At 40.4% G+C, this 72,089-nt stretch overlaps 1 protein-coding gene and 1 long non-coding RNA gene across 9 annotated transcripts; one reads left to right on the forward strand and one right to left on the reverse strand.

Moving 5' to 3' along the window:
- Nucleotides 1-7,390: 7,390 nt before the first annotated feature.
- Nucleotides 7,391-57,854, reverse strand: MAPK6 (mitogen-activated protein kinase 6). Of its 7 annotated transcripts, none has more exons than XM_034660969.1 (7): nucleotides 46,988-47,119; nucleotides 41,819-41,862; nucleotides 25,184-26,373; nucleotides 23,521-23,665; nucleotides 17,883-18,047; nucleotides 11,824-12,025; nucleotides 8,544-9,645 (listed from the first exon to the last, which is right to left on the reverse strand). In XM_034660969.1, exons 3-7 carry the CDS (start codon nucleotides 25,736-25,738, stop codon nucleotides 8,544-8,546), a joined length of 2,169 nt encoding a protein of 722 aa, XP_034516860.1. In that variant the 5' UTR covers nucleotides 25,739-26,373; nucleotides 41,819-41,862; nucleotides 46,988-47,119. The 7 variants fall into 7 exon arrangements, with proteins under 7 accessions (XP_002923886.1, XP_034516860.1, XP_019660012.1 ...); XM_019804453.2 differs by lacking the exon at nucleotides 46,988-47,119 and adding an exon at nucleotides 46,517-46,758; XM_034660971.1 differs by lacking the exon at nucleotides 46,988-47,119 and adding an exon at nucleotides 43,548-43,564.
- LOC117802368 lies at nucleotides 46,451-56,155 on the forward strand. 2 transcript variants are annotated; one of them, XR_004625634.1, is made up of 4 exons: nucleotides 46,451-46,577; nucleotides 54,244-54,405; nucleotides 55,047-55,109; nucleotides 55,880-56,155. It is a non-coding gene; the product is annotated as an uncharacterized LOC117802368 (long non-coding RNA). The 2 variants fall into 2 exon arrangements; XR_004625635.1 differs by lacking the exon at nucleotides 55,047-55,109.
- Nucleotides 57,855-72,089: the final 14,235 nt, after the last annotated feature.

Here is a 72,089-nt window from a genome sequence, read left to right on the forward strand (position 1 = left end):
CCAGAAGTTAAGATACTTAGATAAGGGGATGCGACACTGAAAGCAAAGTCATGGTCAGAGTTTCAGTCCAATTTGAGAGACAATGGCAATAATTCAAACAGGATGAGTAATGATAATTTATAAAATACCAGGAATTAGGCTAAAAGGCTTTGTGCACAAGGTCTCATTTGGTCCTTATAACAGCCCCGTGAATTGGTATCATTAGCCCTATTTTACAGATGAGGAAAGTTAAGAGAATGAATAACCTATACAAGGCTGTTAAGCAGAACGCAGTTTTAAACTAGTTTGGATCTGATTCTGAAGCCTGTGTGCTTAGACTATGCAATACCGCAAGGTTCAATGTCTCACTTGGCAGTGGAAGTCATCTCAGAGGTTCAAGGTAGGTTGGTGTGGGAGTGGTAAGCTCAGGTGGAAGCAGAGTCCAAGTATACAGACAAATAAAGATCCAAGTTTGTGGTTTAATCTGGGCATGATGAAACTGGTTTGGACAGGAGTTTGAACCAGGAGCCCAGGATCTGGCACACCCCCCTCCCCTAACCCTACTGCAGCAGCACGAAGAGCGAGGCAAGGCATTCCGGATGCTGGGGGTTCCAATGGAAGGGAAGTACTCTGTGCAGCTAGATTTGTTACCACCACCATTGCATTATCCCAGGGCATCAGAGATAAACATGCAAATCCAATGGAATTTGATTGTTAGACCTCTTCGTTGGAACTGAGATAGTGTTCCAACGTGGGTAATCAAACATCCCTCTCTTCTGTAAGATACTTGTTACATACCCACCATTGGAAAAGCTCACAAAGGTCCCTCTCTTCACCTGGATTGCTTATTTATTTATTTATTAGATTTTTTTTAAATGATTTTTTATTATATTATGTTAGTCACCATACAGTACATCCCCGGATTCCGATGTAAAGTTCGATGCTCCATTAGTTGCGTATAACACCCAGTGAACCATGCAATACGTGCCCTCCTTACCACCCATCACCAGTCTATCCCATTCCCTACCCCCCTCCCCTCTGAAGTCCTCAGTTTGTTTCTCATAGTCCATAGTCTCTCATGTTTCATTCCCCCTTCTGATTACCCCCCTTCTTTATCCCTTTCTTCCCCTACCGATCATCCTAGTTCTTATGTTCCATAGATGAGAGAAATCATATGATAATTGTCTTTCTCTGCTTGACTTATTTCACTTAGCATTATCTCCTCCAGTGCCGTCCATGTTGCAGCAAATGTTGAGAATTCGTTCTTTCTTATAGCTGAGTAATATATACAATGGAATATTACTCAGCTATTAGATTTTTTTAAAAAGATTTTATTTATTTATTTGACAGAGAGACAGACAGCCAGATAGGGAACACAAGCAGGGGGAGTGGGAGAGGAAGAAGCAGGCTCCCATCAGAGGAGCCTGATGTGGGGCTCGATCCCATAACACCAGGATCACACCCTGAGCCAAAGACAGACGCTTAACGACTGTGCTACCCAGGCGCCCCTATTATATTTTACTTATTTACTTGAGAGAGAGAGCACAGGGGGAGAGGGAGAAGCAGACACCCCACTGAGCAGAGAGCCTGATGCAGGACTCAATCCCAGAACCCTGAGATCATGACCTGAGCAGAAGGCAGACGCTTAACCAACTGAGCCAAATGGCTTATTTAAAGAGACCCCTCCAGGCAGTATGAGGAAAGAGCTTGGCAAATTCACACTGCTCTTTCAAAGGTAAACAACCTTGGTGTCCCAATACTTTGATTCTTTCCCTCCACCAAACGGTGAGGGTGCAGTGAACACTAAATTTCATTCTCGACCTACTTTAAAAATGATTGACACACCCAGTCCAATGTAGCTATTATGGAAATAAGACTTATAAACAGTTTATACCAGTACGAGGTAATCATTGTGGCTATTACACTGGGTTAAAATTCGACAAGGCAGTGAGCGTCCTGTTCTGAAGTTGTCCCAGGTAGACGATATTGTTAGGTTCAGCAATTTGCATCTAGTTAATAAGAAGCTAGGCTCATAGAGATAAGTGACACCCAAGTGACAAAGAGTGAGTCAGCAGTGAAATGGATTCAGGACTCAGACCTCCCAACTCCCAGTCTGTCCTTTCCTTTTTCTTCTCTATCCTGAAGATTGCAATGTAAGATACAAGACTTGAATGATAAGCAATCTTAATAGCAACAGGCAGAGGGTAAAACCACAACTGACTAGTGTAAGATTCACAATAAACTCATTTCGGGTGGAGCCTCTATTAGTTTTGAATTCAACAGTAAACAGGAACTGGAAAGGCTGACGTTGGGAGGTGACAATTCAGTCAAATGACACGATGACCAGCCACTAATGAAACATGCTCTGGAGTACACAGCCCAGCATCTGACAGAAAACAGTACTTTTAAATAAAACAAGAATTCTATAAGGAGCAATACTGTGCAGAACCCACACTATTTTAACCTAGAAGCAAAAGTGACACCATGTTGAATTTTATTCTGAAAACACCACTTGATGCTCTCTCTGACTCTGGATATAGGCTCCACTGTAACTCATGTAATTGGCTCAGCCTTTAAGGTTTAAACCACCCGTCCCCAACTACAACAACTACAGTGGGAAGTAAGAAACAAGACTAACTCATGGTAACTGAAGTGGCTGCATAAGGATCCCTAAGGTGTCACCATGGCTGTTGTGCAGCCATCGGAATTGGAAAGTTCGATTCCTATTGCAGCTAAAGTAAACTACACGCAGCAGGCCTGCTAGGATTAACTGAATGGAAAAGACCTGGTTTCTTGTGTGGGAGGGTGTGGATGAGTAAGAAGCCTCATACACTGCTGGTGGGACTGCAGATCAGTACAATCATTTTGGACCCCAATATGGCATCTCATAGACCTGCAGATACGCATTCTCTGGGACCCAGCAACTAGATCTGTACCCTAAAGACGCTCTTCGACATGGGTCACAAAGATTCTCACTGCCAACGTTTACAGGAGCAAAATTTTGAAAATAAATGTCATTTTGAATAAAATGTGAATAAAAGTGATTAAGAAGTGGATAAAAACATTGCCACACGGCAGTGAAAATGGAATTAGAGCTACATGTATCAATGTAGTTAAATTTCAGAGGCATGTTGAGTGAAAAGTGTAAGCTGCAGAAAGATATGAACAATATGCCATATGGAATTTTAAGACATGCAAATTATGTTTACAAAACCAGGTATAAGTATAAAACTGCATGAGAATGATAAAATTCAGCAAAGCGAGGGGCGTTTCAATAAAGCATCTGCCTTCGGCTCAGGTCGTGATCCCAGGGTCCTGGGATCGAGCCCCACATCAGGCTCCCTGCTCAGTAGGGTGTCTGCTTCTCCCTCTGCCTCTCCCTCATGCTTGCTCTTTCTCAAATAATTAAAAAAAACAAAAATCAGCTAAGTGTCTACCTCTGAGAAGAGGCAAGAAAATGTGATGCAGGTTAAACAGAGGGATTCAATTCTATCTATTGGGGTTTATCTGATGCGAATTAACACTAGAGGAGCAAACAAAGCAAGTGATGTATAGATTATTTTTAATTCCACACTTTCTATTTTTTTTTAAAGATTTTATTTATTTATTCGACAGAGATAGAGACAGCCAGCGAGAGAGGGAACAAGCAGGGGGAGTGGGAGAGGAAGAAGCAGGCTCACAGCAGAAGAGCCTGATGTGGGGCTCGATCCCACAATGCCCGATCACGCCCTGAGCCGAAGGCAGACGCCCAACCACTGTGCCACCCAGGCGCCCCTCTCTGTATTTTTGAAATTGCATTTAAAAAAACAATTTAAAAAAGTGTGGGAGTGGGAGGGTGGGGAGGTCTACTGACTCCAAATTAAGTCTAATATCGAAGCTTAAGAAATAGGTCTAGAAGTTGTAATGCCACACCATCAGTTCAGTAACATGACAAAGCTAACGACACAGATCGTCCCCAAAGTCAGAAAGCTGCACAACAGCTAGAAAATAAGCTAACTTATTTTTGAACATAAGATGGCAGAATAGGAAGCTCCAGAACTCAACACCGCACAGAAACCCTGACTTAACAATGTATGGTCCAAAAAGACCCCATATGGTCTCCTTTATGAAAACTCCAGAAGCCAGTTAGGAAGTCAGTTTCCTGGGCAATCTCAATCTCAAAGCCAAGAACAGGTGCACTGAAATGAGTAAGAAAAGAGGTTTCCTTTCAACGATGTCAGTCCCTCCCTCATGCCAGCATAGCTCATGACTGAGACAAAAAGCCCACCTCACAGCTTCTCCCTTGGAAGGGAAGCACAAGAACAGAAAGATTATCCAGTGTTCCAGGTTTGGGGGGGCTCCCCAAGAGACTGGCTTCAGTCTGGCCTGACTCAAAGCACGACTGTGGATGCCTGGGGGCCGCTGAGAACACGAGAAAGCTTGTGGGTTGTTGGGAAGCCAGAGAACCTACAATACCTCAGACCCCGACAACCTCCTAAAAAAAAACCTGTCAAACCTGGGGCGAGGAGGGGGCTGGATGACACACAGGAAGTACAGAGATGACACATCCCCACAAAAAGTTTGGGATGCCCCTAGAAACTCAAGCTGGGCTGACTGGTGAAGATCTTCCCCAGTACAAAGCCAGTCTATAAAGACAGACAGAGGCGGCTATTTTCTCAAATGCAAAAATCACATCAAAAAATAACAAGGTACATAAACAGGGAAACATGGCCCAATCAGAGACACCAAAAGAAACCTCCATTCAGCAACCAAAAAGAAATGGAGATCTATGAATTATGATAAAAAATTCAAAATTCAAAATCATCATCTTAAGCTTAATGTGCTACAAGAGAACACAGATAACTTCACAAAATCAGGAAAACAATGTGCAAACAAAATGAGAAAACAAATATCAAAAAAAAATATATATATAGACAAATAGTAATTCTGGAGCTGAAGCATACAAAAACTGAACTGAAAAATTCACTAGAGGAGATCAACATCCGACTCGATCAAGCAGATCAATCAGTGAACTCAAAGGCCGTTCATTTAAAGTTACTAAGTCAGAAGTACATAAAAAAGAATGAACAAAAGTGAAAAAAAGTCTAAGGGGCTTAGGAGACACAATCAAGCAAACTGATGCGCAGGACTAAGTGAAAGAAGCCAGTCGGAAAAGGCTGCATTCTCTAAGATTCCAATCGGACGACGTTCTGGAAAGGGCAAGAGTATGGAGAGAATAAATGACCAGTGGCTGCCTGGGGCTAAAGGGGGAGGAAGGGATGAGTAGGCAAAGCACAGAGGATTTTCAGGGTGGTGTTAACTACTCCGTATGATACTAAAAGGGTGGATACATGTCATTATACTTGTCTCAACGTACAGTATGTACAATACCAAGAATAAACCCTAATGTGAACTATGGACTTTGGGTGATAATGATATGTCAATCTAGGTCCGTCCATTGTAACCTATGTTACCACACTGATAAGAATGTAGATAATGCAGGGGGCTATGCATGTGCAGGGGGGGGTAGGCCTATCAAAAATCTTTGTACACTGTGCTTAATTTTGCTGTGAACCTACAACTGCTCTAAAAAAATTAGTCTACCTAAAAAAAAAGACCTCAGATCACGCCAAGGAACTAGAAAAAGGACAAACCCAAAGTTAGAAGGAAGGAAATAATAAAAATTGGAGCAGAAATGAAATAAAGAATAGATCAAATCAACAAACCATTAGCTACACTAAGAAAAAATAGAAAAGACTCAACATAAATCAGAAGTGAGAAGAGGACACACTACAACTGAGACAGAAATAAGAAGGATCATAAGCGGCTGTAACGAATAATGATATGCCAACAAACTAGAGAACCTAGAGGAAATGGATAAATGTCTGGAAATATGCAACCTACCAAGAGTGAACTGTGAAGAAATTAAAAATCTGAACAGACCTTTAACTAGTAAGGAGACTGAATCAATAATAAAAAGTCTCCCAACAAAGAAAGGCCCCAGACGAGACTGCTTCACTAGAGAAGTCTACCAAACTGTTAAACAATTCTTCTCGAACTCTTCCAAAAATTGAGGAGGGAGTACTTCCAAAGTCATTCTATGAGGCCAGCACTATCCGGATACCAAAATTCAACAGAGGTGTTACAAAAAACTACGGATCAATATCCCTGATTAGTGATACAAAAACCCTTTAAAAAAAAAACCCAAACACTAAGCAAACGGAATCCAACAGCACATTAAAAGGATTACACTATCGGAACCAAGTGGGATTCCTGGAATGTAAGAATGGTTCAACATAGGAAAATCTTAATCAATGTAATTCACCACATTAAGGACAAAAACCACATGATCACCTCAATAGATGCAATATAAGCATGTCACCAAATTCAACACCTTTTCATGAATAAAAAACACTCAAAGTAGGAACAGAAGGAAATTACTTCAAAATAATAAAGACCATGTATGAAAATCTGCAGCTTAACATCATATCCAATGGTGAAAACCTGAAAGCATCAGCTCTAAGAGCTTTGCTCTTTTAAGGTAACTGGAATATATATTCAAATTCACAACGTGTGACTGATATTCATCCAGAAAATATTCATATTTTTTAAAGGTCTGTGAAACCAAATGAAATCAATGAATAGGTCACTGGGAAGAGAGAAGTCTGGATATTAATAGAACTGGCTTTGTATAAAACAAGGATGGAAGACAAACAGAAAAGTGAGGTTAAAGGAAAAAGGCTTTTATATTTGGGTAGGTAAACAGATGAGTTCTTGACCAAAGGAAGGATGATGTACCATAGAGCAAATACATTTAAAGGAGGGTCCTCTGCCTGCGTCCTTCAAAGCCTGCACACGTATCTGACAGCTTTGAAACATATAAAGCCTTATTCCATAGTAATGTGTGAAGGTAAGACAAGAGGTTTCTGAGTGGAGACCCTTTTTCTTTTAAGCTGTTTAGCCAACAGAGTTTAAAGTACAGCCACAATTTAGGGGCACCTGGGTGGCTCAGTCAGTTAAGCATCTGACTCTTGATTTCGACTCAGGTCATGATCTCCGGCTCGTGAGATCCAGCCCTGCACTGGGCTCCACTCTCAGCGTGGAGTCCGCTTGAGATCCCCCCCCACCCCGCCCGCCGCCCCTGCTCAGCCCATCCCTCCACGCCTGAACGCTCTAATAAACAAAATCCTTAAAAATAAAGTACGGCCACAATTTAAAGATGCCAAAGAGCAGAACTAGATAAAAGTTTTGCTAGTGATTTCTCATTCCTTCTAGCAGGTAATCTGCATTACCTAAAGAGTTCAACAGAAGCCTTATTCATTGGCCATGTTTTATTTATCCTTTTCTTTGAACAGGATAACCAAAGATACAGACAGTATTCAATAAAATAAAATAGATGAAACAAATTCTAAGAGACTGCAATGCCACATGCTACATTTAACCTAATTTTATTCATGCTTGCCTTGGGATGGGGAACAGATCATTCAGTAAAAACATACAGTAAAAACAAAATATGTCTTATCATGTACAACTTTTAAACTACAATAATGATGTACCTTAATTACTTCCATGCACACAAGTCTAACATTACAGTTTGTTTGTTTTTTTAAAAAATAAACACAGTTAAGACTTCTAGGAGCATTTTATAATAAAGTAATTCCTAATGTTTCTTTGTAGATAGATCAAGCACCTCCAAAATACAAATTCCTATACACAGTGAGCGCCTTACTTAAAATGAATACTTAAGTAAATTAAGTACGTGGACAGCCTTAGGATGAGCTGACATTATATATTCAGCTAAGTAGGCAACAAACCATAGTGCCAAATGGAAAAAGTGTATTTGCAAATAAATTTCAAAAACTAAGTTAACTTTTTATAATTAAATACAGAAAATATACTGATTTGCTAAAATAAATAAGATGTGATGTAGTAACACTTCACTATAAAGAAGGCATACCAGAACATTTATAAACGGTGCGTGAATCTTATTAAGAATAGTTTACTACAATAAACGCTGGCTAAATAGAAGTGCATACGTGAAGCACTATGGGTGGTCTATGTTTTGCCACATACTTTTGTTACCTTGAGGTAGATAACACATGTGTACCAAATTCGGCATTCATTTTCAGTTGCTGCTGGTATCATGTGTTTTAAGAAATGTGTACAGTATGAAAAACTTGAAAATACTCATGAATGAAAAATGTTTTAGGAAAAAAATAGATATTTTCATGCAATTATGTACAGTCTCACTGTGTAAATTTCAAGGCAAGATTTTTGTTTCCTGTAAAACAGATCATTGTTCTATGAGAGAATGTTTTTTACTTGTCTTAGTGCATTTCTTTTGTCACCTCCTGCATTGCATTATTTTGCTCTATTCTTTATTTTTGTGTGCAAACGACATGCCAGTTAAAATGAAAACCATCTCACATGTAGAAAAAAAGTCTGGATTTTAAAAACCAAGAACTAATAAAATCCTTTCTAAATGACACCATATGATTCAAGTAAAAAAATGACTGAAACACTAGTAATAAAAAAGACCAAACACATTTCATGAAGAATACAAAGAGAAATGTCTGCTGAGTGTTTTAGTTCAGATGTTTCAGAATGCTGCTGTATGTCTTATGAGGAATCTGAGGGGAAGATTTCATAGCAGAAGGTGTTAAGGTGGCCTGTATTGACTTCAATGGGGACCCAACTGGACTATGAAACTGTGGGATGCCTATGGATTCAAGCTGCTTGTTAAAGAGGAACTCCCCACTGTTGTTCAGAAACCCTTCCTCATTCCCTCTCTCCCCAAGCTTCCCATCCTCTACCGGCTCAGTTTCTAGCATTTCGGTATCTTCTTTCCTGCTAAAGAACTTGTCCAAGTAACTGGTGTAAGTGTTTTCCTTCTCAATTTGTTCATCCTTCCTTACCTCACAACAAAACTGATTTATGAGAAAACAGTCCTCTCCACCACCCACCAACTGGCTATCCCAAGAAGACTGGTACAAGGCTTCTAACTGAGCCAAATTTGCCATTCCTTTTTCCTGTTTTTCTCGGCTTACTGACTTTGATATCAAACTTTTCAATTCTAGTTGGGACACGGAGCTATTCAAGTCATTTAATTTATCAACAACATCAGCAGGCTCATGTTGTGAACTCAGCTGAATAGTTCCTGCAATAAAGGAATCAAAGTCAAATCCCTGATTCTTTTCCCTTTCTTTTTCAGCCAGTTGCTGTGATGCTTCCTCTAGAGCTATCTGGGCTTTAACCAATCCATTCCTCTCACATTTTGACTTGCCTTTCTTATCAGACTTTTCTTTGCTTTGTTCTTTCCAATTGGAAAGATCTATAATAAGCTTGGGTTCATAATAATGGTTAACTTCACTCTCTCTCCAAACTAAGTTATCTAAATATGATGATGACCTTGTTTTGTAGTTACAAGTATGGCTACACTCCAGATCACAATATTTGTTTTCATGATGATCTGGGTACTGCCAACAAGGATCAGTAGAATAATTGGTATCGAAAGCGGGATCCTCCAAATACTTTTCACGATCTCCATCCAAATATTTTCGAGGATCAACTTGTACTTCTTCTTCATCAGTGACATCAGACAGAGCTCTCGGGTCAAGCTGAACTTCGTCAATATCAAAGTTGTTATGTATAGGCCAATCATGCTCTGAAAACTGACAATCATGGTACCTGAAAAAATTAATGCATTAATGTTAGTCCAGATGTAGGATTTCATTTTCAAATTCATTTGAGTGCCTTTTAAGTGAAAGCACTCTGCAAAGTGTATGCAGAGACAATAGGAGTGTAACTCTTAACTTTAACGGATAGGTAAGATCTGTTACTACATAAAGTAATAGTCAATTTTGGTAATTACCAATGAAACTGAATTACAGTAAAATTCTGAGTCCTCCATTCTTAAATTTAAGACCAAATATCATTTCACACTTATTCAGTCTTTTCTCTATTCTTTTTTTTTTTTTTTTAAAGATTTTATTTATTTTTTCGACAGAGATAGAGATAGCCAGCAAGAGAGGGAACACAAGCAGGGGGAGTGGGAGAGGGAGAAGCAGGCTCATAGCGGAGGAGCCTGATGTGGGGCTCGATCCCACAACTCCAGGATCACGCCCTGAGCCGAAGGCAGATGCTTAACCGCTGTGCCACCCAGGTGCCCCAGTCTTTTCTCTATTCTATTTTTCATTCACCTTCAAAGACAACTGGAGATAAACAACGGAGTGGCTGCCATGTCAACAATTCAATTCCAACAGTTTTATACAGAGAAAAAATACTTTGTGGCCACAAAATAGCTACCTCTAATCTCAATCAGGTCTCTTACAGATTTTCACTCTCCTGGTAACAAGTTAGACTAGAACAGAGGAAGGCTTACTGGAATTCATCACAAATAGAGAAAAAAAAAAACCTCTCCATGTACATGTACTACTGAATGTGGTATCCTCTTATCGACATCACAGCAAGGTAGCCATTCCATGCCCAAATAGAGGCAGGCTCACAGACACACTCTCTCTCTCTCTCTCTCTCTCTCTCTCTCTCTCACACACACACACACACACACACACACAGTTGGGGAATGGGGAGGAGGGATTAGAAAAGAGATTGGAAGACATTTGAGTATGTATGAAAGAACTGTACGTAGACAGTAGAAACGTTCATGTGGACCAACAGGTCACTGCCAGATGTGTAAACATACAAATACCCCAACATTTTAGGAGGGAAAAAATGCAATGACTAAACAAACTAATTTTAACTACTTCTGTAATTATTATTAAATACTGTTCTTTTAAACACAGAGATACATGAAATTTTAAAGTTTTAAGACTGTCATTAGTGACTCTGACACCTGGCTAAATATCAAAATTACCTGAAGATTTTAAGTAATATTGATTCATGGGGTGCCTAGGTGGCTTAGTGAGTTGAAGCTTCAGACTCCTGGTTTCAGCTCAGCTCATGATCCTGGGGTTGTGAGATCAAGCCCCAGGTGGGGCTATGCACTCAGAGCAGAGTCTGCTTGATAGATTCTTTCTCCCACTCCCTCCCCCTCTGCAGCTCCCCAAGTTCATGCTGTCTAAACAAAATCTTTAAAAATAATATTGATTATTATATGCTATGATCCTACTTTGAAGCAAAATTATATTTAAATTTCCCCGGGAATTTAGAAATGCTAAAAGAAAGCTGAGGGAAAAAATCTTTAACTAAAATGCATAATGTTATCCACTTTGATATTTTATACTGTTCAAAATAGAAGAGTCTCTTATACTGAACCCATGTTCAAGCAGCCCAAGTTACTCTGCGTCATTAGGAAAACATTTGAATAGCATATACCGTGAATCAAAATAATTTCTATCCTAAGATGCAAGAGATTTTATGTAAAAATTTGAGACATTACGGAGATACCTATTTGGATAAGGTTCAGTCTTGTCACCCAAAATCTTAAAAAAAAAATCTGTGACATTTATAAAAGCAATAGCTTAAAATGGTTCAGATTTCCAACCTTCAACCCTCATGTTTAAAGGACCTTATATTTGTTAACAACTAAACATGCCTTAATGGCTTTGAAAATGTTTCAAAGTGAATTTACATTTTCCCATTATGTATATCCTAACCAGTAACTACTAAGTATTTAAATTATATAAATGTTATTCAAAGATATTAATAAGTTTAGCAGAAACCCAAAGAGACTACTACTAAATTTTTAAGACATCTACACTGTCTTGTTCTACATAATTTAAAATAAAACTCACTGCATTATGGTTTATTGAAAATACAATAAATGGGCCACAATCATACAAAAGTCAGTACTCCGCATTGTGAAAATACAATAAACGATATTTTTCTAACTTAGGATCACTTTACCTTTCCCAGTTATAAATATGACTATGAGTTTCATCCATAAGCAGAATATCATCAACTTCATCTTCAATATGAAAAGGATGACTTGAAATTGGCTCATCCATTGGAAAAGAATATATGCTCATGTAAGGATGGGAAAGCGCTTCTTCTGCAGTCAACCGATCCATTGGGCTAAATGTCAAAATTTGTTCCAGGAAATCCAGTGCTGCAAAAGAAAGGGATAAAACACCTTAACTGTACTGGAGGTCGACCAACCAATGAAGGAAAAAAAGAGATTATATAATTAAAAGGTAAATTCAAGTTTATCAGACAAATAAAACTAATTTACTTAATTTACAGATTAAAAAGAAAAGAACGAACAATGAGACTGAAGAAGAGAAATTAGGGAGTCGATCCCCTTTGCAATTGCACCCCAATCCATAAGATACCTAGGAATAAATCTAACCAACCAAAGAGGCAAAGAATCTGTACTCAGAAACTACAGAATACTCATGAAAGAAACTGAAGAAGACATAAAGAAATGGAAAAACATTCCATACTCCTGGACTGGAAGAATATTGTTAAAATGCTTATGCTACCTAGAGCAATCTACGCATTTAACGCAATCTCTATCAAAATACCATCAACTTTTTTCACAGAAATGCAACAAATAATCCTAAAATTTGTATGGAACCAGAAAAGACTCTGATTAGCCAGAGGAATGTTGAAGAAGAAAAGCAAAGCTGGTGGCATCACAATTCCGGACTTCAAGCTCTATTACAAAGCTGTAATCATAGAGACAGTACGGTACTGGCACAAAAACAGACACATAGATCAATGGAACAGAACAGAGAGCCCAGAAATGGACCCTCAACTCTATGGTCAACTAATCTTCAACAAAGCAGGAAAGAATATCCAATGGAAAAAAGAGTCTCTTCAACAAATGGTGTTGGGAAACTTCGACAGCCACATGCGGAAGAATAAAACTGGACCATTTCCTTACACCGTACACAAAAATAGACTCAAAATGGATGAAAGACCTAAATGTGAGATACGAATCTATCAAAATCCTTGAGGAGAACACAGGCAGCAACCTCTTGAACCTCAGCTGCGGCAACTTCCTCCTAGACACATAGCCAAAGGCAAGGGAAGCAAGGGCAAAAATGAACTACTGGTACTTCATCAAGATAAAAAGCTTTTGCACAGCAAAGGAAACAGTCAACAAAACCAAAAGACAATGGACAGAATGGGAGAAGATATTTGCAAACCACATATCAGATAAAGGGCAAGCGCTACTATCCAAAATCTATAAAGAACTTATCAAACTTAACACCCAAGGAACAAATAATCCAATCAAGAAATGGGCAGAAGACATGAACAGACACTTCCTCAAAGAAGACATCCAAATGGCCAAAAGACACATGAAAAAGTGCTCAACATCACTCAGCATCACGGAAATACAAATCAAAACCACAATGAGATACCACCTCACACAGCCATCAAAAAAATGAAATCTTGCCATTTGCAACAACGTGGATAGAACTAGAGGGTATTATGCTAAGCAAAATAAGTCAATCGGGAAAAGACAATTATCATATGATCTCACTGATATGTGGAATTTGAGAAACAAGGCAGAGGATCACAGGGAAAGAGAGGAAAAAATGAAACAAGACAAAACCAGACAGGGAGACAAACCATGAGAGACTCTTAATCTCAGGAAACAAACTGAGGGTTGCTGGATTGGAGGAGGGTGGGAGGGATGGGCTGGCTGAGTGATGGACATTGGGAAGGTTATGCGTTATGGTGAGCGCTGTGAACTGTGTAAGACTGATGAATCACAGACCTGTACCCCTGAAACAAATAATACATTATATGTTAAGAAAACAAAATATATATATATATAAATAAATAAATAAAATCATGTATTTACATTAAAAAAAAAAAGACACTCAGTAAACACAGTAAATATGTGAAATGTACCCCCATCTCATACTATGGTCAGTTACAAAGAAAAAGAATATATTAAGTTGAACCATATGAAACTTCTATTTTTATCAGTCAAAAATGGTCAAATAACAGCAATTTCATATGGTTCAACCTAATACTATATAGGTCATAATCTCACCTCTCCTACTCACTAGCTTAAATGAATTACTTACTAGTAGTAAAGGGCTAGACAGGTTGAACTTGCTGAACTTCGGTTTTTTCATGTATAAAATGGAAACAGAGACAGATATAAGGTATAAAAATTAAATGTAAAACATAGTGTCTAGTGCTTAATAAAAAATCCTTTCCCCTTTCCTTCCCTTAGCTCACTGACTAGCTATTGTACTAATTTGTTGATCTGTTTCACATCAATCACACTCCAACATAACACACAAATTCACTTGATCACTTTAGGGCTTTGGAAGAGCTACCTGCCACACACTCAATTCTTTCCACTAACTTAGCTCATAAGCTCCTAACCCATCCTGAACCACACCTGGCACCAGCCTGAAGGTTGCCCTTATACCACCACACACTTGTGTATCAATCCTCAACTGTGAATCATTTCCCCAATCTACTTTCCCTGTTCCTAGTCATACAGTACTAATGAAAGCTCAATGCACAAACCACACACACACACACACACACCTACCTCACTACAAATTTATATTACAGAACTGCAATTTGGCCTTTGCTATTCTATTGCTCAGCAATGTTCTACACTATCTCTTTATGTTCTCAATCTTTATCATATCTAAACCCACTTCATATTTACCTTAATCCCTACTTCTTCACTATGACCTGTCATACATCCTCTTATTCTTACCTCTGTCTCAAAGGAAAAGACAGTCCTCTCTAAAACTAAGCTGTACTCTAGAAAGGACACTATTCTCAATTCCTAATTTCTCACTAATGTAAACAACAGATTTTTTTATAGCCCTTTATATTTTACAAAGTGCTTTCATATACATTATCTCATTCAATCCTCAAATCATTCCAATAACGACTGACGAAACCTAAGGCTCATTGCTACTCATCATGCCCTTCAGGGGCCCAGGGCTGAGGCCTCTTCCTCTCCTCGCCTTTAACCCCCTCCTATTATATTACCCTAATCTAGAAAGTCATTTCACAATACATCAAGCTATTCTTGGTTCTCTTGCAAAAGAGTCCATCTTAATTAGTCCAGGTCCTTGTGTCTCAAGGCAAGAGAGACTCTAAGGCACAGAGTTATAAAGGGCTGACCCAGCACAATCACCATTCTCAGAGGGAAGGGAAATATATATCCAACTACGCAAGAGGAATATACTCTAAAATCCCAAGCATTTGGGAACTGTAGACAGCAGGAAGATGTAAGAAAGAAATTAGCCCCAAGCTGAGCTCCCAAGTGCATGCAGTATATGCATATGTAGACTATTTCCATAATTGCAGAAAGTTCTATTGGACAGCACTGCTCTAAAGGAAATCAATCTATTTGCTATGATGGTGCTGAAGTATGCTAAGATACAGAAATACATGGTAAACTACAGCAAAAGGGAGGATGAGAGGTAAGTATGGAGGAAAATGAAAAAGGATATTTCATGTAAAGACGGAAGACCACTAGGGTTCCTAATCATCTTAATGTGTTAATTCATAAGTACTTCATATTGTTTTGTTTTTTTCCCTCTAAAGATCATGAACATGTGAGAAAAGAACATGTATTATTCTTCCTAAGTCCCCATTGCCTCAGAATATGTTCTGCCCAAAAGTGAAACTCCAACATTAATCAAGAAGAAACTGGTATGGAACATATCTACATAGTAAATCTCTAGTCTCAGGAACTTTAAAAACTCTGCATTACACTTCTATGTGAGCATAGCTCTGCCACTTATGAATACCAAGGATCTTTGCCTGATGGTTAATTAACCCATTATCAAAGATACATTTAATGCATTATGAATAATTCCAGCCATCAGCCAAATATTCAAATTGGTTCGCAGCTAAGACATGATCCCAACCCTAATGAGGGTAGGGAAAAAGAAGATTCAAATTTGACTAGACTGTAAATGCTTCGACAGCAATGTCCTACATTACTAGCTTGCCTCTTTTGAAGACATAGCAACAGCAACAATGACTCCAAAGGCAATCAAGGTTATTCCTGACGCTCAACCTGGCTGAGCAGGGCCATACCTGCAGAGGGTTTTATATACCTGTAGCAGGGGGTGCCTGGATGGCTCAGTCGGTGTGAGCATCCGATTCCTGATTTCGGCTTGGGTCATGATCTTGGGGTCATGGGATCGAGCCCTGTGTGTCAGGCTCCACGCTCAGCAAAGAGTCTGCTTCTCCCTTTCTCTCTACCCTCCCCCCTGCTCACATGCACACACACTCTCTCTTTCAAATAAATAAATAAATTTAAAAAAATAAGACACACGCTCTGCTCCCCGCCCCACTTCTGAATTCTGACCTAAAGAGCTCCCACAGAGGATTCTGAGGCACAATCAAATGCTATGTGACTACTGTTCAGTTATGAACATGGATGTCATGTGACAGTGGCTCCAAGGTCAGGAGCAAGATAACCAGCACTGGAAACTGATTGTGAAGATAGACTTGAAGTCCGGTTAGGAATGTAGAACTACTGAAAAGGAAGCCTGAAAAACTTGCTGAAATTAAATACAGCTGCTTCCTTTTTACTCAGGCATTTACTACATGAGTTTTAAGCACATTTGAGAAAAACAAAAAATGTCTTTATGATTTTGCCATCCCGTGCCTATTTCTCAAAACACTCGCCACTTCACTTAGGTATTTTTAAGTAGGCTCCACGCCCAGCATGGAGCCTAACGTGAAGGCTTGACCAACCCTGAGATCAAGACCTGGGCTGAGATCAAGAGTCAGACACTTAACTGACTAAGCCACCAAGGTGCCCCCAAACACTTGCAATTTTAAAACACTTTGATGTGGACGCCTGGGTGGTTCAGTTGGTTAAGCGACTGCCTTCAGCTCAGGTCATGATCCTGGAGTCCCAGGAAGTCTGCTTCTCCGCTGACCCTTCCCCCCTCACATGCTCTCTCTCTCAAATAAATAAATAAAATCTTTTTAAAAAACACAACAAAAACACTTTGATACACAATAACCTGAACCACATATAATGATCAGAGTGGGTATTATGAATAAGGGATACATAATTCAGACAAACTTCAAGACAGTTAGAAAACTATATATCCCTAACTTGTTGATTCATCAAAGAACTACACAATCCTGACATTGATGCATCTTAATATAATTCTTAAAGATATAAGACACAATCAACTTTTAAGAAAGATGTTCCTCATGTCTAACTCTCTTCCTTAAAAAAATGTTATCCTGGGGTGCCTGGCTGGCTCAGTCGGTAGAGCATGCACCTCCTAATCTCAGGGTTGTGAGTTCAAGCCCCCACACTGGGTAGCGAGATTACTTAAAACTAAAATCCTAAAAAGAAAAAAAAATTATCTCATTACAGGTAACTACTACAAGAGTTAAAGACTTTTGTGTATTATTTATAGCAACAAATCCTAAAGACATATCACTCTGAGACATGAAATTATTTGCTTTAGTGGTCAACAAAGTTTTGATTCTCTCCAAGTTTCTATTCCTTTCAAGCTTGCACAAACTCTCGCATTTAGCACCTAATATTCCTAACACAAAATCTGCAAACTCTTATGTAATGTGTTTGCTCATACAGAGCTCTGCTCTTTTCTCCATCTCTTCCTTGCCCTGAAGCCTTTGCTTTCACCAACTCCATTTACTCTTTCATCTCTAGATCACACTCATATTCATATCCACACTTACTTAAAATATAACCCTCAGAAAACTCCATTTTAGCTTAGTGAGGGACAGTGACTCCAGATGGTCGCCTATGGTAGATGAGATCAGAGGTGTAAGCTGAAAAAGTAGATGCAGTTAGAACCAGGAGAGGAATACACTTTACGGAACCTGAAAAATCATTCAGAGGAACAAAGAAACAGATTCCAGCCTAAGAGCCAGTGTCTAAAGACTATTTGGGATACACAGACCCTGCTTGTGTGCGCTGCGCACGCACACACACACACACGCCCATCCACCCCATTACATGATGGTAACAATACCTTCTCGACTAATTCCTGGAAGCAGCTGAGTTAAAGGTTTGTGTGGCTCAGTCATGTCATTTCTAATGTAAACTGGAATTACGCTGAGAAGCTCCTGACGGTCTTCCTCGTGTACGACAGGAATAGATTCTAAAATCAGCTGCATCTGTTCAAGTTCATGTGCACCTGAGATTAAATACACATCAAATACAATATAAACAAACACATTTCTCAATGTTTACTTACTGGCAACAAACATTCTAAAGCTATAGGAAACTAAAATACTGCAATGACCACTGGGAGGAAAAGATTAACTGACTTCTTAACCATCAGGTTTCTTTGCTTTGAATATCATTGATCTTCAAAAAGTGTATCTATGTCTGCTCACTGACATATTTACTTCTGGCTGCTTTGTTTCCATAAGAAACTGACCCTTTAAGGTTTAGCCTATCAAAAAGTGAAAAAAGCAATGCATTGGGATTCAAGAGACATGGATTCTAGTCTTGGCTATACCACTAATTAACTAGCCAGTTACCTCTGGGAATACTTAGCATGGTAATGACTTCATTTCATCTTCAGTAAAATGGAGGGTTGGACTAGATTTGCACTACAAAAAGTTTTATAGTTGTGGGTTAGGCTCAGATAGCATTTCAGGACCACCGTTAAAGAAATAAATAATAGGGGGAACTTTAAAAGCTAAATGGTGACTAAAAATTCATTTGCTTTTCCACGGATTTCTAGAATCCATTCAACCTCTAAATTTTTCTTGAGTACCTACTATAAGCAAGCACTTTAAAATACAACTGTGAAGCGAAAGAGACCAAGTCCCTGCCTTCATGGAGCTTACGATCTAGTGGAAGAAGACAGATAATACTCTGTCAATATTTATGTCAAATGGTGACTAATGCTATGAAGAAAAACAGAGTAAGCAGGGAGGATAAAGAGCACTTTATGGAAAGAACTGCTAATTAATACAAGATGACCAAGGAAGGCCTCAGTGAGAAGCTGAAAACTGAGGACGCTGGGGGAACACACCATGCATTCATATGGAGGAAGGGAGTTTGAGGAAGATGGGAAAAGGCACAAAGGCTCAGAGCAGAGTGGGCTTGGTGTGTCTAAGAAACAGCATGTAGGTTAAGTGTAGCTGAAATAGAGTGGCTGGGGTGGGGGGTATTAGAAGATGAAGTAGTACCAGAACACAAAGGTTTGCTTTACCCTGAATTTGATAGGGAGATATTACAGAGCTTCAAGCAGAACAATGGCATGTTCTAATTTATGTTTTCGGAGAACTCCTATGGCTGCTACGTGGTAACCAGGCTACAGAGAGCAAATATTAAAGCAGAAAAGGCAGTTAAATCCTGCATTAGACCAGGAGAAACGTAATGGTTGACTGAACTGTGGGGAGGTGGGCGGTGATAGAGATAATAACAAGCAGTTGGATTCTGAATATATTTCAAAGGAAGAGCCCAAAGAATCTGCACTGACAGAAGTGTACGATGAAGCCAAGATTTCTGCCTCAGCAACTAAAAAGTGGATCTGGTTTACTAACATGAGGAAGACAGCAGAAAAAGAAAATATGAGGGAGAAATATCAGGAGTTCAGTTTCCGATAGGTTAAATTTGAGATGCTATTAGACATCTTAATCCGCGCCTTTTACTGCTCTGTTCATTTGGAGCCTATACCTAATAAACAGATCGCCCTCATGCTGCTTTTACTGAATGGTTCACAAATCTACCAATAAAGCAGAAGGGAACTAAAACTGGATCTTTCAAATCATTTCACAAACAATTCCCATTAACTGTTTAAAGTTTACATGGGTTTAAGATCAAAATTATGTTATTTAAATGTGTTTCTTAAACCAATTATTTTTATTGCTATACTTGAACAATTCTGAATATGCTGAACATTTAAAAATAGATTACCTTCGTATAATTAATACAGCAGTTAAGCTTTGACCCCATTTCAAATGACTTAGAGCATGATCTAACAATTTTAAATAAATTAGTTTTCCTGATAAAATATTATTGTGGTAGCATTAAAGTATGTCCACAAATTTGGGTGCCTGGCTGGCTCATCCAGTAGAGCCTGTGATTCTTGATCTCTGGATCATGAGTTCAAGCCCTACGTGTGGTGCTGGGCGTGGAACCTCCTTAAATAAATAAAAATAAAATAAATGTGGGGTGCCTGACTGACTCAGTCAGTAGAGCATGCGACTCTTGATCTCAGGGTGGTGAGTTCAAGTCCCAAGTTGGGTGTGGACCCTACTTAAAAAAAAAAAAATGTCCATAAATTCTTTGGTCCTCTTCCCTTCAAAAAGTAGAATCCAATTCTCCTCCCCTTGAATAAAGCTGAAATGACTATGTCACATTTAAGTCTAGGACACAAAAAGGTATGTTGCATTTAGGGTCAAAACAATTCAATGGAGAAAGAATAATCTTTTCAACAAATGGTGCTTGGACTACTAGGTACCCACATGCAAAAGAATCAAGCTGAAGCCCTACCTCACACCATAAACAAAAATTAGCTCAAAATGGATCACAGACCTAATTTAAAAGTATTAAGTTCTCAGGGGGTCAGGCAATAATTTTATAGGTATGACACCAAAAGCTAAGTGACAAAAGAAAAAAAAATAGATAAATTGGACTTCATCAGAATTTAAAAAGCTTTTGTGCTTCAAAAGACACCAACAAGAAAGTATAAAGATAACCCACAGAATGGGAGAAAATACATTCAAATCATTAAGTGACTAGTATCCATAATATGTAAAGAACTCTTATACCTCAATTGTAAAACACAAACAACCCAATTTAAAAATAGGCAATGGATCTGGATTTCTCCAAAAAAGATAGACAAATTTCCAATGTTCGACATTATTAGTCATCAGAGAAATGCAAATCAAAACCACGAGGTACTACTTCATATTCAAAAAGACAACTATAAGATAGACTACACTTTAAATAATTGTTGGTGAGAATGTGGAGAAATCGGAAGCCTCATACAGGACTGGTGAGAATGTAAAGTGTTACGAGTACTTTGGAAAATGGTCTGGCATTTCTTCAAAAATAGTTAAAGAGTTATCATATGACACAGTAATTCCATTCTTAAGTGTATACACACCCAACAGAATGGAAAACATACATCTACACAAAAACTGTACCCTTATGTACATATAGTAGCATCATTAATAACCAAAAAGAACAAAAAAACCCAAATTTCCATAAACTGATGAATGAATAAACAAAGCATGACATATACACAGAGTGGAATTATTTGGCCATAAAAAGATGACGAACTGATACATGTTATAACATGGATGAACCTCCAAAATATTATGCTAAGTGAAAGAGGCCAGTCATAAGACCACAAGTTATATGATTTATTTATATGCAAGTCCAGAACAGGCACATCTATAGAGACATAAAGTAGATTAGTGTTTGCCAGGAGCTGGAAGAAGGGGGAAATGCGAAGTGAATGCTAATGGTTACAGGGTATCTTCTGGGGGAGGGGAACAAAAATGTTCTAAAATTAGATGGCTATACAATCCTGTGAAGATACTAAAAAATACTCAACTGTACACTTCAAATGGGTGAACTGTCGGCATTTGAATTACATATTGATAGGACTTTTTTTTTTAAAAAAGATAAAGCAGCTTTCTCCTTGCTCTCTTTGAGAGAGCATTATGGGGAAAGCCAGCTACAATATTGTGAAGACACTCAAGCAATCCTATAGAGAAGCCTGCATGGTGATAAACTGAGGCCTCCTGCTAACAGCGATGTGAGTAAGCTATCTAGAAATGGAAAAAAAGGGCGGGCAAGGTGGGGGGGTAGGTGCCTGGGTGGTTCAATAGGTTAAGCATGTGCCTTCGGCTCAGATCATGATCTCAGGGTCCTGGTATCGAGCCCCATGTTAGGCTCCCTGCTTGATGGGGAGCCTTTTGCTCCCTCTGCCCCTGCTGCTTGTGCTTGCTCACTCCCTCTGTCAAATAAATAAATAAAATCTTAAAAAAAAAAAATCTATCTAGAAGTAGATCTTTCCTGCCCCAGTAAAGCCTTCAGATCAGTGTAGGCCCTTGACTACAACATCTTGACTAAGCAAATCTGAGCGAGAACCACCTAGCTAAGTCACCTCCCAATTCCTGACCCATACAAACGTGGAGATAACAAATGTTTATTGTTTAAGCCAGTGTGCTTTGATGTAGTTGGTCATGAAGCAACAAGTAATACAAAAATTATTTTATATGTTGGAAGGTACCTGAATATATCAGGAATATAACCTCCAATTACACTACTGTTCCTAGGGAAAAAATTCAATCCACTCAACCGTTTAGTTTCCAGGTATTTTCTCAAAGTCTGGTAAATTGAAATTTAATTACTAATCACACATCACAGAAGAAATTTCAGATAAATTTAGGGGGGAAACTACAAAAGATTAGTTAATGTTATGTAAGCTGAGCGGTGCACAAAGTATCAGCATTACAAAAAATTTAAGTGCATTTATGCATACCATCCTTTTTTCAATAATGCTCTCCTATGCACCCTTATCTTTCTTTTATTAATCCTACTTTTGTAAGCAGACCCTGCTCCATTCCCTTTCTTCTGCTCTTAGCACAATCTAGAAGTGGTGGGAGGGCCACACTAAGATTGGTTAGAGAGGAAAAACAGTAATGTCAAAAGAGAGAAAAAGACCTAAATCACCATCATGTCACTGCTCTAACTAAAAAATCTTTCAGTACCCTACTATTTCCTAGTTCTCCAAATGGAAATTCCTCTGCCTACTTTCTAAGTATTCTGGCCCTATTTTAACTAGTCATAAATGTGTTCATTATTTGACACCTTGCTTTCATCCAACTTTTCTCACTAATTTATGCACATACATGATTTCTTTCATTAAACTTTTCTCACTGATTCAGGCTCATACTCTCATTTATATAATACCATTTTTTTCCCTCTCTCTTCCTCCCACCAAAATTCTGCACTATTCCTATATAGTGAAAAATCTTTTGACTTTACGCCTTTTGTTCTAGACATCACTGATGAAGGCTCTAAGTCTGCAGCTCTTATAATCTGTACTTAATAATTTTATACAAACTCATACTTTGCTTTACAACACCTGATGTTTTTCATGGGTTATTCCCTCCTTCCCATCTTGACTAAATTCTCTCTCTCACACTTTTGTGGACTCCCTCATAGCACCAAACTCAGCAAAAAATCACTTGTTTGGCAGTTTCTGAAAGATCACAGCAGTCAGGCAACAAGGTACGGCAGTTCAGGCAACAGGGATGATAGGGGACAAAGAATTACTGCATTTTCAGTGACAGCTAAAAATTTTCACAAGGAGTGACTGACAGCATTATGCAATTCAGGTATCATTTAACACAGATTACCAACAAGCATTGTGAATCTACAAAATATAAAATTATGTTTAAGAAACAAGATAAATACAAAAGAACACTAGAATTCTGACTAAATTTGTTGAGTGAACAATTCAGTGAATATATTAGTAAGTTTAAAAAATTTTTTAAATATTAAAACACCATTTATTCATTTTAATATCACAGACTACAATAAACTGTGTTAAATCTTATATACGTCTTGCTTCATAGACACATGCAAAATTATTCGAGGTAATTTTTTTCCATATATTTTATAAAATTTCTAACCTGCAAAGAGGGTTTTACCAGTCAGCATTTCAGCAAAGATGCAGCCTGCAGCCCACATATCAATGGCTTTAGTATAATTATTAGGAGAAAGTAAAAGACGTGGAGACCTGTACCATTTAGTAACCAATCCTTCAGAAAGATGACCCTGAAAAAGAAACAAAAACATACTTTAAATTTTTACTTTAGCTGTAGAACAGTACATAAAACTTGATTCATTAAAGAATCACTGATGTTAAAAAAAAAAAGAAAAGGAATTGTGAAATCCTAAAACAGTACTGTTCATTTCTATGTCATTTTCAAGGCTCTTGTACTTTTCAGGCTGAACGGAGGTTAAACTCCCCCTGGGATATAGCATCTATAAGATGAGGTTCACATGAAGTCTGCTGACCAAAATAAACCATAAGAATTTAGTGCTGATTCTATGTCACACATTCAAAACATGTTTCAGAAGAGGAGCTATTTTTCACTTCAAGTCTTAAGCTACTTAAGGAGCAGGGATGTTTTAAATCAATGAAGGACAGGTAAAGAAGAGCACCTGAGGTGTTACTTACAAACCAATGTCAACCTCCTGACAACCCAGGAGACCCAGCTCTACTACATATTCCATTCCTAATCTATTTTACTACTTTGCATTTATAAAGCATTTAACAAAAACAGTTATACGTAAAAAAAAAAAAAAAAAAAAAAACCAAAAACCAAACAAACAAACAAACAAAAAAACAGTTATACGTGTATGACCTTACTTGATCCTTAAAACAACTCTGAAAAATTATGAAAGTAGATAGTAACTCCATTTTAGAGGGGTGGTAACATTCATAGACTAGGGAATCTGCTTAAGGTCATATAGCTTAATTGCATGCAGAAATGGAACTCAATTTTAGATAGTTTAACTCTTAGTTCAGTGTTCTATCCACAATACTTTACTGTTACCCATAAAAAAGATGTGGTAGTCATTTTAATACTAAATTTCTATATTCAAATTTTTAAAAAATTAAGTTATACTTAATGTGACATGATACACGTGAATGAAAAGATTTGCTTGTTTGTTTAGACATGTGCTATGGGAAGCCAAGCAAGCAGGGAGTTCCTAGAGGTTCTTTACAACCAAAGGAGCTCCACTTTAATATTTTAAACATCAGGGTCCCACAGACAATTTCATCTGAAAACTAAAAGACCAAAGTTCAGCTCAGGTTACTATGAATCCTTTTAGCTATTCTTACTGACATTTTATCTTTATGCAAATTTAGATACTGAACAAAATTAATTTTGCCTAAACAAGGCCTAACAGAATAGTAGAGACTCAGGGACAAAAGATCTAGAAGTTGACACAGAAGCCCTTCTTACCTTCAGATAGGACCACAATTCTGCCCTAAACACATAAGAATATATCCCCCTTCTAAATAAGGGAGAGGTTCAGTTATAACAAATAACCACACACTTCTAGGAATTTGTATGTAATTAGGATCGCACTCCAATTTCCTTTTATAAACAGATGGAGATTCTGAATGAAAGCAAATCTGTATCAGAAAAAAAGATACTATGCAAAGTTTAATACAATTAACGACAAAAATCTGTCACAATATACTAAGAAGATACAAGTACCTATTCCTTCCTGATGATGTCCATCAGTTAAGAGGGGTGTCTCAGCTAGCTTTCCACATACCTTATGGGAATAATGGGGATCCATGATCCGTGCAAGACCAAAGTCACCAATCTTCAGCACCAAGTCTTCAGTATTAATGAAAAGATTAGCTGGTTTGAGATCTCTGTGCAGTACATTTGCAGAGTGAATATATTTGAGCCCACGTAGCAGCTGATACATGAAAAGCCTGGCATGCTCTTCCAGTAACGGGCCCTGCTCCAGCACATTAGCCAAGTCTGTCTCCATGTACTCCTGAACAATGTAGACACTGTTCAGTTCGGTAAGAGAGCCCACATCGTCTGTTAACTGGCTTCCACTAGGACCAAGAATTTCAAACACTTTCACAATGTTATCATGGTCAAGTCTTCTAATAATTTTGATTTCACGTAGCGCATGTTTGACACTCTGGGGATCAGTAAGGACAATTTTCTTGATGGCTACTCTTTTGTCACAGTCATTGTCTACAGCAGAAAAAACCAAGCCATTGCCTCCACAACCCAATGGTTTTAAGTCCATATACCTAGAGCCCAGATCAAAACCATGAATGTTCATGAGACTTTCAAATTTCTCTGCCATTTTGAAACCGTTACTATTGCCTTTTCCTTTCGAATTGTTGAACTTGTGTAAACAAGGAAGAAAACTGACATCAAAAGGAAAGATCTTTCAAAAAAGGAAAAGAAAAATAATTTTGCTTCCACAGCAAGATGATTTCTTGATGTTCATTGCAAATGCCAACCAGGCCCGTTGAGTTCCCCTTAGATTTAAAGCTCAAAAGGCTCTACTCATATTGAGAATTAAAAAGATTGCAGTACTCATAGTTCAAGAAAGGGGCAGCAACTCTGCAGACATTTAAAGAAAACACTCAAGAAACTCAAACGGAATGAAATGACATACTATGCACTCAGATTTACTGTGCTAAACGATTTAACATTTAACAAAAATGTGAATAAATATGCACACAACAGGCTTCTATGAACATTCTCCTCACAGTGCAGATACATTCAGTGTTGGACTGGTCCTGAGCAGCATCATTCTAAGGTGCTGGTAAGCACTATTTCCGTTTTGCCTCTTTTCTTCCTTTGTTGCTGTGTATTTCAACAGGAAGCCCTGGTGGCTGTTGGTTAACAGAAGATGTCTTTTGTTAGTGATCAGGTGGCTCCAGCTCACCACAATCACAATCAAAGCTACCGTCCATCTTACTCTGATAAAACCTGGAGGATGAGAAAAAAGAAGGAAGGGTCACCGCCGCAGGAAATACTAAACACTCTTCAACTTTGTAAAATAACCACGAATTGGGCATTTAGCTATAAACAAACTGGTACATTTAACTTATTTATTTATAGTTACTAAATGGAAAGATGACCCTCGATCAAAAACAGCTATCCATGTTGTAAGCAATTCACATGTACTGGGCTCAGACTCTAGATCCCACCACATTAGATCCTCTATAATATTTACGGTCATTGGGTTGTATCATTTCTTAAATGCCAACGAGCAAAGGAAGGAAGGTTCACAGTATTTTTACAGAACTCCTTAGAATTTTTTGAGGAGTACAACATTAGTACCATTTCTCTTAAAAAACTATATGAGCCTGAAAAGCGTTAGTTCCTTAAAGAACGTGTTTACTTATTAACTACACCGATCAACACTCAATGAACAAAAAATCAGTACAAATAAGAAATCCGCAGAGTACACTCTTCAACTTACAGAACAGTGAACTCGAACGGTGACTAAATCAATGAAAAGGTGTCTACCTTCACTGATAATCAGAAAAATTAAACTACCTCAAGAAGATAACATTTCAGATTAGAAAAACATTTTTAAGAGTCTGTTATTATCAAGTCTGAGGAGGAATGTGGAAAAACAAGAACTTTCATACAATTCTGGTGAGTTTAAATTAGTAAAGAATGTCAGAGAGCAATTTGGAATAAATACATACATAAGTAAGTAGCATACTATGACTTGGCTATTTTTCTGCAAAAAAAACACTCCCTAGAGAAATACTTGCAAATGAACATAAAAATGCCCACTTTTTTTTTATAATGGCAAAATATTAAAAACAGCCTAAACATTCAACAAGTTGAGAATAAATGAGTTATATTCAGAGCGGACTATTATATATAGTAAAATGAACAGAGAGGGTTGAAATCACCATACACTAAATTTAAAAAGCAAATTGCAGATAGAAATGTACATGCTGAAACCACTTCAGGTTTATAAGCATGTACAATGTTACTTTATGAGTGCATATATGTGGCAAAAGTATTAAAAACATATGGCTGTAAGTACCAAATTCATGATAACCATTACTTTGAGGAATGAGGGAAGAGATTACCATCAGGGTGGGATTACACAGTATGCTCCAACTACATCTTTAATGTGTTATTTCTTTAAAAAAAATGTGTGGAAGTATGACAAGTTATTAGAATCTTATAGAGCTCAGAGATATGTATATGAAGAACTCAAATCATAGTGGGGGAAGACAGGCTGACAAATAAGCAAAACACAGATCAGATGGCAGTAAGTGAGGTAAAAAAATAAAAGAGAAAGAGGCCAGGGAGAGTGGTTAGGGAATGCCTCTAGTAAGGTGGTACTGGGAGCAAAGCTCTAAAGTGGGTGGGCCTTCGGGGTGCTCTGTGGGAGTAACTGCTGCAGACAGAGGGGCCAGTACACAAAAGTCAAAGGATGAGTATGTGTCTCATGTCTAAGAAACAACTAGGTGGCCAATGCAGTAGCTCATTCAAGTGTAGAGGCCTATAAGCAAGTAATACAGCCTAAACCTTAAATGGAAAGGCTTCTTGCTGCTTTTTTTTTTTTAATTTTTTTTAATTTCTTTATTCAACAGAGATAGAGACAGCCAGCGAGAGAGGGAACACAAGCAGGGGGAGTGGGGAGAGGAAGAAGCAGGCTCATAGAGGAAGAGCTTGATGTGGGGCTCGATCCCACAACACCAGGATCACGCCCTGAGCCGAAGGCAGATGCTTAACCGCCGTGCCACCCAGGTGCCCCTGCTGCTGCTTTTTGATCTAAAAGCTGGTATAGGGATGCCTGGGTGGCACAGCGGTTAAGCGTCTGCCTTCGGCTCAGGGCGTGATCCCGGCGTTGTGGGATCGAGCCCCACATCAGGCTCCTCCGCTATGAGCCTGCTTCTTCCTCTCCCACTCCCCCTGCTTGTGTTCCCTCTCTCGCTGGCTGTCTCTATCTCTATCGAAAAAATAAATAAAATCTTTAAAAAAAAAATAAAAGCTGGTATAGGTGTACATACAGTGTTATTTTCCGATTGGTTCTGAAGAAATTGGAAGTGGGACAGATACAATATTCATTTATTCAAAGGGCTAATCATTTAAAGGCAATGAGAAACTGTATCAATACATGAAATAAAGCAGACCGTTCTGAACCTGAATTATGCGACAACTTTCAATCACCTTCAGATGTGGCTTAAAAGAACTGCTAGGACTCTCAAACACATCAGCTGTTTCACAGGGGTGAAGCTTTTATACAACAGGGAATCTGCCTTTTCCTCCCTGCTACATATGCCCACATAACTCCATGTGGAAATACAAGAATCTGAAAAATACAAGGTAACAGCTACTTGCCACAATCTGAGCAAATCTTCAAGAAATCCACATACATTACAACTGTGTGAAAGAGAAACTGATTAAGTCAGAGACTGAGTAGATAATGACCCTTAAGGCAACAGCTTTTTATTTTTTTATTTTTTTAAAGATTTTATTTATTTATTTGACAGAGAGAGAGACAGCCATAGAGAGGGAACACAAGCAGGGGGAGTGGGAGAGGAAGAAGCAGGCTCCCAGCGGAGGAGCCTGATGTGGGGCTCGATGCCATAATGCCGGGATCATGCCCTGAGCCGAAGGAAGACGCTAAACGACTGAGCCACCCAGGCGCCCCGGCAACAGCTTTTTAAAAAGATATATGAGAGAGAGAAAGTACGCATGCAGGCACGCACAAGAGAGGGAAAGTGGGGAGGGACAGAAGGAGAGAATCCCAACCCAACTCCCCTCCTAAGCGCAGAGCCTGAAGCTGGACGCTGGGGGCTAATCTCACAACCCTGAGATCATGACCGGAGCCAAAATCAAGAGTCGAACGCTTAACCAACTGAGCCACCCAGGCACCCCAGCAACATCTTTATTTAATAAAAATGGATATTTACTATTGCTGAGTTCTTTTAATAAATATGAGCACTTCTTGTATCTGTTTAATGATGTAAAGGACAATAGCACAACAGCGTTCTTTGTTTTACTCTAACAGAGAGAGTTTCTTCTGTTTGCAAGTTTTTGTCTGCTTCTCAGAAATCAAGGGGGAAAAAAACAAGCACACTCCTAAAAATTCTGTATTTTGTCAGTCTGTATAAAACATTTAAAAGTTAAAAGTTTGCAAATAAAGTTTTGAATTAAAAAAATATTTCAGACTTTTAAAGGGCTTTATTTTTTTTTTTTAAGATTTTGGTTTTTTTTAATTTATTTGACAGAGATAGCCAGCGAGAGAGGGAACACAAGCAGGGGGAGTAGGAGAGGAAGAAGCAGACTCCTAGCACAGGAGCCTGATGTGGGGCTCGATCCCAGAACGCTGGGATCACGCCCTGAGCCAAAGGCAGACGCTTAACGACTGCGCCACCCAGGTGCCCCTTAAAGGGCTTTAATTAATACTGTCTCCCCTTCCCTTTTTCTATTTTTATACGTCTTGATACTTCCAGTTCCCTACCAAATATCCTTTTAAAAACAGTATTTTTTCGAGGCTCCAATATTTCTGAAATTTTACATTTCTAGCCTCCACCTGAAATAGAATGCTTGTTCATACAAACACACATGCGCACACATACTTTCTTTTTTGTTCTTGCCCTTCTGTAGATAATCCCTTAAAGCTCTACTTTTAAGTTTTCGATAAATGTACATTTTAAAGTCAGTTCTACAGACCTGACATAAGAACATTAAAATCTCTAAGTACTCTCTTAAGCTCCTAGTTCCCTAGTAGAGCAATCATAGTCAAGCACAAATAATTTAGCTTTGCTAAAAATGACACCACTATTATTTGACAGAGTAGCACTATAACAGGAACTGCAGCCAGATTATTGGAGAGAGGTATGAGAATGAGAGATCTCCACTCAAGACCTCCACCCACATCTGCTCTCTTTAAATTATAGTGAAACCAAGAAGCATCACACACCAGAAACTACAAGGATGACAATGCCTTTTCAGAAATCTCAGCGACTGGTCAGCACTTGAAAATCTCAGTGACTGGTCAGCACTTAACAGGGGTGGAGAGTAGATAAAAATTCATCTTGGGGAAGGCAGGAACTTGTGCCTGGGCTGAGAACTGCTGAGTCCTCATAGATTCAGATGATGACTATACTGAAGACTTGAAATAGACTTTACAGAAATACGAGACCACTCTAAAGAAAGAAAGGAATATTAATCACCAAAACTGTAATTCTAGGTGAGAATTATACTAATAAAAAATTGGGGGGGTGGGCGGAAGAGACCAATAGCAGTGCTTGCCCAGTGATCCGCCTCACCGCTCTGCACTATTTTTCAAAATCCTTCAGTAACAGACCAAAAGCTACTGAAGCAGTTTTCATCCAGGAGGTTGGAAAGTAAGCCCACTTTAAGCAGTAAGTTGAAGGTAATGTTACACTTCTGCATGATAAAACGGATCCAGTAAATGTTTCCAATTCAGTCATGCTCCATTCAGCAAGTATTTGCTAATTATATGTTATATACCTGTCAATATACTAGGTACTGGGGATAAAAGGTAAGTAAAAACAGACTTGTGCCCTGCCCTCATGGGGTTTGTAGTATGGTTGGAGATAAACAATAATAAATTAACAAAAGGAAAAAGGGAGAGGCAAAAGGGATAAGTGGTACCAAGGAAGGGTACAGGACGCTATGAGAGCCTGCACACTGGGGGAATCTGACCTAATTAGGGAGATTGGAATATATGCCTCTGGAAGCCATAAAAAGGCTTAGTGACCATGAAGACAGCTTCCTCCTTAACATCCTGATACCAAATTGTGATGTCTCCAACTACTTTCATTTTCCACACCAATCATGGAGTTCTTTGCCCTGACTAAAGTATGCAGTTACAACTGGACCAGCAGGTTACTGGTCAGAGCACCTTCCAACCATAACAATAACCTCTAGAAATGTCCCATTTACACCACTTTCTCTATCATCTTTCACGTTTAACTTCATAAAAGCCAAGCTCAAAGAAAGATCTGGGGTTCCATATTATTTTTGCATTTCCGCACACTTCAAGGGAGGAAAATGAAAACTAAGATGAGACAGTAACTTAAAATAACTCTTCCCAGCATCCAATTTCTCTGCCTCCAAATGTTACCCACTCCTACCAACCTCAGCACTGATACTGTGTTGCTTGGAGAGGAATCCTTAATTAAATTTTAATTAGCTGGGCCAACGTTTTGCTTTTAACAACAACTGGGTGAAAAAAATGAATTTTAGCGAATGATTTGTAAGAGTAACATTGGCTTGGGGTGCCTGGGTGGCTTAGTCGGTTAAGTGTCTGACTCCTGATTTTGGCCCAGGTCACCATCCAACCCTGAGACACTCTCCACTCAGCTAGGAGTCTGCTTCAGATTCTCTTTCTCACTCCCTATGCCCCTCCCCAACTCTCTCTCTCGTGCTCTCTCAATAAATAAATCTTTAAAAATTAATAATAAAGTTGGCTTTATGCTTTCCCTTTGGCTTTCTTTCCACCGTATAATGAAGCAAAAGTTTTCTACGTAGCCCAGTCTGAGTACCAGCTTCATACATTTATAAGGCAGTTCCCTGAAACTGCATTAGCCACACTGGTCTCCTCAAGCACCTTCTTCCTTTAATCACCACCTGCTTTCTGTCACTCAGCCTACCCCTAAGCCAAGAGAAATACAGGTACTCTGAGTCAAGCCGAAGTATATTCAGTAAAGTTATAAAATGCAAAAGAAAGAAGACAGCAGAATAACTTCATTCTGCCCCATCTCCCCATTCTATAGAAACTGGATTTTCCTTCCCTTCTTATCTAAGAACAACTTGGCCACATATCGGAAAAGGAGTCTGGATGTGCAAAGCAAGTCTGAGGTGGGAGCCTTAAACATAAAAGTTACTAATCTGGTTTTCTCTTCTATCTTCCACTCGGCTGCTTATCAGGTAAATGTTGACATGGGTCATCTAGCCTGATCACAAGCACCGAAAGCTCTCCACCTCCCTCCTCCTCAATGGCTCTTGCCTATTTTGCTCTTCTCCAGGGTCAAGCGAGTAACTTGAGTTAACTGGAATCCAGCCAGCCTCACATCTCCTCAGCCAAAATCAAGTTGCTTTTGGAGAGAAGGGCAAGGTTGAGCTCTACTTAAATTCACATAGGACTATCTCTTAACCCTGGCACAGAGAGGTGTTGTTATAGCAAATTCATCCTTCCCTAAGATCGTATCTCAAGCTCTCATCAAATCTACTATGTTTCTAAGGCAGAGAAGGCCAAAGGCTACAGCTTAACTGTTTATTCACAGGCATTCTTGACAAGGCCCTTGGCTGATGTAACGTAGCCCTTAGAGGTAGATCCCTCTCAGGATCTGGACCTCAAGGAGGATCATGGTGTAGACTAATGTCAATGAATGATCTTAGTCATCTGGGGGGCGGGGGGAGGACCTTAGAACTAAAACACCAAAGCCTAACAGGCCTTGTGCCTGCTATCAGTAACCAGTGTGTGCTATGGAGCAAACTTAAGAAGTCAAAGAAACTTACTGGGCTTCTAATAAAGTACCAATATTTTTTAAAAACTCTTCTACTTCCGACTTCTGTTCTTAAATTGTCTAAACCTTTGCCTAAATACACTTTAACATTACGGACTTGCATTTGCCTTTGACTATTTAGAAAGCCATTACAAAATAAATGTCATTATGTTTATTTTGATGCTCATCTCTAGTTGCTATTTCTTCTAGGGTATCTATATTAGAATATAAGAACTCCACAGACCAGATAAATTGGTCAAAAAAATCTCTAAGGACCCTTCCAATTCTCAGTCTATCATCTGTGAAACCCCAGTACAAGTCTTTCACTTGACTGGTCGTTTGTTCCCAAGCACTTATTATGGTGGTATGCCCAGATTGGGAGATATGTGATTCAAATTTCTATATACTAAACATTAAACAAACACAATCCTCTCTATATACTTATGGCTGGAAATTTTAAAATTATAACCCTTCATCCCCTCTCTATGTTTCTCTTGCCTGAGCCCTCATTTCTAAGACTCCTCTCCTAACTCATGTTAAGGAAACGCTGGAGCAAATATATAAACATGAGACATGTGGACAGACTCCTTCTTCAAGTATCTTTGGCCATCTGAGGATTCCAACAGGACGACAATTAATATAAATTTCTTTAGCATTCAGGACAGGTTAGAAAACTGTACAGTTAACAAATAACCCCCAACATCTCAGTGACTTACAACAGAAGTTTTAAGTCTTGCTAATGGAACGAATCCAACGTAGTTGTCATCCAAGTTGTCTTAACTACCTACCAGCTCTGCCCATTACCACTCAATGTGCTGGAAGGAACAAAGAAGTGGGAATATCTCATTGGTCTAAAGCTTCAACCAAAAATGACACATTTCAAAATGCTCACATTTTACTGACCATGGCAGATTATATGGTCACACCTGCTTCAAGGGAGTAGGAAAATGCAATACCAACATGGTCTCAGAAGCAGAGAACCCAGATGTTCTGAACAGCTTTGACTAAAACAGCTTCAATTCTGCCATCCATCCATTACATTTTTAGTTTACCAAACCCTACTGAGTGTTTACCATACGCCAGACATTGTTTTAGGCATAAAGGTATAGCAGGGGTCAAAACAGGTTTAAAAAAAAAAAAATCACCCTGACTTCATGAAGCACAAACTCCCAGATCATTGTAGTAGATTCCTCCCTGTTCCACTAACATTTCTTCCTCCTCTCTTTTCTAATACTATTCTCCTTCCCTTGTCTTAGGCCATCCCCCTCCCGCCCCCCAGTCTAGTCTAATCTCTATTCTTCAGATGCCTCTATTCTTCTAGGGTACCATTTCCCAGGGCACCACCTTACCATTTCCCCCTACCTCCACTTTGCTGTATGTTGTTCTATTTAAAAATAAAAGGTCTGAGGGGTGCCTGGGTGGCTCCGTCGGTTGAGTGTCTGACTCTTGATTTCAGCTCAGATCATGATCTCAGTGTCGTGGGCTTAAGCCCCATGTCGGGCTCCATACTCATCATGGAGTCTGCTTGAGTTTCTCTCCCTCCACCCCTCCCCCTACTCTGTCTCTCAAATAAATAAATCTTCAAAAAAATAAAAAATAAAATAAAAGGTTTGAAACTCAGTTGCTTTACTAACACTTTCTGAGCATAGCACCTGGGTACTTAGCAGGCACTTTACAAACTGTACTGAGTGAATTAATATAAACAGCATATTTTATTTGACAGTAGAAAATTTTGGAGAAGCCAAGCTCTACCCTCAATTTTTTTAGAATCTGATTACACTCTGACCCACCATGGGGAACATCAGTGAGACTCCTAGATATGGTACTTTCTCCTTTCCAGGAATTCCCCCCAGGAGCTTCACCCTATGGTAAACACTCAGGCTTGTTAATACATGAAGAAAGCAATGATTTCAACTCACTCAGACTTAAGAAAAAGAAGAAAACTTCAACTTTGTTATAGCTCCTGTTTTATTTTGTTGAGGTAGTAAGAAGGAATTATGCCACTGAAATAGTGTCTTATATTAGCAGACAAGCAGGATTCTATAAAAAGTCCCATCAGCCCATGTGATACCAAGTAGGTATCATGAAGATACGTGAGACCTTGACATTATTCTGATTATTCTTCAGTTCATCCCAGCAGGCTCTACGGCATTTAGCACCACAGCTTTCCAAACTGCACACCAAATATAACTGCTGTCGTTTTTCAGCTAACCCTAGTGAGGGTATGAAGAAGGCCACAACATGCAAAGCCATCCATACGAAATATTTCTGGACTTTCATCAAAGGGAGAACCACATGCTTGATTGGAGGGGTACCCAATTTTTAAAAAATGAATCAGAACAGCATATAACTTTCCTGGAATACCCTTCTTCCTTTGTTTCTCATTTTCTCCAAGGCTGAACAAAGCTTACAAGATAAAAAAGTGTAAGTTTCCTATCAGATTCGCACTAAAGTTTGGCACCATTGAAAAATTCTTCTCCGGTTTCACTAAGACCATACTAAAAAGGGAAAAAAATGAGTTAGAGCGATCTGACATCTAGCCCGGGATCCATGGCTAAATTAGCTTATAATCAAAGCAGTTCACATTTCTAGGCCTCAGTTCCTCATCAGGTAAATGATGTAGCTAAACTACATGACTTCTGTGGCCTCTTCCAGCTCTAAAGTTTTATAATTTCAGGATTTAAATAATTCAGGATTCTGATTAGAATGCAGAAAAATTACAAGACACCATTACTCACACCCTATATCATGATGCGCGGATAAGCTATAATATTGTAGTTTTTGAAAAACCCATCAGGAAAGCTAAAGATGCAAGGAAATCTAAATATTAGAAAATATTAAGGCCTTCATGAAAAAGAGACCATGGCTATTCTCATTCCTGGCAAGTGGCAAAGCAAGGTATTTTACACTAATAGAGTTGAGAAGAAACCAGCCAAATTTATAATCAACTTTTAACAGCTGTATGTGGTTGCAACTAACAGATTAGAATTCAGAGGAGGCCAAGTTGTAAGTTCCACCTGCCAACTCTTCCCCACAGGTCCTCACTGAGAGCAAAAGTCTGAGCGCAAGGTGGGAAAGCTGAGAGAGAATCTCACGAAGCATACAGGCCTCCACCACAATCGAGGCATCTTCTCTAAAGGTGGGGGACAAGTCAGGAAGCATGAGATAAACCCCTCCAATGCATTCCGAGTACAAGGCAGACATTCTTCCTAAGGCAAATAAACAGGGCACAAACATGAAGTAAAGAAAACCTGAAGTGGTATTAGAAAGCAAAGAAAACGTCCAAGCAGTCCAAAGAGCTGGTAGCTAAGCTGAACAGGTTCAAAAAGCTGATGGTATAGAAGTATATAAAGGGATAACAGAAAAAACTTTCCAAAACTGGGGTGTCTGGGTGGCACAGTTGGTAAGTGTCTGATTCTTAGTTTCAGCTCAGGTCATGATCTCGGGGTTGTGAGATCGAGCGCCATGTCTGGCTTCACGCTTAGCCCAGAGTCTGCTTAAGATCCTCTTTCCCTCTCCCTTTGCCCTCCTGGCTCCTGCTCTCTCTCTCTCTAAAATAAGTAAATCTTTAAAAACTGAAACAAGGACACCTGGGTGGCTCAGTCAGTTAAGCATCTACCTTGGGCTCAGGTCTTGATCCCAGGATCAAGTCCCACATCAGGCTCCTTGCTTAGCAGGGAGTCTGCTTCTTCCTCTGCCTGCTGCTCCCCCTGCTTGTGTGTGTGCACTCTCTCTCTGACAAAATCTTTGAAAAAAATAAATAAATAACAAAACAAAACAGAATTTTCCATAACTGATGAAAGACACCTACTCACAAACCCAAGTACTCAATGAACTGCAAGCAGGACAAATACAAAGAAACCCATACCTAGGTATATCATAGCCAAACTTCGAAAATGGGGTGGTGGGGGTGGGGAGAGCAACTCTTAAAAGCAACCTGGTAAAAGAGCGTTAACTATATACTAGGGAAGTACAACAGGCGTGATGGCTGATTTATCACTAGAAACAATGAAAGCCAGAAGAGAATAGAACATCATTTTTCACGAGCCAAAAAAGAGAAATATCAACCCAGAATTTTGTACTTAAGGAAATGACGATGAAATGAAGATGAAATAAAGACATTTTCAAAGAGACAAAAGTGAAAAGAATTGGGTCTCCCTCATGATGTGGGAAACAAAGGCAGAAGAAAAATTTAAATTTCCTTACTACCCACAGCCCATTGACAAGTCCTTGAAAAAGGCAGGGTGACATTCCTCTAGGGACTCAACTGCCTCGATGCTGACACTTTGCTAAGGGCAAAAGGCAATCCTAGCTCAACCCCCCCCCCCGGAATTTTGGAAACTTCCTTTATCTCTAAATCCCCGAAGATACAGGTTAGCAATCACCCTCCCCCACTGATACACATCTGAAGGGTCTCACGACTAAGGTTTTATTAGAAAGTAATAAATGACCTTTTCCTAACAATAGGTAGCCCCTTCAAGGTCCTGGAAACCTTGCTTCCAAATTCCTTAGAGATTTACGCTAATCCCTAACCCCCCAACTTGAAAGTATATAATAGGCCACTCTTCATGACCCCAGTGCAGCTCTTTCTGCGCATGGGTCCTGTCCCCGTGCTTTAATAAAATCACCTTTTTGCACCAAAGACGTCTCAAGAATTCTTTCTTGGCCATCGGCTTTGAACCTTAACATCTTTCCTACATCACCTCAGACTTTTGCTATGCTAAAAGTCCTTACACTGAAGGAAAATGACAACAAATGGAAACTCCATAAAGGAACGAAATCTCCAGAAGGGATAAATAATTAGAAATTATAAAAGGTCTTTAAAAAAAGAAATCTTATCTACATGGTTTTTTTTTTTTTAAGACTTTATTTATTTGAGAGAGCGCACACACACAGAAGCAGGGGGAGGCGCAGAGGCAGAGGGAGAAGCAGACTCCCCGTGAAGCAAGGAGCCTGACCCAGGGCTCCATCCCAAGACCCTGGGATCATGACCTGAGCTGAAGGCGGATGCTTAACTGACTGAGCCACCCAACCACCCCCTGTCTACATGTTTAAATGTCTTTACGAGACTACTGATTAATATTTAAAGCAAAACAATAATGTATTGTGAGGTTTACAGCAAATGTAGAAATAAAATATAAGACAATAGCACAAAGAGGTTGGAAGGGGGTGAACTGAATCATGAGATCATAAGGTTTACAGTACTGATGGAGTACTTTAGATTATTTTAAAAAGACTATGATAACCAGTGAAAGGTTCATGGGTCATCTTTAAACACCTTCTTCCTTTTTGGTCATTATGTTTACTTAATAACATGCCCATCAATGGAGAGTAAAAGGAAGGATAAAAAGAAAACTAAATAAATTACCAACTGCAAGCAGTTTTTGTGTACTTTTAAATCAATCATAGTACCATGACAGACTCATGGGTAGTTCCAAAGGAAATGGAAATTAACCATGTTCATCAAGATAAACATATTTTATTTTTTTAAAGATTTTACTTATTGCCAGAAAGAGAAAGCGAGTACAAGCAGGGAGAGCAGCAGGAAGAAGGAGAAGCAGGCTCCCTGCTGAGCAAGGAGTCCGATGTGGGACTCAATCCCAGGACCCTGGGATCATGACCTGAGCTGAGGGCCAACGCTTAACTGAGCCCCCCAGGCATCCCAAACATAAATATTTTAACTGAAATAACTTTGAGGGGCTGTACTTTCTGCTTTAAAAGTAAGACTTTTAAGGGGCGCCTGGGTGGCACAGCGGTTAAGCATCTGCCTTCGGCTCAGGGCGTGATCCCGGCGTTATGGGATCGAGTCCCACATCAGGCTCCTCTGCTATGAGCCTGCTTCTTCCTCTCCCACTCCCCCTGCTTGTGTTCACTCTCTCGCTGGCTGTCTCTATCTCTGTCAAATAAATAAATAAAATCTTTAGGAAAAAAAAAAAAGTAAGACTTTTAAGACAGTAAAAAATTATACTATGGAATATGGTCCCAAAGTTCAAACTGGAGGATATCAGTATGTTTGGTACATATTTATCCCACATTATGAACTATTATAAAAGCAATTAATGAAAAAAAAAGATTTGTTTATATAATAAAGGCACGGGACATAAGAACAGAATTTTTAATATCCGAATTTTCAAAGAATATAAAAAAATAGCAAACTTGATTAAGAATGTATTATGTGAGAAGCATTGTACTGGACATATACCCTTACACTAAATCCTAACTACACTGTAAAATGGGTTTTATGATCTTTATGTCAGAGAATTTAAATAATGCATTCAGCGTCACACATCAGTGAGAGAGCCATGATTTGAATTCTCAGATTGTAAACCAAAGCCCAAGACCTTCTCTCAAATAATAATGAATTTTTTTTTATTAACCAGTACACACTCCCTCACCTTTTTGAGAGTCTGTTTCCTACAGACAGGACATTCTTCTGCATAACCAAAATGTAATCATCAAAATCAGGAAATTAACACTGGTATAATGCTACCATCTAGTACTCAGATCTCATAATGTATACGAGCTAGAGGACCCAGTCCAGAATCACATGTCACATTGACTACAACACAATCTTTAACATACTTTTTTCCCTTTAGAAGTTTAAAAGAATCAAACAAACATTTTCTTTAGTCCACAAAAATCTACTGAACACTTGGCATGTGCCAGGCACTATCTGATGGTACAGTGGATAAGACAGCTACGGTTCTTCTGCTTCCAAAGAGTTTACATTCTAGTTTACAATCCAGTGAGGAAAGATTAATAAATAACGTAACTTCAGATCTGTCTAAATGCTGTGACTGAGTGGCTGGGAAATGGCCACCTAAGGAGCTGAAATCTCAATGAGAAGGTACCAGCATTGCTGAGAGATGGCAGAAGAACATTCCAAATAGAGGAAACAGCAAATACAACCTAAAGCAGGACAGAACATGGTTATCTGGGAGGGAAAGATGCCAGTGTAGCCACAGCATCCTGAGCAAAAGGAGAGGGGAATGATGTGTTAAGATGGGACAGGTAGAAAGAAACACCTGAGGCAAGATTCTGAATTTTATAACTAAGTGCAAACGAAAGCTATTGAAGGATTTAAGCAGACAATTGCATGGTTTCATTTACATCTTAAAAAGATGAACTCTGGCTACTGGGAGGACAAGAGACTGAAGATAACAGAGTGAAAGTAGAACCAAAGGCCAAGTGAGATAATGGTGGCTAGACTATGCTGGTAGAAATAAAGATGTACAACTGGAGACAGATTCAAATAACATTCTGGAGACCAAGAGAATTTGGTGATGGATTAGATATGGAGGATAAAGGGAAGAGGACTTAAGGCTAACTCCTTAAATGCCAATTACTGAGATGGGAAAACTGGGAGAATAATACGGGAAAGAGTTCTATTTTGGATACATTAAGCCTATTCATATAGTGTCTATTTTAGATAACTGAGGTAACATCAAGCACGTAATTTGATAATGTGTCTGGAGCTCAGGTGAGAAGTCTAAACGTAAACCTGAGAATTACCCACATGTAGAAAGTACTTAATAAACTGAATGAGACCACTTGGGGGAAGAATTTAGAAAGGGGGGGAGGGCAGGAACTAACCTCTGGGATATTCCAATACATGGAGGCAGGTAGACAAAAGCAGCCTGTAAAAACTTACGACAAGGTGTGAGGTAGGAGAAAAACAAGAATATGTCTCATAAGCTAAGAAAAGCAGGCGAATATGCGGAAAACAGTGGTCAACTATACTGAAAGCTGTTACAAGATCCTGTAAGATGGATTTGGTCAAAGTCACTGGTATCTTGATGAGAGCAATTTCAAGTGGTAAGATGGTTTAACAGAATTCAATCTGGAATAGGTTGAGGAGCAAAGTGGAGAGAACACACAAAGAAAACTCTTGAAAATTTGCTTGAAAGATGATCAAAGAAACGAGAAACTAAGACAACAGCTAGAAGAGAAAATGGAATCCGAGAGGGTTTGCAACAGATTTCTATATTCATACTGTTCAATATGGCAGCCAATTACTGAACGAATGAAATGTGGTGAGCAGGGCTGAGAAACTAATTTTTTTCTAAATAAATTTTTATTTAAATAGCTATATCTCGGGCGCTTTGCTGGTTCAGTTGATTAAGCATCCATCTGCCTTAGGCTCGGTCATGATCCCAGAGTCCCAGGATTTAGCCCCACGTGGGGCTCCCTGCTCAGCAGGAAGTCTGCTTCTCCCTCTGACCTTCCCCCCTCTTGTGTACTCACTCTCTCTCAAATAAACAAATAAAATCTTTTTAAAAAATAAATAAATAGCCCCATGTTGCACAGCGGCTACCAGATTGGACAGTATAATTCAGAGCACGTATGTATACTAATAAAGACAACCCAACAGAAAGGGAAAAATTCATGATGCAAGCAAGACTTCTTAAGGAGTCAAGAGAAGGAATCCAAAACACAAGTGAAGAATCTACAAGGGATAAACATGAGTGAAGCAAAGCATGAAGTCACAGCAACCGGTGGGAACCGATAAAATTTAAAATCAGAGTGTATCTTAAGCCTGGTTGAAATCTCATGCATAAGACTAAATTATAGAAGGCTATAAAGCTAAGCAGGAGGGCTCGGGGAATGTAATTTATATCTACTGAGTACGCATTCAGAGCCAGGCATTTTCTAAGTGACAAATTACTTCTGCTACTCAGAACCAGTACCTTGTAAGTTTTATTTTACAAACAAGAGTACTGATGCTCTGAGAAGTAAAGCAACCTCACTAAAATCACATACATAGTAAATGTCGAGATTTGGACACAGGCCAGTCTGATTTACTTTAGGTTTAGATTCTTACCACTAGCTAAGGTGGGAGGTTAGAACCAATGTTTCTACACCTGGAAATAATATAAAAAATGGCAGATCAATCTGGCAGCTAACAAGTACCAACGAACCTGGAAGTAGTGGCCAGACGTAAAAACTGTCCTCTCCATGCTATCTGCAAGATAATTAAGGAACACTTATTTAACAACTATTTTTAACTTTTTTTAAATCCAAGTGAAAATATCTTTATTGAGACAAACAGGAAAACACACATTCTTGCAACTTAGATTATCTACTTTACTGAATACAACAGTATCAATCAGAAAATTGGCAGTGCTTTATAATAACTATTAAAACCATATCTGGGCAAAAAAAAATCGTATCTGGGTATATTGAAAAAGTAGGCAGTTAGAAACTGACCGTTTGTCCAATTTGTAAACGAAGGAGGCAATTATTAAACTGAGCCTAATCAGTTTTTAACTTACAGCTTAGATTATTTTAAATTTAGTGTCGATATAAATCATCTAGATCTGAGCTGTCCAATACGGTAGTCACTTGCTACTTGCAGCTATTCAAAAATAATTAAAATTAAATTAAAAATTCAGTTCCTCAGATGCACTAGCCATTAAGTGCTCAATAGTCGTATGTGGCTAGTTGGCTACTTCAGTGGACAACAAAGAATAGAGCACTTTATCATTACCGAATGTTTTATTGAACGGTGATTAATTATATCTTCAATTTTCCCTCTGACTTTTTTCAGGAGAGCTAATAAATGAAGTAACTCAGAAGACCTGAGTTTTCCAAATCGGTCACTAACCAGCTAAGCAACTATGTATGCATCATTTAACAGTACTTCTAGAAATGAATGTGCATTTGAATCACCCGAGAATCCTGTGAAAATGTAGATTCTAATTCAGCAGGTCTTGGGATGAAGTCAAGAAATCTGCACTAACAAATTCTTAGGTGATGTTAATACTGCCGGCCCAGCAATCACACTTTGAGTACTAAGATCTTAGTTCTCTCTGGGCCTCAGTTTCCCCAACTGTCAAGTACATGGGGCAAGATAATGGCCATGACCCCCCTGTAAACACTAACATTTTATAGTTTGTACAGAATTAAATGCAGAGATTTCACTTTCTGCAGAGAAGTTTCTTCCCTGAAGTAAACGCTAGGATTCTAACAAACAATATTTGTGCTACCATTTTTTTTCCATGAAAAGACATACTAAATTTAAATGAAAATCAATGGAAAAATGTGATTTGCCATATAAACATTCAATCTCTGTACAACTTTTCAGAAAAGGACTTAAAAGACTGATGTGTATGAAAGACACACCATTAAGACCCACCAGAGGGGTGCACTGTATTTTCTAAATACACAGCTCATGGAAGAAAAAAAATGATGCTCGACTCAGCCTGCACTACTGTTACCTTAAAAGCATCAGCTCCACATGAAAAGCCATTAACTACAATAATATTATTGTTTTGTTTTTGTAAACTTTCAGTCAGGGCTCTGAGCAATAAAACTGACCAAAATCCCCATACCACTAAACAGGCTACAGAGTAATGTAACAGTCCACATAACAGGCTGAAGGAGCTGACACGGGGCAGCCAACAATGCCACAAGGAACTTACCTTTGGGACATCTTTCTATTTTAACGGGGGCCCTAGTGTCATACACAGTTCAAATGGGCAATGCAAACAATGTAATGGACAGCAGTGGTGTGGCTCGCCGTTTCATAAGATAGTACCTCACAGAAAGGAGACAGGCTAACATATCCAGTTTGTTCATAAATTCTGAATTATGCATGACAGGTACTTATTTATACTCTTAAAAAACAAACAAAAAACTGGAGGGCACCTGAGTGGCTCAGTTGGTTAAGCATCTGCCTTTGGGGGCGCCTGGGTGGCACAGCAGTTAAGCGTCTTCGGCTCAGGGCATGATCCCGGTGTTATGGAATCGAGGCCCACATCAGGCTCTTCCACTATGAACCTGCTTCTTCCTCTCCCACTCCCCCTGCTTGCGTTCCCTCTCTTGCTGGCTGTCTCTATCTCTGTTGAATAAATAAATAAAAATCTTAAAAAAAAAAAAAAAAGCATCTGCCTTTGGCTCATGTCATGATCCCAGGGTCTTGGGATCTGCCTTTGGCTCATGTCATGATCCCAGGGTCTTGGGATCGAATCCCATGACAGGCTCTCTGCTCAGCAGGGAGTCCGCTTCACCCTCTCACTCTCCCTCCGTGCTTCCCCCACCTCCCCACTCTCCAATAAATAAATAAAATCCTAAAAAAAAAAAAAAAGGCCCCTGGAAACATATGTTCAACTTCTAGGTGACAGGATGTTTTGGAAGTCTACAACACTTTTTTATATTTGTATTTTTATATTTCCTTTAATAGGAAACATATTTTAAAGTTTAAATTAAACTTCATTAAAGTTCTTCTATACAGATCACGTCAGGCTCTTCCAAAATCTTCCCAAAGATTTAATTCACATTAACAATACACTTTACTACCTACAAAACTCTTCAAATAAATCACTTTGAGAAGATAAATAGTATACAAAGGAAACCTAAGGGACAGGGAGTTTTTTTCTTCTCACTTTTAAAACAAGCCGCTATCCTCAATCTTATTTTCCCCCTCAATCTTATTTTAGGCCAACCTGCTAAATGATGGCTTTTAAAAATCAGTCAAAATATCTTATTATCAAATTTCAGTGTAGGTCCTAAATTTGGAACCCTACATTCTGCTTATCTTTAAAAAAGACTGATGGGGGCACCTGGCTGGCTCAGTCAGTGGAACATGTGACTCTTGATCTCAGGGTTGTAGGTTCAAGCCCCATGATGGGTGTAGAGATTACTTAAAAATAAAAAATTTTAAAAATCTTTAAAAAAAAAGACTAATGGAAAAGTGCCTATAACAATACCTACTTCAAGTTGTCTTTATTAAAACAGAAAATTTTTATATATCATAAATTCATACAGAAAATTCATATAGATCGGGAGAAAGCACTATTGTATAGTTGTCAGGGTGAAATGCTCGTGTTCAGAGTTATATCCAATTAGTACTTCTGCACCTTTACAACACAAACTAATTTGTAGATATTATAAAGATAATTTTTACATTACCAATGAGAACATAAGGCTAATTTCTACTCACACCATAAAATTCTTTTATAAATAATCTGTAACAAATCTTTCCCAATAATAAATAACTGCTAGTATCAAACATTTAATTGCAGCAATTAATTTTACCTTTTTTTCCCTCTCAACAAATGTTATAGAAGTCCACCTGTAGGATATCTGATCTTCTTTTAAAATGCAATTTAAGAAGCCATTATTTAGAGAAACTGTGGCTCCTCTGGAGAGAATTATAATGTGGACAGAAACATTTTAGCCCTATCATTTAAAAAAATACAGTGTATAAAAAAAAGGGCCACGTAGCAGTCCGTGGGCAGTATGAGTCATCACCCAACTCAAAACTTGCAGCACTTCTAAGCTTCCTCCTACCAGACCCCATCCCCTTCAACAATGTACCCTGAGTCAGCAAACCTCACTATTTTGTCAGTTATGAATTCTCACGATGTTTAAATGAACTTATGCAAACACACTGCAACACATTTAGTATTAACACTTGTCATTAGAACATGTGCTGTTTCTATTACAAAGTTAACCCAACTTCAAATCAATCTTCTTTAGATTCTTTCTTAACCACAAACAGTAGCCAAACACTACATACATTTAATCCTCCTTTGCAAGAACCTAACTCCAAAATATGGTCATATATAAAGGTTTTTAGAAACAATTCTCGTTTTCCCATGGGTTTTCTTTTTCCTGAACAGTAATATCTAAATAATAAAACATGTCCTGCTCAAATCTGGCATATTTCCTAGATGACTACAATTACTGAATTTAGAACACCAATAAGCAATTTTACAAGTTTCACCAGGCAATTCTTATTAAGTGATGTAACATATATTATGTGAAAGGACTTTACACCCCTTGGCACATAGGAAGCAAGCCCTTCATAAACGTGTTTGAACAACTACTCGTTAGAGATGTTAGAGATTCTTCCATCCAATTCAAGATTATTTTTCAAACATTAAAATCTGACATCTCTAAGAAGAAACTCTAGAGGTAGTTCCTTTTCAGGGCCAAGCCCTGTTTGGACTGGACCCTACGTTCTTCTAGTCAAATTACTGTTTCCACCTCAGTTTCCCAAGGTTGAAGAGCGAGAGAATATGTCCAATCAGAACCTTAAAATTAAAAAATAACAAGGCTAGAAGAATCAAGCAATTAGAAAATTACTCTGAAGCTGTTTGCGCTCCATTTTCTCCCCGTTAATTTTTTCCCTTGACAAATCATCTTACATCGTTAAAAAAAAAAGTTGAACACTGACTTTTAAGAGCATTTTTAGCATTGAAGAAAACAACAGGAATTTTGCTGCAAATGCAGTAAGGCTTCTAATTCCACCACTTCACTGGACCTTTGCCAATGAGCAAGCAAAAGAGAAAATAAAACAGGAAAGGAAGCAAAAAGATCCTGCTTCACAGAGCTCCCACATAACACCTGAACCCGCTGAGTCTTGCTAAGCCAAGGAACAAAAGGCGGCCAAAAGACCTTTACTTTTCAACGCACCTCACCAAGTCAGATGAAAACGCACAGCGAAGTGAAGAGGCCCTTTTTAGTGAACTGACAAAACAAGTTTCCATTTGGGTACTTTCACAGACCAACGCTCAACGTCCCGAACGCAGCTAAGGAAAGGCTGCAGCAGGGTGGGGGGAGCGGGGGGAGGAAAGAAATTAGGAATTCCGACCCAGACAAGTTTTCTGTACCTCATTTACGGCTAGAACTCAAAACCTGGGCAGAGGACTTCGGGGCTCTGAGACCAGCCGGGTGAGTGGTGCGCGCTACGCAATTCGCCGAGTCCACTGGAGACTTTGCCCGGCCGGAGTCAGCTGAGGCCGAGTCACCGGAGTGGGATGGGGGAGGAGACGCGGGAGCATTTCGAAGGCAGCGTGCCAGGAAGGCGAGACTTCGCGCCACCTCACCCTCCCCGGGCCGCCCCTCCCGGCCGCCGCCCCTAGCCCGCCCCGCGCGGGGACGCGCCAGCCAGGCCCGAGCGGGCGGGCCGGCGGACGGGCGGGCCGGAGACGGAACAAAAGCGCCTTTGTTGAGCGGCGGCCGCCGGAGGGTCACACACAATGGAGGAGGGAGCCGGCTCCGCCGCCGTCGCCGGGCCCGCCGCGGCGCCCTCCCGAGCCTCCCTGCCGGCGCGCCCCGCACACGTACACACACACACTCACGGGACTTCTCCGGCTCATCGAGGGAGTGCGGGGCCCGCGGACAGCCCCCAATGTCGGCTCAGGTCTCCGGCTGTGCTGGCGGCAGCGGCGTCTCCGAGGCTCTCGCTTTGCCGCAGTCGCCGCCATGTAACCCCGACCCGCGAGAGAGGGCGAGGGAGAGGGGGCGGAGTCTCCGTGAGCCACGCCCCCTCGCGTCACAGGCTCACTCCACGGGTTCCCCCGCCCCCGCCCGGCCCCGAGCGCCTGCACGCGCCGGAATTTCCAACGCTGGTGACTGGGCTCCGCGCGCTGCGGGGGCGGCGGGAGAGGCACGCGGTCTCGTCAGTCGCCGGCGGTGGGCTGGGCTGGGGGCTGGCGGGGAGGTGGGCGGATGGGCCCTCCTACCTCTGCCTTTACCCCATCACTACAGCTCAAAGTGACCAAACTCCTTGGAGGGGGAGGGTGTTTACTGCGCACGTAAGACTCGCAAGCCACTGGGCGATCCAAGAGGAATGAACCTTCCTCCATGTGCCCAGGGATGGGCCGGGAACACGAAAGGCTGGGCCTGAAGATGGATTGGCTGGAAGGCAACAGCCGAAGTACCAGGCAAACGTTAGAGGCCAAATGCTAAGAAGGTCATTAATTCTGCCTGAGGATACGGAGGAAGGCTTCTAAGTGAGGTCGCCACCGGTGACCTTTCAGCTGGATCAGAAGGAGCCCAATATAACCGGAGGAGGCGAGGGGGAGAGCGGAGGGAACTGTGAGAGCGAGAACAGGACGGAGGAGAGCACCTGGCTTGTTGCTGAGCTGGGACTAGGCCTGAGTCGTAGAATTTGGGAAGGGGTGTACTGTGAGATGTAGTGGGAAATGCAGATTGGTGTCTTCTTGGGAGCACTTGGATGAGAATAGACTTTTTTTATTTACCATGGCTTATTGGGTCCAAGGAGCCTTCCAGTGTTTATGGGAAATTTATGTAGGTATTTATGAAATTAGAGACGCGGGTCAGCATGTTTTTTCAATGACTTAATCATTTCTGATTAGAACCAAACGTTTGGCAGTCCCTTATCCATTATTAGGCACATCTTCAAGCTTGAGGCAAATAACAACTTTAAAGATCACATAGTAGCTTGAAGTTATGTGGTTGGAATGGAACTTGAATGTTTCCTATTTTTTATATTTAAATAATACCATCTGAGTACTAGGTGTGAAGAGGAGATGGTGAGCAGATAAAACCAAGAGAAAGGGAAGGCCTGGTCCAACCACAGGATTTCTAATTGGTGGTTGCGTCCTTTCTGCAACAAGAGCTCCTTACCTGTGACTACTATAAATCCCTACTGCCCCTGCAATAGGATACTCTCAGATCCCTGAGACACCTTTCCTTCCTTGTCCATCAATGTTTAATCACCAGGAGGAGGCAGGAGGAAAATAAATACTGCATTTTCCCTTTAGAGCTTATAATGTAGTGTCAGCTCCTGACTTCCAGCAAAGACCAACGAAAGAACCTGTTGATCAAACAAAGCTAAGTTTATTGCTTGCAACAGCAAGTAATACCACTATGTTGACAGAGTCTTAGTAGCATCTCAGAGAGCGAGGTCAAGTGTAGAATGGTTAAAAGATTCAGGGCATCTGGTTTAAGACAAGTCTTTCAATGAAAGCGTGATTGCGATTGGACTACATTTGTGATATAATCATTTAGGATGATTACAGGGAGGGGAGAGTTTTGAAGCAAGCCTAGAAGAGTAAACAGTTGTTTGATAAACCCAAGAGTAATTGTGTTGAGGAACAGGCTTTTTATCCTGATGAAGGCTGTGTCAGTCAGTAGTCTATTGTTCAGATAAATAGACTTTGAGGAAGTTCCTGAAACTGCAATTAAGTTATTTGCAACTTCATCTTCTTGGGCAAGAATTTCTTGGAATTCAAGTCATGTTTATGCAAACGGTGGAGTTGTAAAGTCCTGTTACTGTAGTCGGTCTTAGTTCTTAATCCTATTGTGTGGCAGTAAAGAGTTTCAGTTCTCATTTTTTCAAACTGCAGGTGATGACCCAGTAGTAAGTAGTGAGTGATTTTGGTGGATTATGACCAGCATTTTTTTCCTTAAGGAAATAGAGCAAAAAACTAGAGAGCATTGCCCGCAATAAAGGGTTAAGTATGGTTTTGTGAAACTTTTGTTTCCATTACGTACTATATTTCAACAAGTCTGAAATGTCATAAATTATGACACACCATTACTTTATGTACTATTGTTTGAAAGCGAAAACAACAAAAAAGGAAGCAAAGTCTCTTATCAGAATGTGATACTCTATTGCTATATCCTGATTTCAGAAATATTAACATAGACATATTTCTTAAACTTGATGAAGTAAGGTATATATAAATGTGCCAATTGGATAACAATGTAAAATGTATTTCTACTTATCGCCCATTATTGCTACAAACTATGCAATTGTTAAAAGAGTCTGAAAGCCACTATTGTAGTGGAGTAATGCAGGAGAGGATCAAGTAAGTACAGCATAAAGCAGCATGAGATGAGTGCTTCCAGAGCAGAAATGCAAATTACCTGCTCTTATTGGAAGGAACAATTAATGAGAACATCAGGAAAGATTCAACAGGAAGAGAAAATATCTGAGCTGGGCTTGATTCCATCAGGAAGCATCAGGAAAAAGATTTCTGAATGAGAGAGCAGAACATACAATGGCAGAGCACTTGGGTGGCTCAGTTAAGCATCTGACTATCTCAGCTCAGGTCTTGATCTCAGGGTTGTGAGTTCAAGCCCCACATTGGGCTCCACGCTAGGCATGAGCCTATTAAAAAAAAAAATGTACAAAGGGGGCACCTGGGTGGCTCAGTCGTTAGGCGTATACCTTCGTCTCAGGGCGTGATCCCAGAGTGCTGGGATCGAGCCCCATGTTGGGGGCTCCCTGCTCCGCTGGGAAGCCTGCTTCTTCCTCTCCCACTCCCCCTGCTTGTGTTCCCTTTCTTGCTGACTGTCTGTCTCTCTCAAATAAATAAATAAAATCTTTAAAAAAGTAAAAATAATAATAAAAAATTTTTAAAATGAACAAAGGCTTGAGTGTGCGGGGCACACTTTGGAAATGGAAGAAATCTGACAGGCTTTGGGGAATGAAGACAAGTTAGCACCAGACTGAGAAGTCCTTGATTTTATGCCAACACTTTTGGATTTATGCTAAAGGAAGTATTCGGAGACGCACTTAGATGATACAACTAGTGTTTTAGACCGACGATTCTGGCCTATATGGGAAGGGTAGGTTAGACGAACAAGAAACTGGAGATAGGGAGAGGGTAGGAGAATCCATTATTTTTTTTGCCCTGCATCCTTAATCTGATATCAATACTCTGATGTCCTCTAAGAGCCACCCTTTCCTGAGTAAGTCAGAATTCTGTCACAGTGATGGAAAACCCAATCCGAACTCTGGTTTAAGCATGAGAGAAAAAGAAAGGGAGAGAATGTGTCTCTACTGGACACAGAAAGAAGATGACAATACAAGTGATTGTATTGGGGCAGAATCACCCGGTCTGGGTGAATGCTCAGATGAGTGAGGGGTGAGTCTGGAGTCACCCAGTAGCTCCCAATTCACCTGTTTGGGTTTAAATTCCCACATTAGCTATTTGTTTTATCTTTTTCTTTTGATTACTATCTTCCTATTAAGATAAATTGCCAATATCATGATTTGCAAGATGGAGGGAAAAACAGATTTTGAAAATACCACTAAGCTTGATGCCAGTCCCTGGAAATTTTACAGTATAAAATCATTGAACACAGTGTGTTGGGAAAATGTAACCGTTAATAGGAGTCATGGATTGTTTTCAAGTAAATCACTACAAAGAAACACCACTTCCTGGGGTGCATGGGTAGCTGCGTTGGTTACACATCTGACTTTGGCTCAGGTCATGATCTCAGGGCCCTGGGATGGAGTTCCACATTGGGCTCCCTAGTCAGCAGGGAGTCTGATTCTCCCTATCCCTCTACCCCCTCCACCCTGGTCATGCTCACTCACTCTCTTTCCTCTCTCAAATAAACAAAATCTTTTTTAAAAAAAATCATTTGAGGGGCGCCTGGGTGGCGCAGTCGTTAAGCATCTGCCTTTGGCTCAGGGTGTGATCCTGGCGTTACGGGATCGAGCCCCACATCAGGCTCCTCTGCTGGGAGCCTGCTTCTTCCTCCCCCACTCCTCCTGCTTGTGTTCCCTCTCTCGCTGGCTGTCTCTATCTCTGTCGAATAAATAAAAAATCTTAAAAAAAAAAAAATCATTTGAAAAGGGCCAGGATTTGGGAGATTCAGCTTGACCTGATACTGTGACAGTAAGTTACAGATACTCATGCAGTGTGAGCAACCCCTAAAAAACTACCAATGTAAACAGTGTTAAAGTAAAACAGCATTTAAGTTACAGGGGTACCAGAGCTGTGCTATTGAGCTCTGGATTTCTGAACTTAGGTGTTCAAATGTAGATATCACATAAAAAGAGCTACCATATGTAAAAAATTAGGATTCATTCGGAAGAGATATCCAGGAAAAGTGTGTAAATCTTGTCCTCTGAAGAAAAGATGAAGGAATTGGGTCTACTTTCACCTGCAGAAAAGAGATCTGATAAAGGGTTCTTACGCAGAGGAGAGAGTTGATTTATTCCATGTTGCTCTGGAGTTCAGATCAAAACCATCAGGCGGGCAATTTCCAAGAGGAAAATCTTGGCTTAGCGTAAGAAAGGACAGTTTGAATATTGGAACTGAGCCACAGTGGACAGGACTTCTGGTGAAGTGAACTTCATCCACATCGCTGGAAGCATTCAGTCAGAAAACAATGGCCACCTGTCAGCGATGCTATAAAAGGAATTGATGGGGGAAGGTGGGGCCTGCAGAGAGGTGAGAACATCCAAGGTCTTCTCTAACTTAAAGCTTCTATGTGTCTGTGTTTATACTCTTAATTTAAAATGATGGCTCTCTTAGACTTGGTTTCTAAAACACATTGTAATTTGATTTGTAAATAAAATAACTTTCCACTGAAGAAATTCATTGCCAGGTACAGTTGAATCTTTGTTCATGGTAGCTTTGTTCTATAAAATCACCAAGAACACTGAATTAGTGACTGCTGAGGCATTGCTCCTAGGGGAAATACAGGATTAGTTTCCTGCAAGCCTCTGGTCACAACATTTTTGTCAACCAGTCAATATATAATTTTGTTTTATGTGTGTTTATGTTTAAAGACACCTAATTTAATATATATGGCTGATTCTCATTAATATTTAACCCATGACCAAAAGCACTGTAACTCATGCTAAATGAAGATTATCTAACATATTTTCTCTGGAAGGCATATCACACCTTTTCTCTCTTACACTTAGGGACGCTACCCACCACATCAATATTATGCTTGGAGGCCATTTTAAATAGCTAAATCACCAACAAAGAAGAAAAAAGGGCAAAAAACATGGCACTAAATAGACCATGGAAAAGACATTTGTTTCTAGCATGTGAGTTGAAACAAGAAGGCAGAGTACTGCCTCGTTCAACCTCAGTGGGAACATACACATAGGACAACACATTTTTCACCACTCTGTGCATGTCAGCAAACGACTGTGAAAATGCTGACTATTGATTTTGCTTCTCTTGTGTTCTTAATGGATTGACATCTACAGACTCTTTGGGACAAATAAATTGAAACAAGCAGTCAAACTTGCACACAGAATCTGTGAATCTGTGAATTGACTGTAGTTAAAATTATGAAGGGCGGGGTACCTGAGTGGCTCTGTTAAAGGGCTAACTCTTGGTTTTGGCTCTGGTGGTGGTCTCATGGGTCGTGGGAGAGTCTCTCCTTCTGCCCCTTCCCCTGTACACATGCACACACGTGCACTCTCTCTCTCTCTGTCTCTCTAAAATAAATAAATCTTTAAAAAAAAATATGAAGGGGGGCACCTGGGTGGCTCAGTGGGTTAAGCATCTAGCTTTTGGTTTCGGCTCAGGTCTCGATCTCATGGTTCATGAGCTCAAGCACCGCATCCATCTTTTCGCTCAGCAGGGAGTCTGCTTGAAGATTCTCTCCCTCAGCCCCTCCCCCCACCCCTGCACATGCACGCACTCTCTCTTTTTCAAATAAATAAATAAATTTCAGTTTAAAAAAATTATGAAGAGAATGTTTTCAGTCAAAATCAATTGAAGCTGTATGTAAAGTTCATTAAGAGGCAGATCCGTTGAATGCTTTTTTGCAGTGGGAGACCCCTATAAATGAAAATCAGAGATCCCACATTTAATTTGATGGGACAACAACGAGGTTTCCCCTAAGGAGAATGGTAATAGTGTCATTTATCAAGTTTCCACCAAGTAGCCTGTTTCAGGTAAACACTTCATAAACATTTTATCATTCTCTCAGGCTGTGATAAATGGGATTTTGTATAAAAGCTGCAGTAAGCTACTTAAATTTTGTAGACAAAGCCAGGCTTTCTGTGTAATAAAATTGCCTTCTGAAACAAAGATCTGTACACTTCTTGAATAATGGTTATGTAACTAAACACTTAAATGTACTGGGAAATACCTATTGGAGTAATTTTGAGAACAACCCAGGCTTCTGCCACATGACTACTGTAAATAAAAGGAAAGGATAGACATGATGTCCTTCAGCCCATCCACAGGGAGTGATGAATATTTTGAACTGTGGGGACAACGCGGCTTCCACTCTACAAGGTCATTCTCTTCCCTTTTGCACTCCAAAATAGACGAGCTATCTGTCACTTGGGGAAGAAGGGAATCACTATCTGTAACTCTAAGTAATCTTGTGTGGAAGATTTGTTTACCTTGATCATTCTTAGTACTCAAGTTATCAACTAGTTTATAATATGGTTTAGTAGGCCTGCCTTCCACAAGCCTATCTCTCACCTTCTGTTTGACTAATATTTTGCCAACCGGTCATTGCCACTACTGGAATACCCTTTCCCGAAAATGTCATCATCCCTAGAGGTCAGTGCCCACCCCTGGGGTCTTGACTGAAGCCATTACGGTGTCTAACAATACCCTAGGTGTGGTGTCCTGAAAGGAAAATGCCCAGGCCCTCAGGAGGCCTAAGATCCATCTGTCCACCCTGGGTAGCTCTATCTTTGTGAATGCCCACCCTAGGCTGCCACAGGCCCCCTCCCCCCTCTCCCACCCTTCCCATACCCAGGGCATGATACAGAACCCCACATTCAGAAAGACCCCATGCTTGGTTTAATACTCTATTGCTGCCACCTTGGAATTCCTAACAATTTTATCTTTGAACTCATGCTTTGTAGTGCAGTTGATGAGATAATGGAGCATGCATATGGACAAGAGAAGACACGATATGCAAGACCCCTGTTCCTAGCTGCCCCGTTCACATATAGCGTTCTCGGTGCCCCATGAGCACAGAGCTCTGGCAGACCCACAATGTGCTGGAGCTCAGCGAAATAAAGCAAGTAAGTACAAGGTGTGTTATGCCTACAGCTGAGTAAGTGGGGGTGCTGATAGCTCTGAAAGGCCATGCTTTCCACTGAAACCAGAACTTGCTTTGAACACAGAAAGAAGGCAATGGCATTCTAAGAAACACAAAAGACTGAGGAACCCTATCGTACCCTTTCTTTGTTGTGTTTCTTCCCTGTATTAGCCAACAACCTACGCTGAAAACATTTCTGTTTCCTTTCAGTCCTTTCTTATTCTTCAGTGAGGTAAAGGTAGACAGTGTTGGTGGAATGTGTGTGTATCATGAAGTGAAATAGTAATGGTTAAGTTAGTTTTCTGCAGTGTTCCCACTGCTCTAGTAAGAAGAAAATATATACGCATGTATGAACCACAGAACAGAAATTGTCATTTTGGTGATTTAACATAGGAGGTAAATGCTCTTGTATTTCAAACTGGCATTGTACAATATAAAAATTAATTATGAAACTCAGGCTAGTAACAAAATATTTCCTTACTTGGAATGATATTAAATAGTTGTAATAAACTGTCTATCTAAATTAAAAACACCAGGACAAGTGAAGAGAGAGAGACCAGAAGAAAGGAAAAAAGCTTTCTGTTTTAGTACTTTTAGCTGCATTTTTTTTTCTTTTTGGAAAAGAGGCCCCAGGAATTATGGCTTTGAACCCCTCAAAAGAATCCCAACAGCCCTAGTCTGAAAAAGGTGAGTTGGGGAAAGACTTCCCACCTTTCCCCCCACCCCCCTCACTGACAGGCTTAGGGCAGGGGAGGTGAGAGACTATCTCTGGCCAGTGGGTAAAGCATTCAAGGCGGCCACAGTGCCCAGCCACCCATACTAGGAGCTGCATTTCCTGTAGTAAACACAGTGGCTTCATTACTCATGGAGGTAGGAAGTGGGGGAGGAAGGAAGACCTTCTTCCGCTGCTGGTGCACATTTTCCTCATAGAAACAATGTTGGGGTCACAGTTCTCATCCTCTCATAGAGCTGCGTATGTGCTAATGGGCTCCTAAGAGGGGCCTGAGAACCTAACCCTGGTGTGTCACATTGTTTCTCTGGGGAAAATGCATTTTCAGTTTCAAACAACCAAGTTAGAAGTCAACTTTTGGGAACATATCTTGATCTAACAGGGGCTGTCTGTACCTTCCTAGCTCAGAAATGCTAACCACAGAGGAGGATGGTGTCTGTAAGATCTACGTAAACAACTAAACATTAATGAGAAGGTTATTAAAAGTAATAACTTCATAGGGCGCCTGAGTGGCTCAGTCAGTTAAGCTTCTGACTCTTAATTTGGCTCAGGTCATGATCTCAGGGTTGTGAGATAGGGCTCCACGCCTGCTTAAGATTCTCTCGCTCCCTCTCCCTCTGCCCCTCCCCCTGCGCACAGACAGCATGCTATGAATGAATGAATGAATGAATGAATGAATGAATGAATAAAAGTAATAACTTCACTTTCTCCTCTCCACGGTATGAAGAGTCCAGTCCTGCAGATCTGTAGCTCAAACAACTTGACTGCAGGTTCACCAGGGGTGATTGGTCTCTGGCAACCAGCACACGCCTACCAGACCCAAGAGACTGAGTACACAAACCGAATGCCAATTCACTAAGAACACAAGAAAACGCAACTAATGAATCATCGAACTTTACACCAGAAACCAGGGATGTACTGTATGGTGACTAACATAATATAATAAAAAAACATTAAAAACAGAAAAAACACAAGAAAAGCTGTGCTCATTCGGACTAAAGATCCAGCCAGTCCGGTATTCTCTGACAATGGTTGTGAACTTCTGTGTTTTATTCATTGTAAACTCTAGTGTTGAGCATGAGGCCTGAATATCATGTTCTCTCAATAAATGTTTGTAGAAAATGAAGTGTTTTTGAATATTCTAATTGCTCTCTATGACATAAACTCCAGAAAGGTAAGAATGTTCTCCAAATATCCACTGAAGACTTTTTTTTTTTTAAAGCAACTGTCTTCTTGGAACGATATCTGATTATTTTAGTGGCCCTTTACGATGACCTCATGTATCTACTAGGCTCTTTTTTTTTTAAAGTTTTGGGGCAGAATTCGGTGCATGATCCCGAGTATAGCTTCATTACCATTTTGTCGAATGTAAGATAAAACCATGCTTTCAGTTTTATTTTCCACATTCTTAGCAACAAGACCTAGCATTTTATATGACTTTAAGAAACAGTCAACAATAACTTGTGGTTCTCTTTCTCTCCCTCTCTTTTTTTAAGTAAGCTCCATGCCCAGTGTGGGCTCAAACTTCTGATCCCCAAGATCAAGAGTTGAGGCTCTACCAACGGAGCCAGCCAGGGGCCCCTCACGGTTCTCTTTCTTGAAATAAAACATAGCTCCAAACTCATCTTCTTTTAAGTGTGCTTCAGACTAACAATCTTAAATACATTGTCCAAAATTAGTACAGAATGAAACTCATTTGCCATGCTTCTGTCCACTCACATAGCTTTGTGCAATTTGTCTTGTCTTCAATTTAGATCCTTCTGCTTGGTATTTACTACTCTGGAGAGCCTAAGGACATCTCAGCCCAGTGACTTTTTTTATATGAGCCTACTTCCAAGCAGTCCTTGAAAGTTTTAAATAAGACAAGTCCCCCAGCAGTAATCCTTGAGGGCTCCACTCTGAAATCTGAAGAATCCGTCTGGTGTCCCGGCACCAACCGTAGGTAGCAGACCTGAGTACTGGCCCCAGTTCCGCCACTTATTAGTTGCTAGCTTAAGGTAAATCATCGAATCTTGTTTGTTTTTTTTTAACAGTATCAGTAATACCCACCTCACCTCCCTCCAGGGTTGTTCCAAGGATCACTGAGATAATGTGCATGAAAGCACTCTGAAAATGCTGAACAACCACATAAGTAAGGAGTGCTATTAATATTTTCATCCAGAAGCTTGCCTGGTTAAAGCATGGTTTCCTGAAGTTCTCTCTTCTTTCGTTGAATTCATTCCACAGATATTCTTCAAGTGCCTACTTTATCCAAGATAGAACTTTCTCCCCACTTTCTTGGTAACTCAGTTGGCTAAGATTTTTTCCCCATTGTTTATTGTGTAAATTGGTAGAAACTTTTTAAAAAGTGCAGTGTTCACTGTTTCCATGCTTATTTGTCTCTCAAAGAAATGTGGTCAAATAGGGAAGCAGGAGATGTGCTCAAGCCTGTTGCTGCAAAGGTGGACGGCCAGAGCACGATCTCTGCCTGCATCTCCCCACAGAAAGCGAGAATGCCTTCTACTGCTCTGAGGCTAGGAGAGACAGAAGGCAAAGCCCAGGGGAGGTTCAGCAGAGGGAACAGTGAAGAGGGCATGAGGAGTAACTGTGTCCAACCTCTCAGATCCCAACAATCAGTATTACAATAAATAAATTTACTTACATGAAAGTAGCTTAAGGCAATCTCCTTTAATTTAGCCTGGGTCCATTCAGCAAAGACAAATGTCTTCCATTTTTAGAAGCTTCTGGTGAAGATTGATAGATACTGTTTCTAAAGGAAGAAATAAAAGGCAAATGATTGTTGGGGAAGAGGGAAAAAGACAAAATTTTAAAATGATTTAGCTGTACAGCAGGTTATGAAGGAGGGGAAAGGAAGAGATTAAAATGGTTCTTTCCCTCCTCCCCCTGTGACTCAGAGATTCATCCTAAAAATAATTTTCATCCCGGTTTGGGGAAGCTGAGCAAAGACTCACATCTTCACATTCCAAGTTCCATGATGGCCTTGGACAGGGAGGGGACAAAAGGAAGATGAAAATAGGAAACAGTAGCTATTAAAGGTAATCTGGAAAAGACTTTACCTATTCAGAAGAGGTGAGGTAAAATTAAAGGCCAGGCTAGCTGTGATGAAACAGGCATTTTCTGTTCTTGCCCTAGTCGGAAGTATGTCGTGTCAGCAAGGATGAAGCCTCAACTTGTCTTTCAGCCCGATTTCCCACCAGCTCTTTTGGTGATGTGTGTTTTACTCATTCAAATGAATTTTTGTCTTTCAACATCATTCCCCTTGCTTGTTTTTTTTTTTTTAATTTCTATTTTTAATTTTTGTTATTTTTTAAAATTTAGGTATAATTGGTCATTTTCCTTTCTTTGTATCAGCAATAGGGGTGTTTCTTTAGTCATATTTAATTTATAGAAGTATGTCTATTTTCTAAAAAAAAGATTTTTATTTTGAAAGTGGTTTTTTTGCTTCTTTTCTATTAAACTTACAGAGAAATTGTGCATGTAGCATAATGTATAGCATAATGAACTTTTTTTTTTTACCTGAACAATTTGAGAGTAACCTGAAATGATATCTGTGGCAGACATTGAGCTGCATGGACTAGATGCCCTTCAAGGAAGGACTTACTGCCCAGCTGTGGGGACTGCGGTCAGCACACAGCTGTCAGCTGTCATTTCCTTCAGGGTCTGCTTCATCTGCAGAAAGCCACCTTGCCCAAGAGATGCCCCTTTTCCCAGGTGGCCCAAATTCAGTGGCTGCTTATGGCAAGGAGAGAAAGGTCTGGCTATTTTGGCCCTGTGCGAGACGACCCTGACGGGCAATACCCACCCCAGAGCTCCCAGTGGGGTTAGCCGAGGCTATCAACCTGCAGCTCAGATCGACGTCTACCTCTGCCCAACCCTGTTTGCTTCCTCTCCCATCCACAGATGTTGATCCCAAGAGCTCTCCCCAATAATTATCCTGAACACCAAAGTCCGCCTCAGAGTCTGCGTCCTAGGAAACCCACACTGCCGTGTTGGAGCCAGGAGAGGTCTGAGAAAGCAGACAATAAAATAGAGTTTTGGATCTGGATCACTCACCACTCAGCTGGTAGGAGGACCTTGTCACTGTGGAGTACAGATCACCCCTGGCACAAGGTTGTAGCCCAGTTGTTAAGACTTTCACCAGTGGTGAATTGGGATAGTATACCAGTGAAAGAGAAAGTATGAGCTATAAGGGGATTGGATGGTTATTGTTTAGCTCCACTGAAACTTCAGACGAAGAAATAAAAAAGCCGAGAGACTGACTAGCTGGCAGCTGAAAGTCAAGTGTGAGAGCCAGAAGGTCTCTTTCATAGCAAGAGGCTTTCATCACCTGCAGAGCAGCAGAGAAACCTGAAGACCAGATGGAGCTAAATCATCAGGTAGCCAAGCTCTGAACAACCAACTAAACTAGGTCTGCTGTGCTAGAGACAGCACTGTGGGTGGGAAAGAATGAGACCCTGGCACGTGGAATGGGGACATCTGAGTTGATACCCCCCAAAATCTTGAATTCCCAGATTTCTCTTGACCCTCTGAGCCTGCAGAAGTGAACTACCCTTCCCTACTAAGAGCTGCATATTCCCCTTGTTTGAGACAATGCCAAGGCCTCTCGGCAAAACAACACGTCACCCCTCAGGATCTGCCCCCACCTACCCTCCTATCCACTAAATCTATAACTAGGGTTAAGGGGTAGCATAACCCAGCTGGGGACATGCTAGGCATGATAAGGAAGGAAAGAAATCAGATCCCAAAGGAGCAAAAAGATCTAACCAGCACACACTGCAGGAGGTTGGGGAATACATGTGGGAATAGATTCGGAGGGTATTTGATTAAAGGGGGATAGAACATGAGATTAGATAACAATTTGTGTGGGCTCTCCCAAAGTATAAAATTTACACCCTGGGAAAGCCCCCAGGAAATGGTGCAAACTTGCTAGTAAGAAGGCTTCTATGAAGCATGGTAAAAGTGATGACCCATGCTAAGGGAAACCAAAATACCATAAATGTCTTGGCAGGTGGTAGAGGAAAGGATTAAAATGTTAAGAGAAATAAAGGACGCCTGGATGGCTCAGTCGGTTAAGCGTCTGCCTTCAGCTCAGGTCATGATCCCAGGGTCCTGGGATTGAGTCCCACATCAGGCTCCTTGCTTGGCAGGGAGCCTGCTTCTCCCTCCACCTGCTGCTCCCCCTGCTGCTCCCCCTGCTTGTACTCTCTCTCCTTTCTCTCTCTCTGACAAATAAATAAACCTTAAAAAACAAAACAAAACAAAAAAAACCCCATAGCCAACCAAAGAAAAATAGGTAATTTGGACTTCATCAAAATTAAAAGGCTTTGTGCTTTGGAGAATACCATCAAGTGGCTGCCTTTGGCTCGGGTCATGATCCCCAGGTCCTGGGATAGAGTCCCACATTGGGCTCCTTGCTCAGCAGGGAGCCTGCTTCTCCCTCTGCCTGCCACTCCCCCTGCTTGTGCTCTCTCTCCTTTCTGTCTCTCTGACAAATAAATAAAATCTTAAAAAAAAAAGTATGCCATCAAGTGAAAAGACAACCCACAGAATCAGAGAAATTATTTGCAAATCATATATCTGATAAGAGTTTAATATCAAAATATATATTTGTATATATATCTATATATCTTTACTCAATAATAATAAGAGAAATAGCCCAATTCCAAAATAGCCAAAGAATTTCAAAAGAGATCTTTACAAAGAAGATACACAAATGGACAACAGGCGCATGAAAAGATGTTCAACATCAGTGGTCAGTAAGTAAATGCAAATCAAAACCACAGTGAGGGGGTGCCTGGGTGGCTCAGTCGGTTGAGTGTCTGACTCTTGATTTCAGCTCAGGTCATGATCTCAGGGTCCTGGGATTGAGCCCTATGTCAGGCTCTGGGCTCAGCCAGTGTCTTCTTGGGATTCTCTCTTTCCCTCTCCCCCTACCCCTCCCCCTGCTTGCATGCATGTTCTCTCTCTCTCTCAAATAAATAAATAAATAAAATCTTAAAAAATAAACCACAGTGAGATGCCACTTAGCACCAACAGAATGACTATTAGAAAAAAATGGAAAATAGGGGCTCCTGGGTGGCTCAGTCGTTAAGCATCTGCCTTTGGCTCAGGGCATGATCCTGGTGTTATGGGATTGAGCTCCACATCAGGCTCCTCTGCTATGAGCCTGCTTCTTCTTCTCCCACTCCCCCTGCTTGTGTTCCCTCTCTCGCTGGCTGTCTCTCTCTCTCTGTCAAATAAATAAATTAAATCTTAAAAAAAAAAAGAAAAAAATGGAAAATAACAAATGTTGGTGAGGATGTAGAGAAATTGGAACCCACATACGTTGCTGGTAGAAATGTAAAATGATGCGGCAAGTTGAGAAAACAGTGACAACTGCTGGAATAGTTAAACCTAAAGTTACTATTTGACCCAAGAATTCAACTGCTAGGTATACCCAAGAGAATTGAAACATATGTTCCCAAAAAAATTGTACACAATTATCTATAGCAGCATTCTTTATAATAGCCAAAAAGTGGAAGGAACCCAAATGTACATCAACTGATGAACAGATAAATAAAATACACTGTATCTATACTGTGGAATTCTATTCAGTTATAAAAAGGAATGAGACTCTGGTCCATGCTACAGCATGGATAAACTTTGAAAACATTATGCTAAGTGGAAGAAAGCAGACATGAAAGGCCACATTTATGATTCCATTCAAAAGATATGTCCAGAGGAGGCAAATCCATAGGACACACAGGAAATGAGCAGTTGCCAGGGCTGTCGGAGGGGACAACGAGGAGTGACTGCTAACTGGCACAGGGTCACGTTTTACTGCGATGAAATATCCTAAAATTGATTGTCATGATGGCTGCACAACCTTGTGAACATATTAAAAACCACTGTTGCATACTTCAAAACGGAGAATTTTATGCATATTCATGGTAACTCCATTTTTGAAAAAGGGTTCAGGGAAGTGGGAGTGCTGGCGTGGATATACTACATAAGATCAGACACCCCAATAGATGACTGTTCTGTAGGAGGACTTCGCACAGCGTCCACCAAAGCAAAAAGAATGTGTTGATTGGTGGCACCAGGATCACCATGAAGTCTAGTGGTGGCTTTCTTTTGAAGGCTGGACTTATAGTAGGGGAAGCTGTTATAAAACTGAGCTCCTTATTAGCAATGGAGATAATATAACCCAGAAATAATTGAGCCAGATGGCACCATGCAACTGTCAGAAATCATGTGGATGCAATTAGGATAATGAGTGGCAAGATCAAAGTGGCAACCATGAGTACCTTACCTACAGAGATTTGAGATAGTTAATAAAACATGGTGTCACTTGCTGAAAGTAGATGAGGAGCCAATAAGGGTACTACTCAGTCTGTATAAGCAAAAGAAAACAAAGGGCGTGAAAGGAATGGAATATTTGGGAGCAAAGTTCTTGTATACTATTGAAATTAAATTGGGATTAATCTGAACTAGGTCGTTATAAATTAAGACATTAATTGTAATACCCCAAGCAACCACTAAGAAAATAACTCAAAAGATAGATACATATGTACTAAATAAATAAACAGAGAGAGGGAAAGAGAGAGAAATGACAAGGGAATTAAAACAGTCCATTGGAAAATATCTTTTTAGCACAAAAGAAGGCAATAATATAGGAATAAAGGAACAACAACAAAAAAGACATGGCATATAGGAAAGAAAGCAAAATGGCAGATGGGCAAATATAAATCCCACATGTATAAAATGACTCAGCCAGTTGAATTTGCTTCTGTCACTGACCACACCATTACTGGCACAATGGATACATGAATGAAGTGGCCATGGTGACAGAGATTGAGGCCTTTCTGGGTAAATAGCATGGGTTCCTACTTATCAGGACTCATCTAGCTATCATCACTGCCAAATGTCCAACTTGACAGCAAAAGATTGATGCTGAGCTCCTGATAGAGCACGATTCTTCAAGGAGACCAGCTAGGCAGTTGGCAGGGAGATGATTGCTTCGGGACCTTTCTACCTTGAAAGAGCCAGTTATTCATTCTGATAGGATGAACACATACTTTGGGTAAGGGTTTAAATATCTCATCTTCAGGCATCGCCCTGGCCTTACACAAAGTTTGAACCACCAGCAGGGGACCTCCCATAACATTGCATCAGACCAAGGAACCCAACTTACAGCCAAAAAAGGTGTGAGAGTAAACTTGTGACACTATTATCTACTGGTCATATCACTGATTGCAGCACCCCCAAGCTTCTGTCCTGGTAGAAGATTGGAATGCCTTGCTGAAGGCACAGCTGAAGTATTAGCTCAGATGAAATGCTCTGAGTACCATCTTCCAGGATACGTTAAACCTGTTGAATAAAAGATCTTCATGTGGTGCTGTGTACTCAACAGGAAGAATACATGGGTCTGTGAGGCAAAATATGGAAGTAGGAGTGGTCCTGCTTATCATCACTCCCAATGGTCCCTTGGGGAATTTATTCTTCCTGTTCCTGCTATTCTGGACTCCACAGGGTCAGAGGACCTGGTTCCTAAAAGGGGAATATTTCTACCAGATGGTACACCAAGAGTCCCTTTGATTGACTAGCTAACACTGCTGCCTGGGCCCTTTGGGCTCCTAGTATTGAGGAACAAATGGGCTGTAAGTAGAGGACCAATCTTGGCATTTACCCTGATCATGAGAAGGAGTTAGGTTTACTGTTATAGGGTAAGGGTAGGGAGGAATATTGATGGAAGAGAGGTGGAAGGAAGGCAGGCAGGGACAAGGGGTCCCACCCTAAGAGGAAACCACCCTCGAGAGGATTTTACACCACCCTGGAAGGAGCCCTCCAACCTTTCCCACAGGATAGATAGATGACAGGCGCATGGAGGATTAATCAGATTAAAACAGCCCACCAGGGGCGCCTGGGTGGCACAGTGGTTGAGCATCTGCCTTCGGCTCAGGGCGTGATCCCGGCGTTGTGGGATGGGGCCCCACGTCAGGTTCCTCCGCTGTGAGCCTGCTTCTTTCTCTCCCACTCCCCCTGCTTGTGTTCCCTCTCTCGCTGGCTGTCTCTATCTCTGTCAAATAAATAAATAAAATCTTTTAAAAAAATAAAATAAAACAGCCCACCAACAAGCCCATAAAAACCCCCAGACTTAGAAACTTCCATGGCAACCCTCTCAGGTCCCCTCCCACTTTGGGAGCTTTGTACTATCGCTCAATAAACTTTGCTTTGCCAACCACCACTCTTCGTCTGGTCTGCCACTTCAATCTTCGAAGTGGGGTGACCAAGAACCATGGGCACTAAAAAAAATAAATCCTGTAACTCCCCAAGACCAGCCGCAGTGGAGGGCTGTAACTAGTCCCACAAACCTTCCTCTTCTAAGTTTTCCCAGGAGGAGAGGCTCATCAGAAACCTGGAGAAGCTACTCCTCAACAAAAATGAAGAAAGTAGATCTGAGAGCAGCACAGGGAATGGACATGGAGATGAGCCACTGAAATTTCCTTTTGCAAGACTTCTTGTCCAGGCTACCTGGAGGACCATCAGCAGACAGCCTTTAGTTACCAGCTCCTACAGCTGCAGAGAGCTGCCTTATCAAAGCTCACACCCTTTGGGAAATGGCCCATGTCTACTGCATGATCAAGGCCTGATTTAAAGCCCAGCCCGGGCACCCTGGTTTGGGACAATAATGAAGGGCCATTTCAGCTCCAGAGCTCCTCACGGGGTTAACTGAGGCTGCTGGGCCTTCCTTAGATGCAGCTTGCTTTTCATTCTGTCCAAGCCTGTTTCCACCTCTTCCCTTCCACAGGTGTCAATACCAAAGGCACTCCCTGATAAATATCCTGGACACTAAACTCTGACTCTGACTCAGAGTCTTCTTCCTGCAGAGCCTAAACTGTGAAAATGCCCTGTCATCTCAAATACTTTGGGGTGTGTTTCTTACTAATGAAAACTTTCATCTAGATAACCCCAGTAGAATGATCAAAATCAGAAATTTAACATTGATGTGTTACTATCTAATCCTCAGCCCTCGTTCAAATTTTGCTAGTGGTCCCAACACTGCTCCCCCTTTTTTTCCAGAGAGAGCAAGGGGGTTGGGAGGGGCAGAGGGAGAGGTTGAGAAAGAATCTTAAGCAGGCTCCATGCTCAGCACAGAGCCCGACGCGGGGCTCGATTTTACAACCCTGAGACCATGACCTGAGCTGAAACCAAAAGTTGGACAATTAACCAGCTGTGCCCCCCAGGAGCCTCCCAATAATGTCCTTCTTAGTTGAAAAGGATCCTGTCCAGAGATTACACGTTGTACTTAGTTGTCTCTGCAGTCTTCTTCAGTCTTGAAGAGTTCCCTAGTCTTTACTTTCATGACCTTAACACTCTTTAAGATTACCAGCCATTTTTTTTAGAATGTCCCTCAATTTGGGTTTGTCTTGAGGTTCTTTTCGAGACTACCTTCAGGTCGTGCATCACTGGCAGAACTATTAGAGGAGTTGTGCCTTGTTCTCGTCATTGCATCCTATAGGTAGCGCATGACTGTGATTTGTCCCGTCCCTGACGGTGCGATTAAGACGGTGTCTGCCAGGGGGCGCCTGGGTGGCTGAGCCGTTGGGCGTCTGCCTTCGGGTCAGGGCGTGATCCCGGCATTATGGGATCAAGCCCCCGCATCGGTCTCCTCCGCTGGGAGCCTGCTTCCTCTCGCCCTCTCCCCCTGCTTGTGTTCCCTCTCTCTCTGGCTGTCTCTCTCCCTGTCAAATAAATAAATAAAATCTTTAAAAAAAAATGGTGTCTGTCAGGTTTTTCCACCACGAAGCTACTCTTTTCCCCCTTTATAATTAAGTATTTTGTGAAGAAGTACTTTGAGGCTATGTAAACATCCCGTTCTTCATCAAATTTCCTATTTCTTCTTTTACTTATATCCCTATTGACTATGGAAGGAATTCCTATACTTTCATTATTTTGATACTCAAACTGTTCCATATTTGACCAGTGGGAGCCCCTTCAAGTTTGCTCCTTTATCCCTTTGACACGTCTCCACCATTCTTTTTACACTGCCTTGCTTGCTACACAAGATTGTCCAAGCTTATTTTATATTCTCCCTGCCCCAGCCCTAGAATCAGCCATTTCTCCAAGGCGCTCTGGTTCCCTTTGGTGGAGAATGGCATTTAGAAACTAAGATCTCAGCATTAGGTGTGCTCATTGCTATTGAGATGTCACTGTTCTCAGTCCCTTCCAGTGGGCAGAGCTAGGGACTACATGACATACATGCATGTATATACATAAATACACGTGTGTATATCTATATTTATGTATGTTTACATAAACACGCATTTGCATCTATATTTCTGTATGTATACATATCAAAATCATGAGTTTATACTGACACCTCTAATTCCAATCCAACATCAACTAATTCATTCTAGTTTTTTTTTAACCTTTCATATATTTAACTACCATGTGTACCAGTGAGAAAACTGACTCTTATTATCCTATTTCTACTTGTTTAATCAATCCTTCTGCATATAAACAACCTCCTGTGATTGCTCCTTCCCCCCAGTGTGGGCATGCTTCTCACCCTGCACTGGACTGCTGCTCTGCCCAGATACCTTCTACATCTTGCTTGAGCTCCAGTGCCCCAAGGTGGACCACCAGGATGAGGAAGGCTTCATGGGCACCTTCCTCTCCCTCATCTGACTCTGACACCTGTGCCAGGTGGCCTTCCTTCATGGATGCCCCCCCCCCAACCTGGATCTCTGCACCCGCACTAGTCCTCCTCTCTCCTACTCCGCTTCCCTGTTGCATGTAGATAGCTATCTTACTGCCCTTGGGCTCCAACACCTGGCACCAGGCTGTCCCACTACAGGGACTCCGTTCTCACTCTGCCCATGATATTACACTGCTATCCCCCTCCTTATGGGGATACCTTTCTCATCCCAGTTAGGTCACCATCTTACCTAGATGCCCTCCTTTCATCACTTGACCACCATGACTCCACACTCACCAAAGACATCCACCTTGCTTGGCCTCTGTAATGACTTTTGGACTGACTTGTGCAGGAAGAAGGAAGAGAGTGGAAAAATGGAGGAAGAAGCAGCAGAACATCAGTTCATCTTTTAGTTAATTTTTAATAAAGTAATTTTTCTGAGATTCACTTCCATTTTAACTTCTCGATAGATCTATTTTTGTCATCATGTCTGTTAAATTTATATTTGCTGGGAGAGCTTCCTGCTCAGGTCATTCCTTATCTATGACGGTTACCATCTCCTCTTCCAGAAACATTGTAGTTCGCACAGGCCAATACATAACTGAAAATCCCCCTCTCTTACCCTTCTTTTCAGTGGGGTTATCAGGATAATACACAGATATAGGCATGCACATTTGAGGGAAGGGCACCTTGCTTCAATACTTTCAACTTCTTTTCCCTGTTTCCTTTTCTCCTCTTCCTAACAGCACTCTGTTAATCTCGTGAGGTTCGTTTAAACGGAACCTTGGTTGCTTTAACTTGCTGCTAGAGTTTTTCTCATAGGAGGGTACTTCAAATGTCCTAAAGCTCTATGTACCCCAGGTCCCAGTAAGAATGGATTATTCACCTCTCTTCGAATGTGTCCCAAGCTCTTCTACACATGTGCTTTTATCCAGTCCGTCCTCTCATTGTTTTTCCAAAGGTCAAAGCCCTACATCCTGCAAGGTACATTTCACATGCTACCTCCTATCAAAGCCTTTGCCAGTATCCCCAATTCAGGACCCCCGCAGAACTTTGTATGCATCTGTGATATATATCCTTTCCTGACATATTCTAATTATCATTTTTAAGCCACTGGAAACTAGTTCCTTAGGTACAGGTGCTGTTAATTTTTCATATCTTTACTCCATGAAGGACTTGCACATAGTAGAGGGTCTATATATGTTTAATTGAAACATAATAAAGGCTTGTATATTTTATATTATTTTTTCTTTACATAGTTCCGTCTTCAAACAGTTAAAGTTCCTAGTAGTCCTTTCTGGCATGAGACCTAAATTTTCTACCTTATAGAAGAGAAAGATGTTTACTTTCATCATCTAAAGGACAAGAGAGTGAAGATGTTCATCTTTTTAATGCACTAGGCTGCATTAACGTATCAAGAGATAAAATCTACTCTCAAAGGAAATTCATATAGACCCATGGACACCTGTATTTTTATCCGGCCCAAATGACACTTTAAGTTTTGAAGACCTTTTTTTTTTTTTTTTTTTGGAGGTGAAAGCAGAGTTTATTGAAGATATGGAGAGAGCAGATATAGATGGAGTGCTCAGGAGACTGGGAAAGGAAAAAAAGGAGCATGAGTCTTCAGTTTTAAAGTTATTACATATAATATTGACATTGTCTCTAGAACATATGCATTTGCTTTGCATAGTGAATAAAATCACATTTTCACCTGCAGAAAGATGGCCCCAATTCCTCACTCCCCATAGGAATTATGTAACTACATGAGGAGACCTGCTTCTTTTGTGTTGGTCTTAGCCTGGATTCTCATAATCTGTCCCACAGTAGGGCATTATCAAAAATCTAGGCTACTTTGTTATATTTTTTCCTCCATTTAACTGTTTATTGCAAGGGCAATCATTCGATTGTAAACACTTTGACTCAGAGGTGTCTTCTAACGCTTTTGTATTATTTGGTGTATAATAGCACATTATATAAACGTGCAAAGAATAATTTCGCCAAATTGCTCTTGGAGTGCTTTGCTTCATTAGCTTGTCACTACTGATTTTGCTGCATTCAATAGCCACAATTATGAACTTTTGGTGTTTTTCTCCTCAGGCTTGATCCTATGGGTTTTAGACCTCTCTTCATCCCTGGTGGTCTGACAACCATGACACCAAGGTTTTAGAGTTGGCAGTTTGAAGAATTTTAAGCTCCTCTTTCTACATCATGTCACAAAATGGTAAGAACCAGGTGAAGAAAAAAGGGCTGGGGTCCACAAAGAGCTTTCCTGTACACTAATAGGACTCCTTCTGGCAGATACCTGTGGTAGGCTGAATCATGGCACCCCAGAAGACCTCTTTGCCCTAATCCCTGGACTCTGCGAATGTTACCTTGTAGGCAAAAAAGGACTTTGTAGGTGTGATTGAAGATTTTGAGATGAAGAGATTATTCTGGATTGTCTGGATGGACCCTACATGCAATTACACGTGTCCTTCAAATAGGAAGACAGAGGGAGATTTGACACACCGAAGAGAAGAAGATAATGTGACCATGGAGGCAGAGACTGGAGTGACAGGATCACAAGCCAAGGAGTGTTGGCAGCCACTAGAAACTGGAACAGGTAAGAAATAGATTGTCCCTATGTCTCTGGAGGGAGCACATCCCCGCTGACACCTTTATTCAACACAGAGGAACGGATGAACTTCTGGCCTCCAGAAATAAGAAGGGATAAATTTCTGTTGTTTTAAGCCACCAAATTTGTGATGATTTGTTATGGCAGCCGCAGGAAGCTCCTTATAGACTTTGTGCGGGGGGTGGGGAGCAAAAAAGAATAAACATAAACTCCATCCTTAAATATTTAAATTAAATCGGAAACAGTTTGTAAAATACATCACCCAGTGGGTGATAAAATGCAAAGATAAATGTCAAAGTCAGCAAGTAGTGTAGAAATTCAGAAAAGTGAGTAATCTTTGGTGAGGAGATGGAGTAGATTAGGTGGGTTTTACTGCATAGGCAGATTTTGAAGGTAGGCACTTGGACAAAAGGAGAGGAGTTTGGATTTCATCCTCTGGGCAGTGGGAATTCAGTCACAAATTCCCTCCTCATTTTATTTCTTTTTGCAGTAGAAAAGTAATCTAGGTTTTTCTTAAAACATTTCAGAGACATTGGGGCGCCTGGGTGGCTCAGTCGTTAAGCGTCTGCCTTCGGCTCAGGGCGTGATCCCGGGGTCCTGGGATCGAGCCCCGCATCGGGCTCCCTGCTCTGCTGGGAGCCTGCTTCTTCCTCTCCCACTCCCCCTGCTTATGTTCCCTCTCTTGCTGGCTGTCTCTCCCTCTGTCAAATAAATAAATAAAATCTTAAAAAAAAAAAAACAAAACATTTCAGAGACATAAAAATTAGAATGTAAAATTCCCCTATAATTCCACTCCTCCCAGAGAAAAGCCTTGCTAACAACTTGGTAAATGTTCTTCCAGATTTTTTCTGTATTTATAGTAAAATGTTTATATTAAGTATTACCCAAATGGGATCATGTTGTAAATATTCTTTTGCAACCTGCCATTAAAGACTTTTCAGCAAAATAAAAAGGGAAACCATATTTTAAGATGATTAGTCTTTTGGCAACACACACGTAGATCTCCCTAATCTGTCCTAATTACTGAATGGAGAAATGAAAACAAAGAGAGAAAGAAAGAGTAGCTAAAGGTTGTTACAATAATCTGGGCAAAAATTAGGGTAGGGTCTGTGGCAATAATTAATAAAGTAAGGGATTGGGAAATTTTTCTAGTATGAGTCAGGAAATATGTATATGTATTTCAAGATCTTGGGCCACATAAATAAAAAGTAATTCCTCCTTACGCCTTTGAGAGACAGGAAAAACAGGAAAGATTCCACTTACCCATATTTGAAGATAGTCATATGCTCTGATCGTAGTAATAGCAATCCTAAAGGGAAGAAATTGCTTTCTAAGCAGTGATAACAGGCCTAAGTATTTTATATACAGTGATGTGTTTTCTGATTATGAAAGCATTATATATTTACAAAAGCATTTGTAGAAAACATGGGAAATATTGCAAAGTAAAACAAAAAACAAAATCACCCAGGGTCACCTGTGTGCTTCAGTTGGTTAAGTGTTTGCCCTCTGCCCAGGTCATGATCCCAGGGTCCTGGGATGGAGCCCTGTTCAGCAGGGAACCTGCTTCTCTCTCCCTCTGCTGCTCCCCCTGCTTGTGTACTCACTCTCTTTCTCTCTCTTTCTCTCTGTTAAATAGATGAATAAAAAAAAGAACCCACAAAAAAAAAATCACCTAGAGTTCCATCTCTGAACTAAAACTACCATGAGGGTTATTTCCTTTCAGACAATTTCTTGGGTAAAGGAACATATATATATATATAGAGAGAGAGAGAGAGAGAGAGAGAGAGAGAGGAATATATATAAAGGATTTTATACATATATAAATAAATGAAATAGAGATAATACAAGATACTGCTATGTGACATACAATTTTGAATTGACAATGTGTCATAAGCAGTTTCCCATGTATTTAAATTAATTAATTTGTTTGTTTGTTTGTTTGTTTGTTTGTTTGGTAGGCCAGTATGGAGCCCAGCATGGAGTTTGAACTCACAACCCTGAGATCAAGACCGAAGCTGAGATCAAGAGTCTGATGCTTAACCAACTGAGCCACCCAGGCGCCCCTAACTATTCTTTTAAAAATCTTTGTTTTGGGGTACCTCACCTGGGTGGCTCAGTCAGTTAGGCATCTGCCTTTGGCTCAGATCATGATCCCAGGGTTCTGGGATGGAGCCCCACATCAGGCTCCCTGCTCAGCGGGGAGCCTGTGTTTCCTTCTCTCTCTGCCTGCCATTTCCCCTGCTTGTGCTCTCTCACTCTGTGTCAAACAAATAAATAAATAAAATCTTAAAAAAAACCTTTGTTTTTCCTAATTGGTGGTGTTTTGTTGTTGCTGTTGATTACAACAGGACAATTTCATTATAAAAAATGCAAACAAATGCAGAAGTATATATGGTAGAATACTGAATGTCTTCTCATAATGTCACCCCCCAGAGGTATAGAGACATTCTGGACCGTGCTCACACAGGCTCATTGAGCTAATTGTGTGCGTTCCTTCCCAGATCCATGTTCCATAAGTACAGCTTGAAATCAGCCACGGCAGGAGTATTTACACCACGCAAAGTGGCAAACATCACTTATCAAGGCTTTATGTTTTGGAGAGCTGGATGTTAAACTTTTACCTTACATCACTATGTATATCTT

The sequence above is a fragment of the Ailuropoda melanoleuca genome, chromosome 5 (assembly GCF_002007445.2).
Source record: "Ailuropoda melanoleuca isolate Jingjing chromosome 5, ASM200744v2, whole genome shotgun sequence".
Lineage (NCBI taxonomy): Eukaryota > Metazoa > Chordata > Mammalia > Carnivora > Ursidae > Ailuropoda > Ailuropoda melanoleuca.

Excerpts from the sequence above, each read along its gene's own strand:
- MAPK6 (XM_002923840.4), bottom strand. The coding sequence starts at position 25,738 with ATGGCAGAGAAATTTGAAAGTCTCATGAACATTCATGGTTTTGATCTG. Across the intron at positions 23,666-25,183 it reads ATCCCCATTATTCCCATAAG|GGTCATCTTTCTGAAGGATT; the intron begins GTATGTGGAAAG and ends TTTCTTTTTCAG. Across the intron at positions 9,646-11,823 it reads CATATTTATAACTGGGAAAG|GTACCATGATTGTCAGTTTT; the intron begins GTAAAGTGATCC and ends TAATTTTTTCAG.